Source organism: Lycium barbarum, chromosome 8 (genome assembly GCF_019175385.1).
Source record: "Lycium barbarum isolate Lr01 chromosome 8, ASM1917538v2, whole genome shotgun sequence".
NCBI classification, from domain to species: domain Eukaryota; kingdom Viridiplantae; phylum Streptophyta; class Magnoliopsida; order Solanales; family Solanaceae; genus Lycium; species Lycium barbarum.
In genome coordinates, this window is record NC_083344.1 from 13,515,090 (window position 1) to 13,587,178 (window position 72,089).

At 38.8% G+C, this 72,089-nt stretch overlaps 2 protein-coding genes across 6 annotated transcripts; both read left to right on the top strand.

The window, feature by feature from the left end:
• The first annotated feature begins 29,626 nt into the window (after positions 1-29,626).
• LOC132605956 (uncharacterized) lies at positions 29,627-45,617 on the top strand. 5 transcript variants are annotated; one of them, XM_060319240.1, is made up of 9 exons: positions 29,627-29,780; positions 31,037-31,104; positions 39,426-39,472; positions 42,151-42,239; positions 44,191-44,527; positions 44,634-44,872; positions 44,949-45,153; positions 45,401-45,477; positions 45,563-45,617. In XM_060319240.1, the coding sequence occupies exons 5-8, from the start codon at positions 44,476-44,478 to the stop codon at positions 45,406-45,408; spliced, it is 504 nt and encodes a 167-aa protein (XP_060175223.1). In that variant the 5' UTR covers positions 29,627-29,780; positions 31,037-31,104; positions 39,426-39,472; positions 42,151-42,239; positions 44,191-44,475; the 3' UTR covers positions 45,409-45,477; positions 45,563-45,617. The 5 variants fall into 5 exon arrangements, 2 of the variants coding, with proteins under 2 accessions (XP_060175223.1, XP_060175222.1); XM_060319239.1 differs by lacking the exon at positions 45,563-45,617 and adding an exon at positions 45,239-45,315; XR_009569514.1 differs by lacking the exons at positions 44,191-44,527; positions 44,634-44,872; positions 44,949-45,153; positions 45,401-45,477; positions 45,563-45,617 and adding an exon at positions 35,581-35,657 and having other exon boundaries at positions 42,151-42,625.
• Positions 35,664-39,201, top strand: LOC132605955 (uncharacterized). Its single transcript, XM_060319238.1, has 2 exons — positions 35,664-38,155; positions 38,257-39,201. The coding sequence occupies exons 1-2, from the start codon at positions 37,974-37,976 to the stop codon at positions 39,152-39,154; spliced, it is 1,080 nt and encodes a 359-aa protein (XP_060175221.1). The 5' UTR covers positions 35,664-37,973; the 3' UTR covers positions 39,155-39,201.
• Positions 45,618-72,089: the final 26,472 nt, after the last annotated feature.

Sequence of the window (72,089 nt, forward strand, 5' to 3'; positions counted from 1 at the left end):
GATGGTGGCGAGGCGGGAAAAATCAGCTTTCAGCTTTTCTTGTCCACTTTCGTGAGGATTTATATATATTCACCCCTTAACTTGAAAAATCAGATTTCCCTCATTCTCTAAACCCTAGAAAAACGTGTTATTCTCTTATTAACCTCCCACAACAAGGGTTTGCAACATAATTCTTCCTAAAGTGACTCAAGCTAGGGTTTTGGGAGTTCTTCATTAGAAAATTGAATTATTAAACTTCGTTTAACATATTAAGGTATGTCTCTTCAAAAATAAAATCCTTTTTGAATATAAAGGTAATTTATATGCCTCTTTTGCTAACTCTCTTGAAAGATTCATTATTTATAAAAGCATGTTTTGAATGATATGATGAATTGATTTTACACTCTTGAAATCTATTACATGTTTTGATTAAGGGTTAATGTGCATGAGGGGACAAACCCACATTAAACCTAGATTGTAATAAATCCTAAGGCCTCCCCAAACCTCTAAGGTGAGTTCCTACCCCATCTACATCAAATTCTACACCAAAATCACCTCTTCTTGGCACTAGTTCATTTCTACAAACCCTAGGTTCTTGAAAACTCAAGAAAAATCGGAAAGGGGCTAGTGGAGTTCATATAAACAGTGTGATTATTGAATGTTGGGAAGTACGTTTGAGCGGGATTTGAGGTATGTCTATATTTTAAAAATCGACTTTTCAAGTATGTCTAGATTTTTCCAAAAATCTTCCTTGAAGTATGTCTACTTTTCAAAACCCTTCTTTGAAGTATGTTATCTTTCTTGAAACGTGTGGATGATTTTTTATGACGTGAAATCTTCCTTTGGAATATGAACATGATTATAACTCTTGTTTAGTGGAAATTCTTTTGGAATTAAAAATGATTTCTTTTAGAAAAGGTCATACGTGTGTAGGGTCAAGCCCACATCGAACCTTATACGATTTATACTACTTGTGAAACTCGCTTTTCCCATTATTGGATGATTGAACTTACTTTTCTAAAGGTTGGACCTTAAAACATGTTTTGCTGTTGAATGGATTTCTTGAACTTGAAAATTGAATAAGAGATTTGAATAAGATTCTAAATCGGTTATGACTTGAAATGCCTCTATTTTGAGATGATGACTTGAGAAGTGAGATTCAGCTCTAAGCGATGATTGATGATTTGGTAATATGCCATGATTTGTATTTTGTTGTGTTTGGGCTTGTATGGGGGAGCTGTGCTAGTCCAGAGGATGATTAGTCGTTATGGATCCTAACGTATCGATACGAGTATTACTGTGTTAGTCCAGAGGACGATTGACCTCCGTTGCTCCCTAGCCCAGAGTATCTATTGTTGTGTCAGTCCAGAGGACGATTGACCTCCGTTGCTTCCTAGCTCGGAGTATCTATTGCTAGGTCAGTCTAGAGAACGATTGATCTCCGTTGCTTCCTAGCCCGGAGTATCTATTGCTATGTCAGTCCAGATGACTATTGACCTCCGATGTATGTCGCCCGGTGCATTTGTTGCTGTGCTAGTCCAGAGGACGATTAGCCCTTGTGTCTTCTGAGCCGGAGTATTGACTGATTGATATTTTGTTGCCTGTGAGTGGCTTGTGGTGATATTGAATTCGTAAGTGAAATACGTGGCATGGTAAATGGTATGGAGTTAAGTTAATGCGTCCTTCGTTGTTGGATTCTCTGATGACTCTTTAATGTTGCTGACTTACTTTATTCCTGGGTTTGAACTGTTATTTTCATTGATATCATTTTATTGATTTTATTCATCAAATCTGGTTTTGTTAACTATTGCCCCTTAGACACTCACTGAGTACCCAGTACTCAGGCATACCATTGTTGTTGTTTTATGGCATGTTAGGTTTCATTGAGGAGCAGGTTCGTGATATGCCTACGACTTAAGAGAACTTGCTACTTTCGAGACTATTCGGTGAGCCCACATGATTGTTCGTGAGGCACCATTCTATCTTTACTTTTCGTATTCTAGTTTCGGGCTGCTCCCCGATGTTTTTAGACAGTCTTTATTATCTTAGAAGCTCCATAGACAGTTGTCAGATTGTGGGTAGTGTATTGGAGTCTTGTGTGACTCGTTGGGCATTTTGCCACGTTTATTTACTAAGTTTATGATTTGACTTCCGCTGGATTTCCTCAAAGTATGATCGTTCTTTTATTCAATTTATCAATGACTGGTTTTCTTATTTATTAAAAGATTAGATGTTTATTGATTTTATAAGGTGCTTCTGGTGTTGTTCATAGCATCGGATGCCTGTTACGCCTAGGGTGGGTTTTGAGGCGTGACACTTGTGTCTCTTGCGGAGAGGTTGGGCATGTTGCCTGGAGGTGTCCCCGACCTAGGCGAGATTATCAGCCACCGAGGACTCCTGTATTATCTGGTAGTCGAAGTGGGACTTCTCAGAGAGGCGGTGCTCAGTCAGGACGCGGTACTTCCCATGGTTCTAGAGGTGGATCCCAGCCAGCTAGAGGCGGTACTCAGAGTTCGAGAGGGGGATCCCAGGCCGGGCGTGGTGGAGCTCATTGTTACTCATTTCCTGGTTGGCCCAAGGCAGAGGCCTCAGATGCTGTGATCTCAGGTACTATTTTTGTCCGTCATAGAGCAGCGTCTGTGTTATTTGATCCTGGATCCACTTATTCATATGTATCGGCATTTCATGCCGTTGGTCGGGATTTGCCATTTGATAGCATAGATATACCTGTTCATGTGTCTACTCCGGTCGGAGATTCTGTGGTTGTTGATCGAGTCTGCCGGTCTTGTTTGGTTACTTTTATGGGGTACGACACTTGGGTATATTTGATGATTCTTGATATGGTGGACTTTGATATTATATTAGGTATGTCCTGGCTTTCTCCTTACCAAGCGATCTTGGACTGTCACGCCAAGATAGTCACCTTAGCTATGCCGGGCATTCCTAGGCTTGAGTGGAGGGGTACTCCTAGTCCCGCTCCGAAGAAGATCATATCCTTTCTTCGAGCGAAGAAGTTAGTAAGTAGGGGGTGTCTAGCGTATTTTGGCGCATGTTTGTGATATGACTGTTGCATCTCCACCCCTTGAGTATATCCCTATTGTAAGCGAGTTCGCGAAGGTGTTTCCGTCGGATTTGCTGGGTATGCCACCCGATCGTGACATTGATTTCTGTATTGACGTGGACCGGGCACTCGCCCCATTTCCATTCCACCGTTTCAGATGGCACCTGCCGAGTTGAGGGAGCTTAAGGAACAATTGCAAGATTTATTGAGCAAGGGGTTCATTAGACCGAGCGTCTCCCCTTGGGGTGCCCTAGTGTTTTTTGTGAAAAAGAAGGATGGGACCATGAGAATATGTATTGATTACCGCCAGTTGAACAAGGTCACTATCCGGAACAAGTGCCCTATGCCTCGTATTGATGACCTGTTTGACCAGTTTCAGGGTGCTTCGGTGTTTTCTAAGATTGATTTGTGTTATGGCTATCACCAGTTGAAGTTTAGGGCGGAGGATATTCTGGAGACGGCATTTTGGACGAGATATGGCCACTATGAGTTTCTAGTAATGTCTTTCGGGCTTACCAATGCCCTAGTTGCATTTTTGACCTTTATGAATGGCATCTTTAGGCCATTCCTTGATTCTTTTGTGATTGTGTTTATATATGACATCTTGGTGTATTCCAAGAGTAAAGTGGAGCATGAGAGCTATCTTCGTACCATCTGGGTTGTTGAAGAAACATAGTTTGTTTGCTAAATTTTCTAAGTGTGAGTTCTGGTTAGAGTCTGTAGCATTCTTGGGCCATGTAGTGTCCAAGGAGGGGATTATGGTTGATCCATAGAAGATTGAGGCTCTGAGGAAATGGGCGGGGCCCACTACCGTTATCGAGATTCGTAATTTTGTGGGTTTGTCCAGTTATTACCGTAGTTTTATGAAGGGTTTTGCGGCCATTGCTTCGTCCATGACTAGATTGACTAAAAAAGATGTTCCCTTCCAGTGGACGGATGATTGTGAGGAGAGCTTTCAAAAGCTCAAGCTTCTTTTGACCACAACCCCGATCCTAGCCTTATCGGTGGAAGGCAAGGACTTCACTATCTATTGTGATCCTTCCCGTATGGGCTTGGGTGCCGTGTTGATGCAGGAGGGTAGAGTAATAGCTTATGCTTCCCGTCAGTTGAAAGTTCACGAGAAGAATTACCCTACCTATGATTTGGAGTTGTTGGCCGTAGTCTTCGCCTTGAAGCTTTGGAGGCATTACTTGTATGGTGTCCATTGTGAGGTTTTTAACGATCACTATAGCCTTCAACATGTGTTTACTCAGAGAGATCTTAACTCCAGGCAGCGCCGATGGATGGAGCTCCTGAAGGACTATGACATCTCTATTCTGTACCACCCTGGTAAAGCCAATGTGATGGTTGATGCCTTGAGTCGCAAGTCAGTGAGTATGGGGAGTTTAGCTTGATTGGTTATTTCCGAGTGTTTGTTCGCTCTGGAGGTTCAGACTCTGGCCAATAGTTTCGTCCGTCTTGATAGTTCAGCCCCGGCCAGGATTTTGGCTTGTATAGAGGCTAGGTCGTCATTATTGGATCGGATCAAGGCTCATTAGTTTGAGGATGATCAGTTGAGCACGATTTGAGATAAGGTTTCAAGGGGTGAGGCCAAGGAGGCCATGATTGATTCTGAGGGCATTCTGAGGAGTGGAGGACGCGTGTGCGTTGCTCGAGTTGGTGATCTCATTCAGTTGATTTTATCGGAGGCTCATAGCTCTCGCTATTCCATTCATCCGGGAGCGACTAAGATGTGCCGTGACTTGAGGCAACACTATTGATGGCGCCGTATGAAGAGAGATATAGTTGATTTTGTGGCTAAGTGTGGGAACTATCAATAGGTAAAATATGAGCACCAGCGACCGGGTGGGGTGTTTCAGAGGATGCCCATTCCTTAGTGGAAGTGGGAGAGGATCACTATGGACTTCGTCACGGGTCTCCCGGAGACCCTTGGCAAGTTTGATTCTATTTGGGTGATAGTGGATTGATTGACTAAGTCCGCTCACTTTGTTTCGGTTCAGGTTTCTTATACCACGAAAATGTTAGCCAAGATGTATATTCGAGATATTGTGAGATTACATGGGATCCCTATCTCTGCTGTATCTGATCGGGGTACTATCTTCACTTCCCGATTCTAGAGAGCGTTTCCTCATAAGTTGGGTATCCGATTGGACTTTGGTACAACTTTCCATCCCCAGACTGATGACCAGTCTGAGCGGACCATTCAGGTGCTCGAGGATATGTTGAGAGCGTGTGTTATTGACTTTGGTGGTCATTGGGATCAGCACTTACCCTTGGTAGAGTTTGCGTACAATAACAGTTATCAATCGAGTATTGGTATGGCGCCTTTTGAGGCCTTATATGGTAGGAGATGTAGATCTCCGATTGGTTGGTTCGATGGGTTCGAGGCTCGACCTAGGAGCACGGATCTATTGAGAGAGTCCCTTGATAAGATGAGAGTTATTCAAGCCAGGCTCGTGACGGCTCAGAGCCGCCAGAAGATGTACGCTGACCAGAAGGTTCGGGATTTGAAGTTTGCTATTGGCGATCAGGTTTTATTGAAGGTTTCACCCATGAAGGGTGTTATGAGGTTTGGTGATACAATCCGAATGGCATCAAGGCCTTTTACAAGGAGCCAAGCGAGGGAATATCAAGCTATGCAAGCATTGTTCATGAGGAGGGACGCACTAGAATACATTCTAGAACCTTCCCGGGGATTTCAAGTGTTCATGATAGCATGGGAGGATGGTTTGGAGAAGAGGGTTGAAGATGGTCATGCTTGCAATGTGGCTATTACTTGAAGATTTACAATTTCAAGTTCTTTTCGCAAAAGAAGACACCCAAACAAGGCCCTTACTTCAGTAAGGGTAAAAGTGTAATAATGTAGTTGTCTTCTTTTGAGCTTTAGTATAAATAGTATTTTCTTTCATTTGGAAGATTTAGACTATTTTGAATATTGATATTTTCTATTGTAAAACTCTTGAGAGTTGAGAGCTTGTGAAGCCTTTGATTGAGTAATTGTTGAGAGGATTGGTTATTAGGGAAATCCAAATCCCTCTTGGTCATCCTAAGAATTTGGTGTTTCTTTTGTTCTTAATTTAGAGGTCTTAGTTTTCTATAACTTTGGTTGCTAAATTAGGTCTTGTGTCAAATTATCTATCTCTTTTATTTCTTGCATTTTATTATTGTTTTCAGTTCCGTTCTTGCATCATTTGGTAAGAAGGACAAGTTGAGCCCTAGATACATCAATCCGTTTGAGATCGTGGACTGTATCGGCAATGTAGCTTATGAGTTGGTATTACCGCTAGGCTTGGCGGGAGTCCGTTCGGTCTTTCATGTTTCGATGCTGAAGAAATACCACGCCGATGGTACCTACATTGTCCGTTGGGATTCTATATTGCTTGATGAGAATTTGACTTATGAGGAGGAGCCTATCGCATCCTAGATAGGCAGGTTCGAAAATTGAGGTCCAAGGAGATTGTATTTGTGAAGGTGCAATGGAAGAACGGTCCTGTTGAGGAGGCTACCTTGGAGACTGAGTCTGATATGCGTAGCCGGTATCCCTAGTTGTTCACTGATTCAGGTATTTCCTGACTTTCTTTCCTTTCTTTGCTCGAGGACGAGCAACGGTTCAATTGGTATCTGAGGTAACGACCCGTTTGGTCGTTATAGTCCTTTCAGCATTTTTTCCTATTCTTGAGCATTGATTAGCTTGCTTTAGACCCGCGGCGACCGCTGACACGCTTCCCGAGGTTTCTAGGCCGGAGTCGGGCATTTTTGGTGAAAATATAGTCTTTAAGTTAAAGTGGTTGACCCGAACTTGACTTTTGGGCAGATGAAACTTTTTTGGGATTCCGTCAATTCCGAGAGGTCTGGATAGTCGTTTAGAACTTTTGTGTGATTTTGGTTAGGTTCCCAATACATTCGGATGCATTTCGGGACGTTGGATGGGAAATAGAAATTAAGGCATCGTTGGTTGACTTGGTCAACGAGACCTCCATTGGGAATTCTGAGGCTACAGGTGCGTTCCTAGCGCGTTTTTATGTGGGGCTAGGTATCTGGTATGTGAGCAGATGGTCTCGGGGACTAGTCGAAAAATCAGATTGAAACAAAAAAGCTTGGCCAAGTTCTAGTGTCTGGTGCCCGCTTTGGTGGCAGCAGCACCGCAACAGCGGCACCACTGGGGCGGTAGCCCTGCCGCTAAAGCGGTCCTAGCCATTTTGGCTTGACCGATGAAGCGGTTAGGTAGCCGCTATGGCAGTCACAGTATCGCTGAAGCGGGTGACGGGCAGTTAAATCCCTTAAATGAGTCTTAGACCCTCATTATTTCATATCTCGATATTGGAGCTTGGGGATACTGTTCTTGGAGTAAAATTGAAGAAATTCTTGGAGGTAAAACCTTGTCTAATCTTTTACTCCTCTTTAATCACTATCATCTTAGAATTTCCCCCTTTCCTTTCCAATCCCTTAGAAATAGAATCTGAAGTAAGGATTTGGGGAGACTTTTCTCTATGATTATAATTGATAAATAGATGATGTTGATGCTAAAATATGATGAATCTAAGCTTAGTAACCCCACATCTTCCACTATTAACGTTGAATTTCAGATTTGGAGAATTACGGTTCATACCCTATTTGGGGATTTTTACTTGAAATTAGATTTTGACCAATTCTTGAGTCAAATCAATAATTAATGGTTGGGTTATGATCATCTAAGGCTTAATTTGGTATTTTGCCTTCAAATTTCTAGTTTTGCCCATGTGGGCCCGTTTTCATAATTTCTAGGGTTAAAATGGACCTAATTGATAACATAGCAATACTAGTATTATTCTTCATGATTTCTAATATAGAATTTGATTATGCTTAGACTATTTTGCTTCTGAGCTTCAGAGGAAGGGTAAGGCAAAAGAGTGACTTGTTGGTATTACGGTTCGGCGGTCCAAGTAGGTTATGGTCTACCTTTAGTGCGACATAGTTTAGTGAATCACATATTTAGATTATGATGTTGGAGACAGCATATGAACCTTCTGGTGTGAAGTTGGGATAGATAGTGCCTTAGGTTGGGCCCTGATGTGTGTTGGGACTAGCCACCCCGTTATATGTGTCGATTATTCATTTGTGTTGGCATGATGCCATGTGTAGTTGGTGTCATACCCCATTTTAACCGGGTTAAATGAGAGTACAACATATTGAAGATTTCTATCTTGCTTGTTTTAAGGAGTCGCCACCTAATTAATTTAATGGTGAATTAGGACACCTAATTTATTAACTAAGGTAAAGCTAGCTAAACCTCCGTTAATGGTCTGCTTAATTAGCGTGATTCTAGGTAAGGGTTCTAGATTATCCTAAAGGAAAGGGATTAGGCATCCTTTAGAATCCGTTAACTACGGTTAACCGGCCAAACTTAGGTTAATTAATTCTAAGGTCTAAAATTTAAGAAAATAGCTTTGAGAAAAAAGATAACTTATAACTAACAAAGTTTAAAACATGATTATATGAATGTTGCACTCTATATGGTGAAAATAAGTACTTAATGTTCAGAGCAGTAATCCTAAACGATAAAATCTACCCCTTTCTAATCCTACGTTATCGTGAACAACCCAAACAAAGATGACATAAAATACAAAAAAAAAAAGAAAAACACACACAAGTAAATCAACAAGTAAGTCTAAGGAAGATGATGATGATTCCAAGTGCGGGTATATCTAGTCTCATCTTGAGACTCCACCTTGTGAGAGTCCCGACTTAAGACTCCACTTGCTCCCAAAGTGTACATGCAAAAAGAAAGAGGAGGTAAAGAATGAGTATAAAAAAAAAACACAAGAGTTCTAACAAGATGTTTGATTGCTTAAACGTCGTACTTTGGTTTATGTTTTATAACAGTTTAAAATGACTAGTAAAGTCAAGCTTCAAAACAGTCCCTAACTCTTTAATTTGAAACCTAGGAATTTATTTCTTGCTCAAAGAACTTGTCGAGTGACATTGTTTCAAAGATAACATAAGCAGCTAAGAGCCACACGAAAGGCTTAACAAAGCAGCAACTAGCAATCAGGAAAGTCCAGCAATCCTCTTTCTCAGACGCATAACCAGTAAACCGAAGATACAGGCCAAGTAAGGGACAAGCAAGACATTAAGAGATAGCACTGAACAACTTTTGGAAATCTGATTCCCTTTAAACCTACAGAATTAGTTTTCACTCTTACAAATCATACTTTTACTCATCTCGGATGAAGAAACAGTGGAGGGACGAGACCCTTTATAAATAAAGAATTTGTTCATATAGGCTTAAGCTAAAACATGCAATTAAAGGAGGTTTAAACTAGGCAAACATACAGTCATGCTTAATTATAAAATAACTCATCGTATAAGGCTTCCATGGATTAAGCTAACTTAGGCAGGATAGATGACTCAAATATTGAGCAAAACAGAAAAGGTCTTTCTCTTTCGACTACGATCACAGTTTCGGCAAGCAAATCAAAGTAGGGTATGTCATATTTATTAAAATAGATCAAGATAAACATGATGCAATTCTTCAACAAATGAAACAAAGAGATTTACAATGGCATAGCAACTAGTCGCGGCTAACCATATAAATATCCAGCGATGAATAAGAACCAAGACATTCAAACACGCTTAGCTAAATAAGATCAATCTATTTAAGAGTTAAATAACAGTGCTTAGACCATGCTAAACTAACTTAACATATCAAGCAAAACTTAATCATCCTACATAAGAACATTATTGACCTGATTAGCATGTTTAATAACTAGGTGAATTCTTTCCCATGATCCTATTCCTTTTAACTAAATCGAACTGAACACGAATATGATTCGCACACAGAACCCGACTGTCCTAACACGTATACAGGTACTGAATACACAAATCCATAGAGGCAGTAAAATAAACCAACACAAGAAAAACACACCTAAAATAAAATAAACAGACGCGAAAGGGAAAGGAGAATCACCTGCTTCGGGTGCAGCGAAGTGGGTGCGAGGTCTCCGATTCACGCTCGAAACAACTACAACCTCCGAGTTTGCGTATACTGGATTCGAAACAGTGACAGGCAAAATAATAAATGCAAAAAATGAAGCAACGCTTCGAATATCACGAAAACAATGGCTAATATTTTTAGGGGAAAATCCGCGATTCCAGAACTCTCTGTTTCAAGAATTCAAGGCAGCCAAAGAGAACTTCCTTTTCAGGGGATTTTTTTTTCAGGCGACTAAAAGGCTGTATTCTGTAGGGGATTTTTTTGGGGTTCAAGAACTCATTTTGTAAGGGGATTCTTGCGATTCCATCCCCTGAACACTCGTTAAATCCGAGCTTGCGATGCTCGAATTTAAAGCACAACCAACGCAAACGAAAACAAAATGACTGGTTTTTGACTTGATATTCAGAAAATAAGGCTGATGAATTAATATTGCTTAGGGGATTTTTGCCACCGAAAAAAAAAACTCTTCAGAACTTTAATTTTCAGGGGGATATTTGCGACTTCAAAACCTCGTTTTGTAAGGGATTTTTGCGATTCCAGGGCCTGTCCTAATGGATTAATAGAAACGAGTATTTATAGGGGGAAATCTAGGATTTGTTTTTTAGAGGAGCGGGGACAAAGGGAAGTGGAGGTTGCAGAAGCGTGGGGAACCGGGGGAAGTGGAAGAGAGAGAGGAGCGGGAAAAGGGGATAGAGAGAGGAGCGTGGGGGAGCGGCAGCTAGGGTTTTGAAAGAAAAGGAGAAGGGAAAAGAGAGAGAAGGGAGCGGGGGGGGGGGGGCGCAGATAAAAAAAATGAAAAGGAAACCTAATGTTTCCTTTGTTAAATGAAAGGGCGGGTCGGGTAAAATTTTGGACTGGGTTTTTTTAAAATGTTAGGCTGGTTGTTTTAAAATGTTGCGCTGGGGTGAATTAAAATGTGGGTTGGTTGGGTAGATGAATAGGGTGCTGGGTCGGGTATTTAAGTTAAAATATGGGCTAAATGAAAGAAATAGTTTGGCTTCTAAATTTAAATAAAAGACCCATTTAATTAATTGTATATTAAGTGTGCTAAAATATCCCCTAATATAAAAATATGTAGTTATTAGTGCTCGGATAAAAATAAAATGACGCCGTAATAGCCGTGCGATAATATATTTGAAATTCAACAGTAAGTAAATGCTATTATTAAGTTACGCGAAGATAAATGTGATGCGTGTGCATAAGCTGGTAAAAATGTTGAAATGATAAAAATGTGAATTATAATAATACTGGTAACAAAATAATAATAATAATAATAATAATAATAATAATAATAGTAATAATAATAATAATAACGGTAGTAATAACGGTAATAAAAGATAATGACGGGATAATTAAATGTCGGTATTAATAAAAGCTAATAATTATAGTAAAAAATGCAAATAATTATTTTTTAAAGTTGCCAAAATATTGGAAGCGAAAAATAGTTATTTCGGAGGAAAGGTGGGGCAAAATTGGGTGTCAACAACTTGTCCCTCTTTGGCCGGTAATGATGAAAGAATTTTTGGGCAAAGACGTTGACTTAGTAGCCTATTTTGTCCCGGTTAAAGGATTTTGGAGGACTAAGGGTAAAGAAAATTACGAGGATTACGGCCGAACTCCGGTCTCCGAGTTGCCTACATATCTCGGGCTGCATGAGAATCAGGTCGTGTGTAGTTCTGGGATGACTACGACCCCTATGAATAACAAATCCCGATTGGTGCGAATCTTTGCAAAATACTGTCCCAGTGTCGAATTATGATGACACTGGGAATTATGGTAGAACTCGAAAAATTCTGCTGGAATGTGAGCGGGATATTTGGATTCGGAGGTGAGTGTTCGAGGTAGATCTTTGACCCTTGTCGAGAAGTCTGCTTTCCTTCCCGACGCATTGCCCCAGTTCGCTGCCGAAGAAATAGTTCCACGTCGCGCTAAAGCACCTGCGAAGCTTAAAACTAGATGAAAATAGTCAGTAAAAAATAAATATCGAAAGTAAAGTGATGTAAAATAAGCCCATAAAAAGCTGCAATGATTTAAATAAATGATAGCCTTTGCTGAGGCTAATGCAAATGAGATTCTAGGCCGATGATTCATGAGAATGACACCTTTGGCGATGATTAATGCGGCCTTAAAAGCTGGCATGATGGATGCGTTCTCAGGGTAGCTGAAAGTAACAGTGCAATGTATGTGCGATGCGTTTGCGAGCATTCGCAAGGCATTTGAAAATAATAAAGCAATGCAGGTGCGGTGTGGTGCGTCTGCGAGCATACGTAGAGCATTTGAAAATAATAAAGCAATGCAGGTGCGGTGCAATGCGTCTGCGAGCATATGCAGGGCATTTGAAAATAATAAAACAATGCAGGTGCGGTGCAATGCGTCTGCGAGCATATGCAGGGCATTTGAAAATAATAAAGCAATGCGGGTGCGGTGCAATGCATCTGCGAGCATACGCAGAGCATTTGAAAATAATAAAGCAATGCGGGTGCGGTGCAATGCATCTGCGAGCATACGCAGAGCATTAGAAATTAATAAAGCAATGCAGATGCGGTGCAATGCCTCTGCGAGCATACGCAGAGCGTTTGAAAATAATAAAGCAATGCAGGTGCGGTGCAAGCGTCCGCGAGCATACGCAGAGCATTTGAAAATGATAAAGCAATGCAGGTGCGGTGCGATGCGTCTGCGAGCATACGCAGAGCATTTGAAAATAATAAAGCAATGCAGGTGCGGTGCGATGCGTCTGCGAGCATACGCAGAACATTTGAAAATAGTAGAGCAATGCAGGTGCGGTGCGATGCGTCTGCGAGCATACGCAGAGCCTTTGAAAATAATAAAGCGATGCATGTGCGGTGCGATGCGTCTGCGAGCATACGCAGAGCATTTGAAAATAATAGAGCAATGCAGGTGCGGAGCAATGTGTCTGCGAGCATACGCAGGGCATTTGAAAAAATAATAAAGCGATGCCGGTGCGGTGCAATGCGTCTGCGAGCATACGCAGGGCATGTGAAAAATAATAAAGCGATGCAGGTGCAGTGTAATGCGTTTGCGAGCATACGCAGGGCATTTGAAAATAATAAAGCCATGCAGGTGCGGTGCAATGCGTCTGCGAGCATACGCAGAGCATTTGAAAATAATAAAGCCATGCAGGTGCGCTGCAATGCGTCTGCGAGCATACGCAGAGCATTTGAAAATAATGAAGCAATGCATGTGCGGTGCACTTGCGAGCATTCACAAGGCATTTGAAAGCAATATATATGCGGTGCATTTGAAAATAATGAAGCAATGCATGTGCGGTGCACTTGCGAGCATTCACAAGGCATTTGAAAGCAATATATATGCGGTGCATTTGAAAGTAGTAATGCATGTGCAGTGCAGGGTATTTGCAAGCAACAGGAAAAATTTGTGCATCGATACGTTTGAAAGAATTTTCGCAAGACTCAAGCATTAATTCATTGCAAATCTTGAAAATTGTTGATACTCGAGAAGCATAATTGTTATAAGAAAGCTCAAACCGTTCGACGTGCCATCCTTGCAAGGCTGTACATATTTTAGCTTCCGCAACTTGGAAATCTTTTCTCCAAAGTTTTCCTCTGTGTGCTGACCGCAACTCTTCACATCTCTCGATGTTGCTTGTGATGATTTCCTTAAAAATTTGTCCCAGTTTCTGGCATAGGACGGTGTGGGACTTTAAAAATGACAAAACCGATCCTGACATAGGCTGTCTACATATCCCACTGAGGGAATTAGGTCAAGCGTAGTTCAAATTTCAAAGCAGAATAAAATTGAGATAGAAGACGGTGCTCGGCCTTATGCAGAAGCATCAAGAGGGCGGTGCTCAGCCTATGCAACAGATAGAAGGCGGTGCTCAGCCTTATGCAGAAACATCAAGAGGGCGGAGCTCAGCCCATGCAACAGATAGAAGGCGGTGCTCAGCCTTATGCAGAAGCATCAAGAGGGCAGTGCTCAGCCCATGCGACATATAGAAGGCGGTGCTCAGCCTTATGCAGAAACATCAGGAGGGCGGTGCTCAGCCCATGCGACATATAAAAGGCGATGCTCAGCCTTTTGCAGAAATATCCAAAGGGCGGTGCTCAGCCCATGCAACATATAGAAGGCGGTGCTCAGCCTTATGCAGCAACATCAAGAGGGCGGTGCTCAGCCCATGCAACATATAAAAAGGCGGCGCTCAGCCTTTTACAGAAATTCCAAAAGGGCGGTGCACAGCCCATGCAACATATAAAAGGCGGTGCTCAGCCTTATGCAGAAATTTCAAGAGGGCGGTGCTCGGTCCATGCAGCATATAAAGGCGGATGAGCCTAAAATGTCCTATTGAAGGCGGACTAGCCTAAAATGTTCAATGAAAGGCGAACAAGCCTAATATGTCCAATTAAAGGCGAACAAGCCTAAAATGTCCAATTAAAGGCGGACAAGCCTATATGTTCAATTAAAGGCGAACAAGCCTAAAATGTCCAATTAAAGGCGGACTAGCCTAATATGTCCTATTAAAGGCGGACTAGCCTAAAATGTCCTATTAAAGGCGGACGAGCCCAAAATGTCCTATTAAAGGCGGACTAGCCTAAAATGTACTATTAAAGGCGGACGAGCCTAAATGCGGTGCTTGGTTTATGATTACTAAAATTGGTGCGGAGAGAAGGACTTGATGCGATGCTTGAGTAGTAGCGAACATTCATATGCGGCGAGACGAGCTTGACGCAGTGCGTGACTTGCAGCAGCAAATATTCATGATACAGTGCCAAACATTTGGGGATCTTTTACCCTGCCAAAATTTACATCTAAAAAGTTCTTGATACTGTGTGATATCCTTCAAGAATAGCTAAAATATGCCCCTGCGTTACTCAAAGAAAACTTGTTAGTGTAAAATAAAATGGTTGCCTTGCATTGAACACTGAAGCTTTGGTATTGAATCTGCATTTCTCGTGGTGATGGCATTGCAACAAATCTGGTGACGCTAATATATTGCTCGGGGTTTCGACTCATGCTTTTGTCGAATAATGATAGGCCATTTGCAGAGCTGCCCCAGTGTTGTTTTATGGGAAAACAGAATTTTTCACTATATTAAGACCGTGTCCAAGAATGGACTGCCTACTTATCCCGAAGGAATCAGGTCAAAAGTAGTTCATACAAAGGTTTAGCAAAATTACAAGAAAGAAAGCTGATGACAGGGCGGGTGGTTGCAGAATGCTAGTGATGGTAAATCCTTTTAATCTCCTACTTAGTTCCACGCTTCCTTTTCAAATGTCTCGGTGCCAATCTTGATGGATCGCCGGTAACAATAATTGCATTTACAACTGGAGGGCCATCATTATCGCACAATTTATTTTGTTGCACGCTTATCTTATTCTTTTCAATCATGTTCTGGATCTTATGCTTAAGTGCTGGGCAGTCCTCTGTGTTATGACCTGGAATATTAGAGTGGTAAGCACAACTCTTGGACCAATCAAAATCTTGCGGTAGGCTTTTAGGGATCCATCCTTTCTTTGACTTCAGGAGTCCCTTGGCTTTCATTCTCTCAAATATGCTGGTTAATGATTCTTCAAGAGAAGTAAAAGTGCGGAATTTTACGTGCTCCGACTGTCGTAAGCTAGACTGTGCTTGATCAGGTTGATATTGAAAGCCTTGTTGGTGAAGAGATATATGATCACACGAAACTTGCTGGTTCTGTCGTGATTGCGGCTGATATGTAGACCTGACAGCTGAGTCAGTTTCTTTCTTTTTGCCTTGCAAGTTGTTGAATGTCTCAGTTTGAGAAGTTGCTTGTACTGATGAAGTGTCAACAATTCTTCCTGCTCGAACGCCTGCTTCTACTTGCTTTCCAACTTGAATTAGATCAGAAAAGTCACGTAACCGTTCACATAACAACTTTTCATAATATATGCCCTTTTGCGTTTGGATGAAAGTTGAAATCAACTCATTCTCGGGCAATGGAGGGCGTATTTTTGAATCTTCCAATCTCCATCGGATGGCATATTCCTGAAAAGACTCATGTGGCATTCTTTCTATCTCACACATATCATAAAGATTTGGACTAATCCTGATGTTAAACTTGAATTGTTCTACAAAGTCGCGGGCCATGTCCTCCCATGTGTACCATTTCCGAAAGTCTTGTTCTGTATACCAATCTAATGCTAACCCTGATAGGCTCTGAATGAACAATTTCATTCGTATGGATTCATCTTGTCCAGCTCCCATTAATCTGCTACAATAGTCCTTCAAGTGCGTAACAGGATTTCCTCTGCCATTGAAGGTGTTGAATTTTGGCACTTTGAATCCTGGAGGTAGCTCAACGTTTGAAAGCATGCACAAGCTTTCATATCTTAAACTTTGGACATTTCTTGCCCGCATCTCTTCTTCGACAATTCTCCTTAAATTGTGAAGCTCTCTATCCGAGTCATCCCAATTGATTGCATTCGTTTCATTTCTCAATCTCTTGTATGGGCATACCACTAGCTGATTTTGCTGGTTTTCTGTGAAGGGTGCTGCAAGTGCAGGCTTTTGGACATTAGGTATCAACGTGACTCGCAAAGCTTCTGGTTTAATAGAGTATCTTTGCGGTATATATGTAAACGCTAGGTGAGGAGAAATAGTGAAGGAAATGTTTTGGGTTGAGCTGGAAGCTGAACTTGTGTTAGGAAGAAGGCTGAAAGTATTTCCTAAATTGACCAACACGCTTCTTTGTACTACATTCTTCTCGCTATCCTCATTTTGCGCTTGCACCAATCCCACACCGATGTTGAATGATTCAAATCTTTTTGCCATTGTAGATTCGCCGCCAACGCAGTGTTCAATGCTAGGCGACCTCTAAAGAATTAAAACTAAACAAGTAGAAAATAAATTCAAATAATTCTCTTAGACTCAAGTAATCGCAAATAAATTCAAGAGCGAGCATATTACAAATAAATTCCAGTGAATCACTTAGCAAGTAAGCAAGCAAACGACTTACAAGTTTATAACACAAACATTAATAACATGTCCTAACATGCAGGGACCTCTTTATGCCAGAGGTAGGCCTAACGCCAAATATTCAAGATTATGATAGAGTGATCCAAGCCATTTAATTGAGACACTTGAGTTTGGAAATAAAAGGCCAAGTTTCATTGAAATAACAAAAGCGAGCACATTGATGAGACAATAAACCAAAATACATAAAAGGTGACACAATGTAAAACACTCCTATGACTTGGCCTAGATCATGTCATTCAGAATTATATCAACACTTGAAATTCCACTTTGCAGCCTAAAATAATTTTCAACCGTCTGATATCACATTGAGAGTTTCTCTTATAGGAATGGATCCTTCAATTTATATATAAAAAGATTAAAATTAATCTTATCATACTTTCCCCCGCATTCAACTATAACTGTACGCGATATGTAAGCACCTAAGTTTTTAAATTTTGTCTTATCTTTATCTTCATCTCCGTAGATATTGTCAGTTCCGTGTGATACAGTCATTTAATATTTTAATCCTTTTTGTCCTTCTTTCTGTAATCTCTCGCCCATATCTATAGATTTATATGCCAATAAAATAGTATAAAGAACTTTTAATAATGCTATTCCTATTTTGTATAAGTAATAATATTGATCATTTAGAGATAAACTTAAATGGCTGGAGTGGAATAGGCATCAATCAGAAGATAACTCCAAGCTCATATATTTACTAAAGATGCAGCCCATAGAATAAAACGACAAACTCATTGAAATGTAGCAATAGTTTATCAAATAGAACAGCTCAAATGAAGCATCTGTTTGCTTTAAAGTGCAGTTTCGGCTCAAGTATTATTTCTCCTAGAATCAAAGATAGCAGTTGATGATTAACATACAACAATAAGCAATAACAAACAGTAGCAATAAATAGCCACAGATGGCAGCTGCTAGATAGCAGCGAGATGAAACAACAGAAGCAGTTGCAGGTAGCCGTAAGCAGCAGCTGTTTGGCAAAGAAAATCTAGCAGATGCACATCAATACAGCACCAGCATCTGAGTCATATATCGCAGCAACAAGCAACCACAAGAGGCAGCCACATCGAATAGCAATAAAGCAGCAACACAAGAGTATTTTGAGCATAACAGTGATTTCGTTAGCAAGCACAACAGCCATTTCCTTTACCTCAAATTGCAGCAAATATCAACAAAATAACAGTAATTTCAGCAAGGCATCAACAGCAAAATGAGTTTTGAAGTTCAGCATTTTTTTTTTGTTCAAAACAAAACAGCATACTCAGCAAAGTGCTGAAACTAAGTGCATCATCTGGCTTGAAGGAGTGCAGTAAAACACCTCCCCAAAAGAAGGTGTAAACAGCCAAGATTTGCAGCAACTGTTTGGAGTAATCACAACAGCCAAATAACGGCTAAAGAATGCCACAAACAGCCTTAGCAAGGCAGCGAAATTGCAGTAGTTTTTAGCTAAGAAAACAGCAACAGTTAGGCTAAAAAAAAATACAGCAGTACTTAGCCTTAAGAATGGGAACCAATACAGCAGCAGTTTGCTGCCATATGCAACAATAACATTAATGAAGTATAGTCAAGTGCAGCAACAAACTTCTTATGACAATGGCAACATCAAGTGAAGTATCTGTTGGTTTTAAACCAACAACTAATTCACCAAAGTGTAGTACTTTGAGTCCAGAAAGTGCAATAGCAAGAAAACATTAACACAACGGGGCAACAAGCACATTCTTGCAAAGCAGCAGCTATTTTGTTTAAAGTAAACACCCCAAATTGTAACAGCAACTTCAACGCTCTTAAGCAATAGTTGCTTTACCTCATGAAAGATCATTGAGTGTTGGGATTTGGAACTCCCCCCAAGTCATGCAAAGAAAGAGAAGGGTGAAGAATGAGTATTTGGAGATAACAGGAATTTTAACAAGATCATATAAAATAGGATATTTCACTGGTCAAAGATCACAATAACACCCAAGTTTGAAATGGTCTAAGAGGACTAAAGTATTAGTTTCCAGATGTGAAGAGGAAATGAACATATCCACATATTCTCATTATGGCCAAAGTAATTTAACATGGAAGAAAAGAACATTGAAAACAAGAAACTAGTAAATGGCAAACCAGTTCTTCCCAAGTTCTCACTCATTCAAGAGATCCAAACTAAAAATATCATCATGCTTGAAAGAAAAAGAATGAAGACTGTAGTCATGCTTCAGATGATATTCAAAATGGATATCCCCATCTCTAATTAGTCACGCTCATATTTAAGAAATGATACTAACTAATGACAGCCATATGCTAGGCTAGAGACAGAAAATAAAAGATATTATTTGGAGGGATGACAAAACATAACTTAGTCTCTTAGCCTCCAGAGATACACATGCACAACTTCAAACATACCTCAACAGATAAAGAAATCTGCTCATGGTCGGGATTAAATTCTCCATGAACTTTAACCAAATTACTTAGAATTTTGAGCGACAAAGAGAAAAGAACCTTTCAGCAAAAATTTTTCACAGATCAACTTCACAACTTCAACTAGGAAATTCATGGATTGAGTTTTAATACTTCTGCACTGGTTTGGGAAAAGTAAACATTTAATTGAAACACACTAACTCTTAGAGCTGCAACTACTAATATTAAACAAACGAGAAAATTGCTAATCATTTTTAAGCAAGCAAATATCCCTCATGTGATTCCTCATGTTCATAATAATCATGTTTTTACACACAGCACTTGGCAGAACTGGAAAATCAAGACTATCAAAATCCCAAACAGAAACACATGCACATATTAGCTAAGTCAACAAGATCTGCTAATCAAGTTGCAAGGATTACCCTATCCAAACTATTATGATTCAAGTTAACTGAGACAATAAAAGCCTAGCAACCAACATCAACATATGATCCTGATCATAACATAATCACCCTTGAACATCTACGCAATGACGTTTTATCTGAATATTTAAGCAAGAGTAAACATATGCATATCAACCATGTTTATTTAACACAGCCTCATAAACGAGATTCAAACGTGGTACCGCTACTCTAAACTTGAAGATTCTTAACTAAATAGCCAAACAACTTCAGCAGTCTAGACGTGGTGTAACTTAATAGATAAACACTCAGAACTTCATAGATAGACACTTAAACTAAAGCATTCAAACAAGATCCAAACAGAATGAACAAACATTTACTTGACTGAATAGCTAAACTAAGCAAATATGTGACAAAACCTAACATAGACTGACTGACAAAGCCAATGAGCACACCAATTCAGGTCTGATTTATACTAAACAGGTCTGTAACAATTGAAAAAAAAATGAACTAAACAATCCTTATAAGCTGAGTACTCATCTAATTACTAGACAGATCACATGTTTCAATCGTAACAGACCTGAAACTCAAGCTTACTCTTCCTTTGCTTTTAACAAATCGAAGTTGTGACTAAAGTGTATTAACATTTGAAAGAGTATTCATATCAATTTTAAGACATTGCTAATCCTCACAGCTTTAAAACTAAAGAAGCCTCGACACTACGTTGAATACTGTTTCAAACATATAAATCTACACATTAAATAAAGCACATAAAGAACACATAATGCTACATTATGGCAGAACTTATCCTACAAAAGGAAATGATTCCCAAACTTGACATGTCATGATTAGGCTTGGACCCTTCTATCATTATCACGTTACACATAATATGCTTGTTGGTCGTTGGGTTATGAAACCCATCGATAATTTGGTAGGTTTCCTCATTGTGGAGTCGATACCAGGGACCGACCCACCTAAGGCTTATGCATGCATGACTTAATAAAATTGGTGGCAAAGCTCTATCTTAAGTTTTCTAAGATTTGGCTTACTAGACACAAGGTTCCCCCAAGCGGACAACTTGGGAGTGGAAAGTCCGTGGCCGTCGACTGCACCGCCGATCGACTAAATCCACAAGATCGATCCAACTAAAGGGTAATTTAGTAGTGCACGGCCGCGAACTGCGAAACCGCTTTAAGTGTGTGAATTTGTGTGAATTTTCCAGGAATGGAGGAAATATGAACGGAATGCCAGTTTAAGGAAAGCAGTAACATAGAAAATTTCACATAATAAAAGCTATTTAAAAGCACATACGAAAACAACAAAGCAAAAATAAAGGCAAAACATCCAATTAATTAATTATTAACCTAAGTTGTTATGGTTAAGAACCTAAAGGTCCCCAGCAGAGTCGCCAAGCTGTCATACCCCATTTTAACCGGGTTAAATTAGAGTACAACATATTGGAGATTCCTATCTTGCTTGTTTTAAGGAGTCGCCACCTAATTAATTTAATGGTGAATTAGGACACCTAATTTATTAACTAAGGTAAAGCTAGCTAAACCTCCGTTAATGGTCTGCTTAATTAGCGTGATTCTAGGTAAGGGTTCTAGATTATCCTAAAGGGAGGGGATTAGGCATCCTTTAGAATCCGTTAACTACGGTTAATCGGCCAAACTTAGGTTAATTAATTCTAAGGTTTAAAATTTAAGAAAATAGCTTTGAGAAAAAAGATAACTTATAACTAACAAAGTTTAAAACATGATTATATGAATGTTGCACTCTATATGGTGAAAATAAGTACTTAATGTTCATAGCAGTAATCCTAAACGATAAAATCTACCCCTTTCTAATCCTACGTTATCGTGAACAACCCAAACAAAGATGAGATAAAATACAAAAAAAAGAAAAACACACACAAGTAAATCAACAAGTAAGTCTAAGCAAGATGATGATGATTCCAAGTGCGGGTATATCTAGTCTCATCTTGAGACTCCACCTTGCGAGAGTCCCGACTTAAGACTCCATTTGCTCCCAAAGTGTACATGCAAAAAGAAAGAGGAGATAAAGAATGAGTATAAAAAAAACACAAGAGTTCTAACAAGATGCTTGATTGCTTAAACGTCGTACTTTGGTTTATTTTTACAACAGTTTAAAATGACTAGTAAAGTCAAGCTTCAAAACAGTCCCTAACTCTTTAATTTGAAACCTAGGAATTTATTTCTTGCTCAAAGAACTTGTCGAGTCACATTGTTTCAAAGATAACATAAGCAGCTAAGAGCCACACGAAAGGCTTAACAAAGCAGCAACTAGCAATCAGGAAAGTCCAGCAATCCTCTTTCTCAGACGCATAACCAGTAAACCGAAGATACAGGCCAAGTAAGGGACAAGCAAGACATTAAGAGATAGCACAAAACAACTTTTGGAAATCTGATTCCCTTTAAACCTACAGAATTAGTTTTCACTCTTACAAATCATACTTTTACTCATCTCGGATGAAGAAACAGTGGAGGGACGAGACCCTTTATAAATAAAGAATTTGTTCATATAGGCTTAAGCTAAAACATGCAATTAAAGGAGGTTTAAACCAGGCAAACATACAGTCATGCTTAATTATAAAATAACTCATCGTATAAGGCTTCCATGGATTAAGCTAACTTAGGCAGGCTAGATGACTCAAATACTGAGCAAAACAGAAAGGGTCTTTCTCTTTCGACTACGATCACAGTTTCGGCAAGCAAATCAAAGTAGGGTATGTCATCTTTATTAAAATAGATCAAGCTAAACATGATACAATTCTTCAACAAATGAAACAAAGAGATTTACAATGGCATAGCAACTAGTCGCGGCTAACCATATAAACATCCAGCGATGAATAAGAACCAAGACATTCAAACACGCTTAGCTAAATAAGATCAATCTATTTAAGAGTTAAATAACAGTGCTTAGACCATGCTAAACAAACTTAACATATCAAGCAAAACTTAATCATCCTACATAAGAACATTATTGACCTGATTAGCATGTTTAATAACTAGGTGAATTCTTTCCCATGATCCTATTCCTTTTAACTAAATCGAACTGAACACGAATATGATTCGCACACAGAACCCGACTGTCCTAACACGTATACAGGTACTGAATACACAAATCCATAGAGGCAGTAAAATAAACCAACACAAGAAAAACACACCTAAAATAAAATAAACAGACGCGAAAGGGAAAGGAGAATCACCTGCTACGGGTGCAGCGAAGTGGGTGCGAGGTCTCCGATTCACACTCGAAACAACTACAACCTCCGAGTTTGCGTATACTGGATTCGAAACAGTGACAGGCAAAATAAGAAATGCAAAAAATGAAGCAACACTTCGAATATCACGAAAACAATGGCTAATATTTTTAGGGGAAAATCCGCGATTCCAGAACTCTCTGTTTCAAGAATTCAAGGCAGCCAAAGAGAACTTCCTTTTCAGGGGATTTTTTTTTTCAGGCGACTAAAAGGCTGTATTTTGTAGGGGATTTTTTTGGGGTTCAAGAACTCGTTTTGTAAGGGGATTCTTGCGATTCCAGCCCCTGAACACTCGTTAAATCCGAGCTTACGATGCTCGAATTTAAAGCACAACCAACGCAAACGAAAACAAAATGACTGGTTTTTGACTCGATATTCAGAAAATAAGGCTGATGAATTAATATTGCTTAGGGGATTTTTGCCACCGAAAAAAAAAACTCTTCAGAACTTTAATTTTTAGGGGGATTTTTGCGACTTCAAAACCTCGTTTTGTAAGGGATTTTTGCAATTCCAGGGCCTGTCCTAATGGATTAACAGAAACGAGTATTTATAGGGGGAAATCTAGGATTTGCTTTTGAGAGGAGCGGGGACAAAGGGAAGTGGAGGTTGCAGAAGCGTGGGGAACCGGGGGAAGTGGAAGAGAGAGAGGAGCGGGAAAAGGGAATAGAGTGAGGAGCGTGGGGGAGCGGCAGCTAGGGTTTTGAAAGAAAAGGAGAAGGGAAAAGAGAGAGAAGGGAGCGGGGGGGGGGGGGGGGGGGGGGAGGCACAGATAAAAAAAAAGAAAAGGAAACCTAATGTTTCCTTTGTTAAATGAAAGGGTGGGTCGGGTCAAATTTTGGACTGGGTTATTTTAAAATGTTAGGCTGGTTGTTTTAAAATGTTGCGCTGGGGTGAATTAAAATGTGGGTTGGTTGGGTAGATGAATAGGGTGCTGGGTCGGGTATTTAAGTTAAAATATGGGCTGAATGAAAGAAATAGTTTGGCTTCTAAATTTAAATAAAAGACCCATTTAATTAATTGTATATTAAGTGTGCTAAAATATCCCCTAATATAAAAATATGTAGTTATTAGTGCTCGGATAAAAATAAAATGACGCCGTAATAGCCGTGCGATAATATATTTGAAATTCAACAGTAAGTAAATGCTATTATTAAGTTACGCGAAGATAAATGTGATGCGTGTGCATAAGCTGGTAAAAATGTTGAAATGAAAAAAATGTGAATTATAATAATACTGGTAACAAAATAATAATAATAATAATAATAATAATAATAATAATAATAATAATAATAATAATAATAACGGTAGTAATAACGGTAGTAATAACGGTAATAAAAGATAATGACGGGATAATTAAATGTCGGTATTAATAAAAGCTAATAATTATAGTAAAAAATGCAAATAATTATTTTTTAAAGTTGCCAAAATATTGGAAGCGAAAAATAGTTATTTCGGAGGAAAGGTGGGATAAAATTGGGTGTCAACAGTTGGAAGATAACGATTGTTGCTTGTTGTCCTGATTTGGATAGGATTGGCAGACTCGTTGTTGGTATTTGTACTTTGATATATTATTGGCATACCCACTGTTGGTACTTGAGATTATTGATACATTATTGGCGTACCCGCTGTTGGTACTTGATTTATATATGTTGGCATACCCGCTGTTGGTATTGTGATGTGATGCATTGTTGGCGTGCCCCGTTGAGGTATTTGTGATTTTGAACTTGCTTGTTGATGATTGGTATAATCATTGCACGCAATTCTCATACTTATCATGCATGGCCGATATCCGGTGATGATCCGGTATCGTCGATTGAGCGAAACTGATATTTGTTAAACTCTTTTACTTGAGTGTTTGTGAAAAGGCCGATGTCCGAAGATCCATTCCGGAATCGTTGTTTATAAGAAAATGATACTTGATAAACTCTTTTACTTGAGTGATTGTGAGGAGGCCAATGTCCGAGGTTCAATTCCGGAATCGTTAATTTGTGAAACTGATATTTGACAGACTCTTTTGAGTGATTATGAGGAGGTCGATGTCCGATGGTTTATTTTCGGGCATTGTTGTTGCATGGCTGATTCCAATGTGATCCCGGAATTGTTGTTAGTGCATGGACTCCGCGGGTCCCTTTGGGTGGTGCCGGTGAGACTCCCCCTGTGAGCAATTAGCTAGGGTCTTGTCTGTCTATTGGGCAAAGATCCGGGACGGGTGACACTTAAACTTCGTGAGTCATGCTGGGTTGTGCTACCGAGACGTCGATATTTCCGTCCAGAGTACATGTGTACACCTCATTTGCACGACATGGCATCACATTCATACCATAATTGCACTGTATTGCATTATGACTTGAGTGAGATGTTATGATGACTGGATTGTGGTAATTGTGTTGTGATGATTAGAGTGTGATGATTCTATCATGGTGATTTGTTCGAATCGGATGTACTCAGACTTATTATATTAGGGTTTAAATGCTTACATAGGTGATGACGGATACTCTATTACGATTATATTATCTATGCTTAGTTGGCCGATGATGCCTACCAGTACTGTTGTTTGTACTGACATGCACTTGCTGCATTCTTTTATGAATGCAGAGTACCAGGTTGAATCTACATCTCTGACTCGTGGCTGATCGACTCCTCAGCTTCTACTTGAGTTTTCCAGGGTGAGCATGGTGTCCGCTGACCTCGAAGACTCTTCTACTGCTTATGTCTTACTTTTCGTTTAAGACATGATTTGAGACCATTTATGTATTATTATTCAGACCTTAGTATTCGGATTTAGATGCTCTTTTATGAATAGACCAGATACTGGGGTGGATTTATTTACAACCGCACTTATCTATATTATATTTTATTGTGAGACTTACGTCATTTTACTTCTTCCGCTATAATTTTATTGGTTTGCGAATGTTGAGTTAAGGGTTCGCCTACTGAGGTAGGAAAGGTAGGTGCCCGCATGACCTAGGCTAAAATGGGTCGTGACAAAATAAGACCTGGATTCGAGATTTATTATTTCTTTTAGCTTCGTTTGATATTTATGGCTTGTGGGGATGGGTGGCGCTATTCCGGAGGTGATCGGATGAGAATCAGAGAAGAAAATGTACGTTTTGGAATTTTGAAGGCTTAAGTTTGAGAAGTTTGACCAAAACATGACACTTGGATAAACATGCCCATAATCTAATTCTGACAGTTCCTTTAGGTCGAAAATATGATTTATGACTTAGTCGAGTCGTTAGTTCGGTTCCTGAGAGTTTCAGGTATGATTTAAGTGGTTGGCTAAGAAACTAGGTTTTGAAATGATTTGGAGTTAAACACGGTCAAAATCGGGTCAAGACGGTCTCATTTGGATGTTTTAAGAGTTCGAGCAGGTTCGTATGATGATTTTGGACTCGTCTACGAATTTTGGGTAGATTCTGATGAGTTTCGGATATGTTTGGGTTAGATGGTGTTTGTTATTGGTTTCGAGGTTGTTTTGAGCAAAAAGGGTTCCATAATGAGCAAATGACCTTTGTTTTGTGTTTCAATTGAACCGTTAGATCCGTATCGTAATTTCAAAGCCATAGCAACAAGACTCGTCGCGTTTCGCCATCGTATGAGAGAGATATGGCCATTCGTTGCTTATTTTGGCTTGTTTTCGTGTTATTGTGATTAGGCTTGTTGCCTTAATTGCTGTATTGTGATATGTGTTGCACTCATTTCTCTCTTGGTGTGTCATTTATCATCGGAAAAAGGAAGGATAATGAAATAAGGCTTGAATCGTGTTGTATAATTATGATCATACACGGTTTAAATCTTGATTATGATTTATTGTTGATGATGATATCATGCATGGAATACATTATCATTTCACATGTATATTGATATCGAATTATGACTTGGTACTAATGATGATAAATGAGAAAATGGAGCACCTATGTGACACAAGACTTAGTTGTGAGGTGTACTTGTTATATTTGGAAATAAAGGGTGTCATAGACTCTCTATGCTGATTGAACTGGTTCGTCGATTTATTCCACGGTTGAGTATTATGCATTCATTCTCATTCCTCATGCTTACATCTGTGTTGATATTCCAAATTAGGGTTTCTACACTTGAACCACATTATGAATACTCATCTTGTATACTATATCAATATATATAAGGCAGATTTGACAAGGGGTGACCTCGATTACGAGTTCTCACAAGAGGATATGGCCTATCTTGTGATATGTATAAGGCAAATTTGACAGGGAGTGAGGATGTGACCTATTGTGGGAACTTATGATCCGGGATCTGTTCCGGAGCGAGTGCTATATGGACACCATGGGTGCCCTTGGGTCATAACTATTATGCAATCAATGACTTTGGCATGTGTATACAGGTTTGAGGTATTTGGCCAGTGCTTTGCATTGCATTGCAATGCACATCATTACATTTTATCTTGTATCATCATATGGCTCTTTATTTCTGATTTGGTTGGGTTTGTTTGTACCATTGTTGTGGCATAGATCTGATTATGGACTGGACCAGATTGTAGATTAGTGACTTTACCTAGGTTCAGAACTTGAATTTGTGATTATCGATTTGAGATTATTGAGACTCGACAGACTTGTGGTTTAGAAGCTTCACCTAGGCTTATGACTTGGAAAGTGAGTTTATGTACGACGTATATGTGGGCTAAAGTCCTTGATTATTATGATAATGTGATTTGTGAGCATGTTTGATTGCTTATCTGCCTACTTGTTGATTTCTTTCTTCATGTATGTGAACTAATTGTTGTCGGCCTATGATACATACCAGTACTTGTTGTTTGTACTGGTGCTACTCTTACTATACTCTTCTTTGAGTGCAGAGTCTGTTAGTCCCGTCCTCGAGAGTGATCCGGGTCTACTTGACAGAGATTCCAGGGTGAGCTTTTGGGCTTGATCCGCAACCAAGAGACTCTTCTTTTTATTTAACTATCTACTTTGTATTTATGAGACAGTATTGATATTTGAGATTTGTACTTCCTATCAGACTTATATCTATGCAATAGTAGCTCTTCTACTAGCCCAGACCAGATTTTGGGGTTATTATTACTTCCGTACTTACCATTTGTATAATTTGAATCTGTTAGCTAAAACATTGTTTATTTCCGCATAATTCTTATAATGACTAAAATGATTTAGGAATGGTTCACCTACCTAGGGGGACAGTATAGGTGCCATCACGATTCACGAATTGAATCATGACAAGATGGTCTCAGAGCCCTAGGTTACCGATCTTACAAGTACAAAAGCATCTCTTGTAGAGTCTTGTGGATTGGTACGATGAGCTCCGTACTTATCTGCGAGAGGCTCGAGAACATTTAGGAAACTTCCAATTCTTTTATGCTACTCCATTCAAATTGGTATCTAGTAGATTCCAATTGCTATTTGAATTTTCTTGTCTAATTCTCCCACAAATAGTGGAAACTCATTCATAAATTCTAATGCGAGCGGTTTTGTTACGACATGGCTTGGTATGGGATGAGATGTGTCATCCTGAATCGGATGCGTGACTAAGTTCGGTATCCAACTTTGACTAGAGGTTTCAGTTGTGTGTGATGGTGGTTAAGACTCGTTCATGGTGGGGGTTTTCTTGAGAAATAGGAGAGAATGTACAAAAGGGTCACATGATTTGTTAGGGATATGATTGCTCGGAAGTCGCAGAAGTGCATTTATGACTTAAAGAGAATGATTTGTTAGGGATATGATTGGTTTTGGGAATAAGTTTCAACTTCGTCAGGGTAGTATGATGGTGTGCATGGCATGAGTGTACGTTCGGTAAGGATCATCGAATTAGGGCAAAAGTATAGTAACTGCATATAATAAAGAAGAGAAGTTGAGAATAAGGACATGAAGGGCAACTTTTGTAGGAAACGCGTAGCAAAGTAATATTTCTTAGGATATTTGGGTATGAGTACTTTCGTGTTAATGGGACGGAGTCGTAAGAATGAGTATTTGGATAGATTAATCTCTGCTATTAGGAAGGGAACAATTGGTATCTGAAGTGCTCGTCAGGTTAAGGTTGTAATTTGTACAGGAGTGGATTTCGTGTTCGGTCGTTAAAGTTAAGTGGGCTACGATGTGGCTATATGGTAATGGTTTATAGGCTCTTTCAGGAAGGTAATTGTCGGTTTTAGATAGGAAAGCAATGTTACTTATGACGAGTGGAGACTTAAAATGTTGGGCAGCTGTGGTCCTGGCACTACTAGAAAATAGGCCTATTGCAATGGTTATTTGGTAACGATTATACAAGCATTGCAATAGACTATCTGTTGTCAATGGTTTTCACCGTTGTAATATCCCCATGGATCTAAGAAAACACTTCTAAAATTAAACCGTTGCATTAGTCCCATAACCGTTGCCACAGAACATTCTATTGCAATGGTTTTACCAAACCGTCGCAATAGGTTTTCTATAGCAACGGTTCTTTGAAAAAAAAAGCTACTGCTACGGTTCCCTGTCCCCAATTATTTGCCCTCCATTAGTTTTAGTACACCCGCCAAAACCTCTTTTTTTAATTAAGAAATAAATCCTAAAATTGGGTCAAATGTATAGAATTTCTAAACATATTTGTATTAAACCCTTTGGACGTATCAGACATCAAAATTTCTCCACCTTGGTCATATTACCATAGCTCACTAGGTGACTTTGCTATTTAGCCGCTTCAGTTTCTTCTCCAACAAAGATACCACGACCAAATCTACAGGTTTGCACCTCTCTGTCTACATCATCCGTTGATTTCTCTAATTGTATTGTTCTTGAAAATTAGAAATATTGTTAAATGCAACATTTTCCCCAAGTTTCAGATTCCTCAGCCCATTGTATTGATCCAAGATATGTCCTTTTGATAAATTTCATACCTACAATTCTTCTTATTGGCTTCTTTGTTGTGTTAAAACCCTTAAAGATAAGTGAAGATTTGTTTGTGGATTTTGCTTATTATGCTTTACAAGGCTTAAAGATTTGATCTTTTTTTGGTAGATAATATACCCATATTTAATCTTATGTAAAACCCTCAACGATGTTGAAAAGTGGAAAGAAATGAAGATTTATTTTTGGGTTTTGCTTATGCTTTAAAAGGCTTAAAGATTGTATCTTTTTTTGGTAGATAAGATACCCATGTTTAATTTTGTTTCAGAATTCAAAAGGTTGGTACTTTATTGTTATGGATGGGCAGGGGAATAAAGCTTACAAGTCTTTATAGTGGGTAGAACAGAAAAAGAAAAGATCTTTATGAATTTATGGTGTATTTAGTTGGTATTGGTAATGGTTAAAAAAATATAAATATTTCATTAATATTAGAAATTTCATTGAAAGGTTTTTGGAAAAGCTTAATACACAAATGGGTTTCTGTGAAATAGATGTTTTTTCTTCTAATTTATGTTTGTGATTTAATCCTATTGTCTGGGTTTGAGACGAGTTAATGTTTTAGAAGCCGGATTTCAATTTTTTGAGCCAATTTCTAGTTTAGAGTTGATTTTGTACTAATTTTTGAGTTCAACATTGTTTGGAATGAAATTAAAGTGAAGAATACCCTTCAAAACTCCATTATAGAGGTCAACAAAATTCTCAACCTTAAACTAGAGAAATTCAAAGCCTATTGAATTTTATTACTTGCGAAAAAGTGAATATTATGTTATTGCACTCAGATGTAACAAATAAGAATCTGTTTTCAAATAAAAGTGACTTTTTTTTTTACTTTGTTGTTTTTGTTATTGTGTTTTTATTTGCCAGGAGCCTTCCTCACTAAAAAAATAAAGAGATGTCACGAAGATTACGCAAAACTGGTTTTTTTAAAAGTAAAGATTGCATACTCTTGTTTACGTCGATGGTTTCGTTGGCTTTTGCTTATGTCCATCAAGATGCCATGTCGTTTGTAGGTATTTAAATTAAATGGAAATGGAAGTGACTGAGAAGTGTAGTGTGACTGACTGAGTTAGCTGTTACTTTTGTATATTTCAGATCTTGTGCGGGCATTTTCTGGAAAGGTGCTTGTTATTGGTTCCTTTTGAAGGGTTCTTGGAGCTTGAGTGAGTTAATTTTTTTTTTTTTTTGAAAAATATACATAGTAACGACTTGGTTTTGGTTTCTTTAAGATATTTGCTGATGGTTTGTGTTTATAAGAAAATTTGAGATTATCTTTATGGTAATGTAATATTGTTCATTTATGTTCTGTTGAACTACTATCAGAATGTGTTGTTGTTGTTTTTTTTTTTTTTTTTTGTGCAAGTTTGAATCTCTTGCATGTTTTCATGGGTTTAATGTTGCTATATTTGTTTAGATCATTCATTTCTCAAATGGGTTAATTTAATTTTTGATGAAGTTTCAATCTTTGAGGAGATATTTGTTTGGTTTTACAAAGTGGGATGAGTTTTTGACTCAAAAGCTTTGTCTTGTACATACTGATAACTATTTTTCAGATGACTTTTTTTCTTCTTTTTTTGGTTGTTTCGCTGTTTAGAGAGGAAAATGAAGTGCTTTTAGTTTCTTTAGATCTGTATAATCTTACCCAAAAATGGAAGCTAGAGAAAGATATTACCAAAAACTTGAAGATGAGTTTATGAAAAATTGGATTAAGTTGCCAACTGTGATGACCTACTACGTCATCATGCCACCTAGGCATCATGTGGAACTATTTTTGCCATGTAAGAAGCTTATGTGGATGCTTACATGGAAAGGAGGCTAGCTTATGTAAGAAGGTTCTAGAGAAATATGGAGATTTCTCATGGAAGACCTTAGAACCTTATGGAATTGCATGGAAAGTCCTTAGAATAGTCTAGTTGTGTAGAGATTTCTAGAATAGGGGCTTATTTGTAAATGTGTAGCGACTTGTACAATAATTATTATTTACATACTAGTCCTTACGTGAGTAGTATAAATAGGAGGGTCATTTATTTGTAAACCATCAAGCAAAAATCCAACAAGTCTTCTATAATAAAAAGCTTCATTCTAGCAAATTTCTCTTGTCTTTCTTAATTACCATCCCTTTAGCGATCTTGAATGTAGTAATCTAGGCTGACTTGGCATAGCAAGATCGTGAGCAAGTTGCGCAAGATCGTGAGCGAGTTGTCAAGTGTCGCACGTGCGCTTAGTTGAAGACTAAGAACGTGACAACGTGGCATCAGAGCGAAGGTTACGACTAAGGGAATGACAAACGACGGAGAAATCAACGCTGCTAAAACCTAAGACAACGTCATCCAGGATGCTGCTGGCAAGAAGGGTCATAACAAAAAGAGGAATGCCGCCAACAAGAGCCAGGAGGTTCTGCCAGAGGTTGTGCCAAATGAAGGGCTTACATCCCAAGAACCATCTATCACTGAGGCGAGCGAGGATGACGTGAAGGTCCTGTCTGAGGACGTCTCGCTCGATAAAGAGTGGGTTATGAAGGTTAAAGTGGGGATGGACGCCATCGACATATTTGGCCAACGTTTGGGCAAGGTGGAGGGCACTCTTAGCGTTCTTGAGGGGCATACTCTTGAAGAATTGAAAGCATCCGAAATGACTTGGAGGGGCGTATACAGGCTGAGATTGAGGTAAAGCAAGCCATCACTACCTTAGAGTGCAGACTCATGGAGGTGTTGAGTACTATCGATGCCATGAAGGCAAAGATAGTGGCACTTGAAGAGCAGGTCAACGTTGGTGTGACCGAGGTAGCCAACAATGTTGTCGTGACGAGGGAGGCTAAGATCGAGGCTCCCAAGCCACCAGTGTTCAAAGGGGTTTGTGACGCACAAGAGGTGGAGAACTTTCTTTGGCACTTGGAGAACTATTTCAGGCATGGAAAAATGAGGGACGATGAGGCCAAGATCAACACTGCTGTGTTGTATCTAACAGAGACTGCCATGCTATGGTGGAGAATAAAGGTCGTCGATGCTAACAGAGGTCTATGCACAATTAGCACGTGGGATCAGTTCAAGCGCAGTTCTTACCAAGTAATGTCTTGTACGAGGCAAGGCGCAAACATAGGGAGTTGAAGCAAATAGGGAGCATGCGAGACTATGTCAAGGAATTCACCACCCTTACGCTTCAAATTCCCAACCTTACCAATGATGACTTGTTATTTCACTTCATGGACGGACTGCAGAACTGGGCTACGCAAGAGTTGCAATGCTGGCAAGTCAGGGATATAGACCAAGCCATAGTGGAGGCCGAGTCTTTGATGGATTTCAAGCATGACAAACGCGATAAAGGCAAAGGTAATGAGTCAAGGGGTAACGATTCCAAAGGTGGGGGAGACCGTGGCAAGAGCAGGGAGTCGCAACAACCATACTCCAAGACTTAAAATGCAAACAAGTTCGACGGCAAGAAGTCAAGTGGTCGTCAGGGCTATGCCGAAAAGAAGGCGTAGAATGAGAAGAAGGGATGCTACTTATGTGTAGGGCCGCACAACTTTAAATATTGTCCTGACCTGAAGAGCCTTAGCGCTATGGTCCGTGAAAGTCACGAGCAAAAGCAAACACAGAGTACAGGAATCACACCGTTAGGGACGATTAGGCTATATGGCGCTGTCACGAAGCAAGAAAGTCAAACCAACAATAATAAAAACTAGTATGTGGATCTCACTATCAATAACAAGCCCGCTCGTGCACTGGTAGACACTGGGGCGACTCATAATTTTGTGACCGAGGCCGCAGCGAAGAGACTAGAGTTGAAGCTCGCTCCAATTAACGCACTCGTCAAGACCATGAATGCTAAGCTAGAAAATGCTCGTGGTATAGCCAATGGAGTTGGTGTCAAATTGGGAGATTGGAAAGGTACGACAAACTTTACCGCCACTACTATGGATATCTTTGACATTGTTTTGGGGAAAGCATTCTTTATACATTGCCACGCGATGATCTATCCCTACCTCTAACGTCTCTTGGTCATGGAGCGAGAAGGCGCTTGCATGGTGCCTACAGTGACTATGTCACATGGACAGGGCCATGCACAACTTTCAGCTATGCAACTTGTCAAGGGGCTCAAGAAAGAGGAGCCAACATTCATGGAAACCATTACATGTTTGGAGGAAGATAATGGTACCCAAGAGACACCACCGACTTGGATAGATAATTTGGTCGAAGAAAACAAAGATGGTATTTCCGAAGAGCTACCTAAGAGCTTACCTCTTAAGCGTGAGCTGGATCACAAGATTGAGTTAGAGCATGAATCGGGAAAGGGTCAAGTCATGCACCGATTACCATCACCGCCTTACACGATAGGGAGATTGAAGCTATCATTGACTACCAGGCCAGGCGGAAACAAGGGCAAGAAGCCACCTCCATTTTACTCGTCCATTGGAAGGGGAAATCACCAGAAGAGGCCACATGTAAGCGATACGAAGACTTGTGGCAGTTTAAAAACAAAAGTCGGGAGTTTAAGCAGCAGCAGTGCGCTGCGGTCGTCGCAACATCAGTTGGGGGAGAGTGTGATGACCTGCTACGTAATCATGCCACCTAAGCGTCTTGTGGAACTATTTTTGCCATGTAAGAAGCTTATGTGGATGCTTACATGGAAAGGAGGCTAGCTTATGTAAGAAGGTTCTAGAGAAATATGGAGATTTCTCATGGAAGACCTTAGAACCTTATGGAATTGCATGGAAAGTCCTTAGAATAGTCTAGTTGTGTAGACATTTCTAGAATAGGGGATTATTTGTAAATGTGTAGCGACTTGTACAATAATTATTATTTACATACTAGTCCCTACATGAGTAGTATAAATAGGAGGGTCATTCATTTGTAAACCATCAAGCAAAAATCCAACAAGTCTTCTATAATAAAAAGCTTCCTTCTAGCAAATTTCTCGTCTTTCTCAATTACTATTCCCTTAGCGATCTTGAGTGTAGTAATCTAGGCTGACTTGGCATCACAAGATCGTGAGCAAGTTGTACAAGAACGTGAGCGAGTTGTCAAGTGCCGCACGTGCGCTTAGTTGAAGACTAAGAACGTGACACAACGCCCACTAACTTTCTTCTTCTTGAAAACATAATTTTTGTTTTGGACTTTGGCTTAGATTGTCCTATTTTGTTGTTGCATCTATTTTCTCTTTGCAATATCTTCACGAGTTCGAATTGTCTTTTTTGCTTATCCGTATACAAATGTTGTTTTGCTGAAAAAACGTTTTTCCTTTATTGTTTCCTTATTTTTGTTTTTTGTTTTATTTCAATCTTTTTCGTAAATGTTGGAACCTGTTGGTTGTTGGAGGCATCTCCATTGAAGTAGATTCTTTAGTTCAGAGGCTTATTTATTTGCTATTTTTTCTGTTTTTTCTCCTTCAACCAGTTTTGGTTGATTAGAAGAATATTTTGATTTATAAAACTCCATCAATCTGATTGGTGGTTTTTGTTAAAAAAATGTTTTCTGTCCACTTTTGGGTATATGTTTCAATATCTACTGAAGGGACTTTATTTGTGAAAACACAATCTACTGAATGTAAGTTTTTTTTCAGAAAAACAAATGTATTGGTCTGATATTCATAATCTTCTCTTTTGTTTCTTATCTTGGTGATTTTCTTTTGGTGTCACATAGGTTATTCAATATTAAATGGATAATGAAGATAAAAGTTGGATGGGCCTCTGGAGATCAACCGATGAGTATATGCATGAGTAATTTTCTTGATAAGGCGTTTGAACGAGCTTCCCAAAGAAATGAAATATTATGTCCTTGAAAAAGTTGTGCTAATTGTAATTGACATAATCGAATTGTGGTAGAGAATCACTTGGTTTCTTATGGGTTTGTCCAAGGGTAGACCAAATGGATTTTTCACGGGGAAGGGTTTTCCTCAAGAAATAATCCACATCCAAGCAATGATGAAGAAGGTTCCAACATGCATGATATTGATGGACTACTTCATGATACTTTTAAAGATGTTGAGGGTGAGTTGAGGCATGAAGGAGTGAGAGAGGGACCATCTAAAGATGTAAAAAGATTTTTTAAATTAGTGGAGGAAGGGAAACAAGAGTTATATCCGGGGTGTGAGAATTTCTCTAAATTGAGTTTCACCATTGCATTGTACTTGTTCAAGTGCATTCATGGATTGAGTAATGTGGCCTTTGGAGACTTGTTAGATTTGTTAAAAGAGGCATTCCCATTTGCTCAGCTACCCGAGTCTTTCCACAAGGCGAAAAAAGTAATAAAAGATTTGGGTCTTCATTATGAAAAAATACATGCATGCCCTAATGACTACATGCTATTTTGGAATGACAATGTAGAGGCAAATAATTGCTCTATGTGTGGCTCTTCTAGGTGGAAGGTTGTTACTGATAACTTGACTAATGCAAAGTCAAAAACTCCTGCAAAGGTTTTAAGGTACTTTCCATTAAAGCCTAGGCTTCAACGGATATTCATGTGTCCTGAAACAGCTGCAGCTATGAGATGGAATGCTACTGAATGACCCAATGATGGGAATATAAGGCATGCTGCTGATGGGGAAACTTGGAAGGATTTTGATTCCTTGCACAAAGACTTCGCTAGAGATCCTCGCAATGTTAGATTGGATCTTTCAAGTGATGGTTTCAACCCGTTTCGAACCATGAGCATCTCCCATAGCATATGGCCTGTTATGTTAATGAACTATAATTTATCACCGGGGATTTGCATGAAGTCGGAGTATATAATATTGTCTATGATCATTCCAGGTCCATCATCCCCAGGACAAGATATTGTTGTGTACCTACAACCACTTATTGCTGAATTGAAGGAACTGTGGGAAACTGGGATGGAAACATATGATGCGGATTCTAACCAAACATTTCAATTGCGTGCAGCCTTATTGTGGACAGTTAGTGATTTTCCAGCCTTAGCAATGCTTTCTGGATGGAGCACCAAGGGAAGAAAGGCATGCCCAACTTGCAATCATAACACATGCTCTCAATATCTCAAACATAGTCGTAAGATGAGTTACATGGGTCATAGGGCATTTTTGCCTCTTGATCATCCATTCCGAAGAGATAAGAAATCCTTTGCTGGTAAGGAGGATCATAGATCTACACCTACTCCCTTGTCGGGCACAGAAGTGTTGGAGGAACTGCACAAATTCAATAATGTGTTTTGAAAGGACCAAAAGAAACGACATCGGGTTATTGAGGGTCTATGGAAGAAAAGGTCCATCTTTTTTGAATTGCCATATTGGGCACATAACAAAATGAGGCACAATCTTGATATGATGCACATAGAGAAAAATGTTTGTGATAGTTTGGTTGGGACTTTGTTGGATTTAGCTGGAAAGTCAAAGGACCATGTAAATTCTCGCTATGACTTGCAAGAAATGGGGATACGAAAAGAGCTTCAACCATTAGATAATAATGGAAAAGTTTATTTGGCTAAAGCTTGTTTGTCCATGAAACCAGAAGAGAAGAAGTTTTTTTGCACTGTTTTAAAAAATACCAAATTACCAAAAGGTTGTGTCTCAAATATATCACGATGTGTGGAAGTGGATGAGATGAAAATATTAGGATACAAGAGTCATGATGCTCATTTTATAATGCATTACTTGCTCCAGGTTGTTGTTAGAAAAATGTTGCCCAAGAATGTTTCTATGGCCTTGATTAGATTGGGGAACTTCTTTAGAGCCATATGTAGCAAGGTTATAAGGCCAAGAGATCTCGATAAAATACAAGCTGAGATCGATGAAATTGTTTGCGACCTTGAAAAGATTTTTCCTCCAAGTTTTTTTTTTGATATAATGGTACATTTGCCCATCCATTTAGTAAATAAAATTAAGCTTGGGGGTCCGACACATCTTCGTTGGATGTATTCCACTGAAAGAAACTTAGGTAAGTTTAAGGGGTTTGTTCGTAATCGATCTAATCCAGAAGGGTCAATAGCGGAGGGGTTTTTAGCCGAAGAGTGCTTGAATTTTTCTTCGAGATACCTACATGATGGAGTGAAAACAATATTTAGTCGGTATCAATCAGAGGTTGATGAGGGAATTGAAAAAGAGGGAAATAATTTGCCATCTATATTCCCTAAGACCGGCCATCCAATTGGAAGTGGGGAAAAAAAAGAAAAACAAGAATTTTGACATGCATTTACAGTTATGTTCCGAAACACATCGATATGTTTTGTTCAATACTGGAGATGAACAAGTGGAGAACATTATCAAGTAAGATCTATCACCTGTATTATAAACTCCATTATTTATTTATATGATTGATCTTCTAAACTTGGATCATAAAGTTTAATTTGGAACATGGATGTTTGCAGGGAACATAAGAGCTTAATTGATAATCATAGTAGATCAAATGCATGGGTAAGAGTACAGAGTCATAGTCAGGAATTCGCCGACTGGTTTAAAAAGAAAGTTAAAACCATTGAAGTGCCCAATCACTTAATACAGCTAGCTAAAGGGCCAAATACGGCAGCAAAACGATATACTGCATATTTCATCAACGGATATCAATTTCATACAATGAAGCGGGATAGCAGATGCAAGACTCAGAATTATGGAGTGACATTGTCCGCAACGACGGATAGTTTTGCTAGTGCTAGAGGCCAAAATCCCATCGATGGAGAGGTTGTCTATTATGGATCTATTAAGGATATCATTGAGATTGATTATTGGATTTGCTTTAGTGTTGTATTATTTGAATGTGATTGGTTTCATAATGAAATAGATGAATATGGGTTAACTCGGGTATACTTCAATAAATTATGTAGTACTGAAGACCCCTTTGTACTAGCATCTCAAGTGCATCAAGTTTTTATGTGGAGGATCCAATTGAGAAAGATGTTTATTATGCAAGGAACAAAGTCCCCGTTGATTTGTATGATTTGGAGGAAGAGAATTGCGCTAATATTGAAGACACATTTTGGAGGGAGCCCGATGATAACATTGGTTCATCAAATAGATTATCCGATGTTGATCTCATATGGTCAAGAGAAGACGTACCTGGTGATGTCATTGATATGCCATCTCATGTACAAGATTCAGAAGATATGGAAACATCAGAAGAAGAGGATGACTTTGATGATACCAATTGGGATTGGATGGTGGCTGATGATTGAAGAAGGGACTTTCCAGCTTTTTTTTTTAAATATATACAAATATGGAAACTTTAGAATATTTCTCTGTTACATTTTCTTTTTTGTACCATCGTTTTGAAAGAAACTGGAAAAGAATGTGGATCTTGCCACATTGATTATTTTGTACTTTTGGATCTTGCCACTTTGATTATTTTGTACTTTTGTCTTTTTAGGTGGTATCTTAATTGTTTTTTCACACGTCAATCTTGATTTAAATTTTGTAATGTATGCAATGCAACTGTAAAATTAGTAGTAGTCTCTGCTTATCGTTAGTTACCTTGGTCTTCATGTCTCTCCTACTCTCATGGGCATCATCTAACCTCTTCTTGATTCTTACATTTTTTTCCCAGGGTGCTTATTAAGGGTTTGCGACTGATTTCTCTTTTTCAAGCTACAGGTATGGTAATTTCTTCTTCTGCTTCAAGTTTTGCTTCTGCTTCTACTGTTGCTTTTGATTCAACTTCTGTTGTTGCAATCTTCCTTTCCCCTATTTTTTTTCTATTTCTTCTTGGATTTTGTGGACCTTGTTGAAGTGGTAGGAACTGCCACATTCTTCTTTGCTTGTCTCATTGGTATTTGTCTTGGAACAAAATCCGCGGTCATCTTACCATCCCAGCTGCCTTTCCTTGCATGAGTTTTGTGCCTTTTTACACTTTGCACCTGTCTAGGAGATAAATCCCCATCCCTTGCATTATTGTGGAAATTTTGTGCAATAGACTCCTCATCTACGTCAATTTTTGGCCCCACACTAGTTGCTATTGCTACTGACAAGTTGCCATGAGTCCTTGACATTACCAGTTGTTGTTTCTGTGAATTAGCTTTAAGATCATGTTGCACATTTACACTAGTTGCTGCTACTATTTTTCCAGCAGGCTGATACTTGTGTATAGGGTGCATGTTAACACTAGAAGTGGGATTAATGTTCTGCTTATCCACATGCACACTCATAGCATCATGAGTATCTTCTTGTACCTTAGTACCAAACTGTACCAAATCATCAGCTTCACAATGCTCATTATACTGGTATGCATTCTCCTCATTCTCTGTACTTTGAATCTTATATGTAGCTTTAACTACTGGACATGCCTTTTTAATCACCTCTTCTTCATCTGCCACCTTATCAAACATTGCATAAACATCTTGTGATGAACCTGTTGAATCAAAGGACTGCTCTTGATCAACCTCTCTCTGTCACCTTGAATTTCCCTTTTCTCAACATCCTTGTTACGTCCCGTATTTTTATACATTGGGACAACCCGGATTAACTATGACAATTAAGGGCCAAGACTATTCCGGGATTTGAAGTCGGGACTTTTGACCATTTGATTTTATTTTGAGACATAAGTTGAATATGAAATTGATGGCATTGGACACTTAGGAAAAATTGGGACCACAATTCATAAAATTGGAATTTAAAAGTCTTGCACCAAAAGCCATGGTGGCCGTGTGAACTTGAAATGGTCCCACACATTGTGTGGCCAATTTTAATTGGTCCAACACATGTGTGGGCCATAAACAAAGGGCGATATTTGTGGATACAAAAAAAAAAAGAAGACTAAGTCATCTTTCTCATTTCCCACTTCTACACTTAGAGAAAAATAACAAGACTTGGAGAGCCTCCACTCCCCCATGGTTCTCGGCCACAACCAAGAAAAATCAAGTCCCATTTTTGCCTCTCTAAAATTATTTCTTTGGTATAAACCCACTATTTGGAGGTCCCTAAGTAGCGTGGAAGTATTGTTTGGGTCATTCAACCACTCATTTTGTCCATTTGCAAACCCTAGCCTATTGGTGGATTGAAGAATAAAGGTGAGTTCTAATCTTGTTTTTGGAGTTATAAATGTTGTATGCATATTGTAGTATGCTAAAATGAATAAAAATCATGAAATATGGAATGTTGAAGTTGGGTCTTGTGTTGGGTGTGTTGACCGTGTGAAGTATATGTGTGTGGTGTGGTATTGGGTTGATGAATTAATTGCTTGTAGCATATTGATTGTCGTAGAGTGGAGAAGAGAATAAAAATCATCGATACATGTATATGTGTAGTGTAGCCGTGTATATAGCCTCCAAATGGTAGCAAAGAATGAATTAATATCGCTTAGTGTCGTATTGGTTGTTGTGATGATTTGTATGTTGGAAATGAGAGTTAAATGTCCCGAATTGATATAGTAAGCGTTGCGGACTGATTTGGAGAATTTTGTGCATTTAATGCAATCCTTATATATGAGAACCATTAACATATGAATATGTGTAGTGTGAACGAATGTGAGTCATAGATTATGCCGAATATCGCATTATTATCGCTTAAGCGCTTTCGTGTCGTCGTTACGAATTCTAGTTTGGAATTGAGCATTTAATGACTTAAGATTGATGTTGAGATTGTACGGGCTGATTTGAGGGTTATTGTGCGTTGATGTAATTTGTATATTTTATGAAAATGGTATCGTTATATTGTGAATTGTGATACAAAACATGAATTGAAAGTCGGAAGTGTGCCCAGTGGGCTGCTCACGGGTAGGGGCTGTTTTCGGCCAAAAATTTGGAGAAATTGTGGATTGTTGGAAAAATTATGTGAATTGTTTAGAATGTTCTTGAATGTTGTTAGTATGGGTTTGGGTTAATAATCGAATGTACGAACGATATTGTGGCTTGAAAGTAAGCCATTGAATTGAATAATTGAAAAGTTGTCGAATGGTGTAAAAGAGAGCTACTATTATTATTTTGCCTTTCGAATTGATTATCGATGTTTCTAGGTTGGTTATTGTGGTTGTTGTTGTTGATTTTGAGTGAGTTAAATTCTCGGGATGACCTATTTACAGGGGAAATGCTGCCGAATTTTCTGTAGAATTTAATGTTAGTTGGAATAAATGGCTTAAGTGCATTACTTCTGTACCCTATGCATTACTTACATATTTTTGAAAGTAAGCAAATTTTGATATGTTGGATTTGCACTTATGTTTGGTACTTCCATTTCGTTTATGTCTCAGATTTGCTTTCTGTATATTCTGCTTTGCATACTCAGTACATATTTCGTACTGACCCCCTTTCTTCGGGGGCTGCGTTTCATGCCCGCAGGTACAGACGCACAGTTTGGTGATCTACCCATTTAGGACACCCTATTCTGCTGTTTGGAGTGCTCTTCTCATTTCAGAGCACACATTTTGGTATATATTCGTTCGCCATGTATATATGTATTTGTTCAGGGGCACGGCGGGGCCCTGTCCCGCCATATGATTCGGTTTGTCTGTTTAGAGGTCTGTAGACGTATTTGTGGGTGTGTGTGCCTACTTCTGTACGGATGTGTTTGCATGACTCTATTCGTTATGGCAGCCTCGTCGGCATGCATTTTGTATGTGTTTGTGGCAGCCTTGTCGGCGTGCATTTGTATATGCGTTTTGGGCCGTTGTGCCATTTGACAGCCTTGTCGGCTTTTGACATATTTGATAGCCTTGCCGGCTTTTTGATATATGTGCATATGTTCGGCGATGTATATTCCGCCGCCTCTTCTGATTCTGATATAATGTTTTGTACGCGCAATCGCGCAAGATAATATTCGTTCTCAACTCTGTTTAAAAATGATGATTTAGTTTGTATGTCCGTTTGGGTGCCCAAGTAGGGCACCAGTCGCGGCCCACGGGGCTGGGTCGTGACAATCCTCCTCATCCTGATCACTCCATAATTTCCTTTCTCCACCAGTCCCATTAGTAGTAGAAGGAACATCAAAACAAGCTTGATTAGTAGTAACCAGCCCTTCAATATTTTTTTTGCCACAACTGGTGTTTGTTTAGAAAAAGAATTTTCCACCCGTTGTTTTGTTTTAACAGGCGAATTCTTCTTTTTGCCAAGAGTGAACACTTTTGCCATCATATTCAGTGGTTTCTCAACCCTGTTCTCTACACCTGGTGCACTTTCAGTCACTGGTTTTTCAACCAGTTCTTCTACAGCTGGTGCTACAACCAATTCTTTCCCTGCAGTAACAGCCTGAATCTCTATCAATTGATCACCAGAGTCAACAACTATTTCCACCACTGGAATATTATCATTCAATGGTTTAGCAATCTTCTCCACCACTAATTTAATTGCAACCAACTGCTTATTAGCATCAACCTCCACCACCTCTACAACATCTTCATCTTCACCAGTACCCAGTGCTGCAAACTTGTTAGTAACAACAACACTAGGATTAACTGTATCAACATGATCTAATGTAACATCCCCACCTGTGCCATCCTTAATAGCTGCAGCCAACTCCACAATTTCACCATGCTCTAGAGCTGCAAACTTATTATTTATTTGTATGATCCTAGGACCTGTAACTACCAGTTCCTTCCCACCATTAACATCATGTGCTTTTCCTTGTGCCAAAACCAATGAAGTCGACTGGTTCTGCCCATTATCATGCTTGTGGTTCTTTCTGTTTGGAGTATGCCATTGACTTGCATTATGCCTCGCATTATCAAGAAGAGATGATAAGACTAATGCTTGGTCAACATTAATATTGGTTGCTGTGTTCCAATAGTGCTTCCTGCGCATGTTTCTCTATATTGTTCGCACCATTGTTTACTGTACAATTTACAGCATGAGACTGCCCAGCCAACGTTCCTCCACCATCAGCTGCTTTATTCCTTTTTTCATTCAGAATTTGGCACAAATCCCCATCAAATTTGTCCACATGCTGCTGTTCTATAATCCCTTCAACATCCTTACTAACTTCATCATTATTTTGCTGTTGTGACATCCTCTTTTTCAACATCAACCTACAGTTGGTTTCTTCATGCCCTTGATGACGACAAAATTTGCAATATGGACGGAGATTGTCATAAACAGTTTGCTGAAATTCCTCCACTATTTTCCCAGTAGACTCATCCAACAAATTCACCCTAACACGACTTGCTAATTTATCAAGCAAATTTAGTTCGACATGTGTACTAAATCCAAGTGCGTGCCAATCTATCTGATATGATTTTCTATATTGATCCTAAATTGTTTAGATTATTTTCCTATCTAAACATAAGCGAATCTGAAAAACTAGTAATAGACTTGCTGTGCATATTCTGTTAATTGGTAAGACTTGGTGGCCAAGTCTAAATAGTGTCTCTCTATTTTATTCAATAGGCATTACTTGATATTCATGATGCAACGAGAGTCTTTAAGACTAAAGAATAAAGCAACAAGAACAACTGTTCCAGCTGGAGCACTTACATCTTTGGCAAACCAAAAAAAGTTGTTGTGGCCAGAAAAATAACTGTCCCAACTAATTCTAAACGGTCAATTGAAGAGCATCAACTTTTGACAAATGCAAGAGAAGAACATCAGCTACTAGTGCCACAACAACTAGAGGCACGAAGCCATATACAAACTGAGTCAACCATCCTTACAACACAATCCGTAGAGGCACAAATGGAATTGAATTCTACTACTCTTGCAGGAAATGAACAATGTGATGAACAAGGCAAGAATATTTAGATTTATTTTAAAATATTGACATCATGTTTCAATTATAAAATCGAATAGCAATACTGATTTGGTGGTTACCTTTGGTTCGTGTATTTTTGTAGGCTCTTCCACTCAAAAAAGAAAAAGAGGTAAAACAAAGATGGTAAGCGTACACGGAAGACATGAACGTAAATTGATTGTACTCAATAAGCTCGGTCAACCTATTAGTCCTACTAAAGATGATATGACAGAGTTGAGTAGCTTTCTCGGTACATTGGCAAGAAATGCGACCCTTTGTCCTCTTGATGTAGAAGATTGGAAGAAAATGGACACAAAAAAGGATTTGTGGGATTATACCAAGGTTTGAAGTTCCTAATTCAGTTTTTGGTTGAATATGTTTCACATTTTTTGCGCTGACCCATTGACACAATTTTTAGGAGAAATATGATATTCCTAAGATTGCAAAAAAATGGACATTGGGAGTAATTCAAGGTGCTTGGAGAAGGCGTAAGCATGATTTGAAAATAGATCACTTTGATCCCTATGCTAATGACGAAATTCGAATGGAAAAGAGGCCTGATGATGTTCCAACATCTCAGTTTAAGGAACTTCTCAAATATTGGAACTCGAAAAATATTCCAGGTAAGTCTCACTACTTGCTATTGATTTGTATCGCTCTCCGGATGCATTTACACCTGCTTCTAACAAACATCTTAAAAATATGCAGAAAGTTGATGCTAAAATTCATAGATTTTATCGCAGTAAGACCTGCTAAAGTTGTTTTGGAACTCGGAAAAATTCCAGGTAAGTCTCACTACTTGCTATTGATTTGTATCGCTCTCCGGATGCATTTACACCTGCTTCTAACAAACATCTTAAAAATATGCAGAAAGTTGATGCTAAAATTCATAGATTTTATCGCAGTAAGACCTGCTAAAGTTGTTTTGGAACTCGGAAAAATTCCAGGTAAGTCTCACTACTTGCTATTGATTTGTATCGCTCTCCGGATGCATTTACACCTGCTTCTAACAAACATCTTAAAAATATGCAGAAAGTTGATGCTAAAATTCATAGATTTTATCACAGTAAGACCTGCTAAAGTTGTTTGTAGCAATTGTTTTGTGCCTTCTTTTTTAGGCTTAATCTGTCACTGAATGACGCAATGTCTTTAGGCATTCAAATTACATCTTAACAGAAGTGTTTTTACAAGTGAAGCAAAGTAATGTATATACTGATGGACAATGTCTTTAGGCATTCAAATTACATCTTTAACAGAAGTGTTTTTACAAGTGAAACAAAGTAATGTATATACTGATGGACATCACATACGTGTTAGATTCTGCTCAGATATTTTTGTATTCACTTCTTTATATTTTGACCTTGGCTCCACCACTTATTACATGTAGAACTAACATGCACTTCGACACTATAAGAAACAATCACTTGCTATAGAATCTAAATAGTTTGTTGGAAATAAAATAAATTAAATCACTACTGTAAATTAATAATAATATCCTGCACTTTGTATCTGCCATAGTTTTGGTCCTAATTTTTTTTTCTTTTCTTTCTCTGACTTGTAACCTCCTTTGATATTTCTGATTCTCTTTTATTTGCAGAAACTGTCCAAAACCAATATTGAGAATCGGAAAAAGTTGAAGAATCCGCATACTGTTGGCAAAAAAAGCTTTGCTATTGTCTGCAATGATTTAGTATACACTCTTATTTATCATTAAATATAAACTTATTTTTGTTTTAAGAAGAATTTTGATATCCTTTTTTAATATATCTAGGCAAAAGAGAGGGAAACTTCCAATCCTCTATCACTTAAGGAAATCTTCGTGGCTACAAGAAAAAGAAAACCCGGTCGATCATACAAGGATACGGATGAAGATACAACTAGAAAAATTGTGCGAATTATATCTAATTTCTATTTTGTTGAGTTAAATTACTTGTTCTGGTCGACATTATATATATATAAATATATATATATATATATATATATATATATATATATATATATACACTTGATTTGTATTTTTATTCATTGTAGGCTGAGACGGAGAATATTGAAAGGCAACAAAGTGAAGATGGTAATTAGTCAGTTAATGCCTTTGTATCCATTATGGGACCTGAACATTCAGGACGTTTGAGATTGTATGGACGAGGGGTTACAAAAACTACTTTGAAAGGGAAAGAGGGACAGTTTGAACCCTCTTCAGATGCAACAAATGATCTCGTGCAAAATATGGAAGAGAGAATGATAAGATTAATGGAGGAAAAATTGAGGACAAAAGCAACAATTTGAGAAACAAAAAACCACGATGAGACAAGAAATTGTAGAAGATTTCATTACAAAACTTCAACGTTCAGGATTACCAATTGATGCTAACATTTTAGCAACATTGGTTGAAGCTTCCTCAACACGAGCAGCAGCTGTTCAGCCATTTCATCATCCATCTAATGGTAGCAACAATCAAGGTTAGAATCTTTCTTTTTCTTCTCCTCTCCTCCTGCTTCTACTTCTTCTACTATTTCGACTTCTGCTTCTTTTGTTGGTACTGCTGTGGCATCGATCTTCTTCTAGATTTTTGTTAGTTTAAAGAAATTTTGCTATTTACTGCGACAAGAAAAAGGTTAAGTGTTTTTAGTTTAAAGAATTGAGCTAAAATTAGTTGATTGCAAGTCATTATTTCGTGGGTTCCCCTATGTTATCGAGTTGTAAGTGGTGTTCAATTATAATCAATGTTGAATGAATTTGCAGTCTTTTCTTGGTCATTTTTGACAGACCAAGCTACCTTATAGAATTGCCCTTCTAATTTCTTGTAGGCTGTTTTGATGGAAAAAGACTCCATCCGTAGTATATCTTCAAGAGTATTGCCTGCCTCCTCCAAGTACTTCCAAGCTTTGAACACCTTCTGTATCATTCAGGAAGTATTTTTTGGGTTGGTATTGCACACACTCCCATCCTTAATATAATAAGTATGAGTCCATAATATCCAGATCTAGTCCTTCTTTTTGCACACATTCCATAATAGCTTACAAATTGCTGCCTTGTTCCATAATTCTATTTTGATAATGTGGAGGTGTTATACAAGCTATTGTTGGAATTTTCTAACTTAAACTGTCAAATCAGAAATATGAATTTACACACATTCCTAACATAATGTGGAGGTGTTATACATGCTATTTTTGCACGCATTCCATAATAGCTTACATCTGCTTCTTCAAAAAAACTTCCTAACATAAACTATCAAATCAGAAATATGATTTAATTTCTTCAATTGTTTGGTCAAACATCCTCATCCAGACCACTCTTTATTCTTTGATTAGCAATATCAGCTCACTTTCTTGTTTTACAATCCTTATTTTTTCCTTTTTTTTTTTTGGAATTTCATCATTTGGTCAATTCCAGTTAACAAGGCTGATCAGCCTCGGCGTAACTGTATTTGAATAGTTTCGAACAAGTCCTTTCAAGTCAGGGAGGAGCATTGATCTTTTCTCCAAGAATGGGTGGACTTTGGTTCCATACGAAATATGCATTTCTCGTGTATGACTTCTCAGATTTTAGGAACATAATGGATTATCCGGTACCATTTGGTAACATGTTCCCTTTATATGCTTTTATACTACTATTAAAAGAATTGATCAAAAACAAAAGAGATGTAGTTTAAGTCTGGATGATCTACCTCGTTTCACATCTCCAAGTGTGAAATTCAGTTTCTAATAGATTCAGCACAAGCATCAAATAGTGCACGCATATTTTGGCAAGAAAATTAGCTATAACTGTGGTAATATACAATGTCGATAGAGTGCCACATCTTTTGGTGTCATCAGTTTTATGGTCTTATTTATGTGATGTTGGGATATGATGGTAGAACTGTAACATCGACTGTTACTACAGTTTATTAGTACATTACTAATTTATATTAAATAATCTATTTCTTTTATACAATATTTTTTTAACTTCACCATTCCTTTCATGGAAATATAATTCGAGATGAAAAATTTCAAGAAACTTATTTTCTTCCAAGAAATAGATTCAGAATTAAGGTAAGGAATGAGAAATTTGAAAACAGTGAGGAAGAGGGAGATTATGAGGGAAATATAAAATTAGTATCTTATTGCCACTATAATGTTGTTGTTGTATCAAGTTATCATATCAGGCTACTTTTTCGGATCTTTAATTACTTATAAGTTTTCCTTTTCATTTTTCCATTCTTGATTGTTGTCCCTTTCGAAATTGTATGTGAAAGAAATGAACGAAGTGGAGATGAAAGTAGCAGCGAAGACCTGACTTAAAGAGTATTGGTTGATCTGCATCTTCGAATACTCTAGGATTGTTTTTGATTTTTGACTTTTTGCAAACTTAAATGTCTGTTAAATCTTGAATTGTTAACCAACTAGTTGGACATTTTGGATTAAGATTTGTTTATGAACAATTTTCATTTGTTGTTTATATAAAATTTAGTACATTTCGTCTATTATTATTTCATGGCAATAGTACATAATAATCGTTATAATAGCTTTTAATAACCACTGCAATAGCCAGTAAGCCTCGTAATAAGACCGAAAATAGTTGTTGCAATAGCTTGTTATAACTATTGCAATAGCTAGTAATGCCCGTTGCTATAATTGTATCTTAAAAGTGTTGCAATAAGGTTGTTGCAACGAAACCAAACCGTTGCAACAGACCTATTGCAACGGTGCATAACCGTTGCAACAGCTACAAACAAACGTGGTAATAGTGGGGTGGATAACCGTTGCAATAGGTCTCGCTATGGCAACGGTTCTAGAACCGTTGCAGAAAACCGTCGCAATACCCTATTGCAACAGCCTACCAAGCAACAGACCCTGAATCGTTGCGATAGGCCTATTGCAACGGTTATAGTGCTTATGGAAACGGTGTTCGTTGTGTTGCTATAGGCCTATTTTCTAGTAGTGTGGTCCTTCAGTAAAGGGTATGTTCACCGAGTCTTCGTGTTTGGAGAAATGATAAGGATATTGTGGAATCGAGAGCTAGTTGATTGAGGATTATGTTGCAGTTATGCACGATAGAATAGACATAAGAGTTAAGTGTCGAGTTGGTATGTTTGGTTATACTGTGGGCTAATAAGAGCCAGTGGTTGACTAATAAGAATGGCTTTAGTGTTGGTCAAGTACGAAGTTCTAGTACTCAAGGAACTATCAGGTGTTACATATAATATTGGATTAGGGTTGAGAGCCTTGTACCTATTGTGTAAGTTCGGCTAGTTCCTACTATTACTGGTGTTACTATTCGGTTGAGTTGATCAAATCAAAGGGATAATCGCTCGAATCGTTAGGGTTGTTCTTGTTCAACAATTGGGAGATTCAAAGTGGTAAATCAGTGATGAGGTTAGAATTAACTCGAGTTGTAGAGAACATTTCAGAATTTGAGTTAAGGACTTTGACCAAAGGCACCTTGGTGGAGGTACGTGGGGACATTAGTAGGACTGTGTATAAGATATTTGGACTTATAAAGTATTCAGTTTTAGAGTTGAGTGAGTTAAGGGAACCCTAGAGTGTATAGTGGGTGGCATGCTACTATCTCCAGGATTGACTCAGCTAGTGTGCAAGACTTATGATTATATGGTATTCTATTGAGTAGAGTCGAGAAATGGTTAGACGGTGATGATGATTGTGATTTGATTGGAATTGGGGAATTGAAGAGTCAGAAAAAAGTATAGTTGATTGAGAATCGGTAAAAATAAGGTACATCTTCAAGATTACTTGGGTTAGTATGGGTTGAAGATGTTGTCCTACATATTTCAGACGAGGTGCAATCGTGAGTAAGCGTAAAGAAGGGAGTCTACAGAAAAACACTAAGTGATATAATGGATTAAGTTATATATCACGATCTAATTGCACTAAGTCGTGCTATCACGATCCGATTTTACTAAGTCGTGTAGGCACCTATTTTTCCCACCTCAGTAGGTGAACCCTTAACTCAACATTCACAAATAGTAGAAAATAATGGAAGAAGTAAAATGGCGAAAGTCTCACAAATATAATATAAATAAGAAAATGCGGAAGAAACAAAATCTGTCCCTATAGCTGGTCTGGACATACAAGAGCATCTAACTAAATACTACAAGTCTGAATCATAATAATATATAAGTAGTCTCAAAGATCATATCTCATAATAGAAGTAACGACATAATGATAGAAAGAGGCATCGAGTAGCGAACGTCCTCACGTGCACCCAGAAGGACTCGAATCAGTTATCCTCGATTATCAATCACGAGGAGTAGAAATCGATCTCACCTTGTACGTTCATCCATAAAAGAATGCAGCGAGCGCAGGTCAGTACAACAACAATTACTAACAGGTATCATAGGCCGACTAAGTTTAGCTAACACATATAAGGGCAACAAAGTAAGACAAATAGGTAATTCAGTCAGGTATAAGTCAAACACGAGCCAGAATCTAAGTACACGTCATCACTTATATTTAGCATCTGAACCCAAATGCGCTAAGTCTCAAATACTCAGTCTGAATCCGTATATAACAAATACATCACAAGAATATCACAATAGCAGCCATAGTGCAATGCAATGCAATAATTTATGAAATGTGAATACAATGCATATGCAGTGTAAACATGTACTCCGATGATGGAACATTACATCTCGGTGGCATAACTCATAAGGGACCCGCGAAGTCCATGTATCTCACGATTCCGACAACAACCTTGGCAACCGCTACCTCACGATTCTGAAAATAACCTCGGCAATCGCTACGCACATCCTCGATTTTGGGATAACCATTGAACATCAGTCCTCACGTCACTCTCATCCAACTAAGCCCAGCTCATAACAGTGTTTACTCAAGTATCATCAATGTATCAACAGTATATCATGAAGGATGAGAATGTGTGCAACGTATGAGTTCAATGTCAACAATCAAATCAATATCACAAGTACCACGCATGGACACACCAACAATATCAAGAAAAGGCTACACAATAAGCCATAATAGAACACTATCCTCATATCAAATGCCAACTAGTAAGGTACTACAATATCATGCTCAAGATATATCAATAGTCTTAATATCCACTATCTCCACGTGGCATCAAGCCAACAATAATAGAACAAGACAAGTTACAACACAACAGGGTGTCGAACCCCGATCACACAACAGGGCCCAACCTAAGATAATATCCAACCCAACTTCATACTCGAAGGTTTACATGCTTTCTCTGACAATATCGCTTAAATATATGCTTCGCTAAAGGGAGTCTCATTTTAGGGTAAACCATTACCTACCTAGAAAGCTGAACAACAAATCTCGAACAGTCGAACCTTGGTCTTGCCTTTCCTTTGTGCCTCATGATAATAAAAGTCTAATCATATCCGGATATGAAATTAGAATTAAGAAGAAAATACTCAAATAACCATATTCCTAATCAAGTCCCAAACCCTAACTCATGGAATGGGAAAAATGAGGGAATTCGAAGAATACCTATAATAGTCTTAGGAGAATTTCAGATCAAAACGTTAGTTCAAAAACCCATGCCCAACCTCAAGGGGCATAATGGTCATTTCATAAGAAAGAAGTTGAATAAGGTCAAACTATTAATCTAGGAAGTCATACGAATCCAATGGTACCCATATTGACATAATTTAAATCCGAACCCAAAAAGTCTCCAAAAATAGGAATCCGAGCTACGAAGGGCAAAATAGAAAATTTAGTTCAAAATCAGTTTACCCATTACTTATGGAGCCTATATAGCAACAATGAGTTAAATCTATCCCCTATTTCATGGTTAATTGAAGAAAAACCAAGTTCAAGCCTAGGATTTCAAATCCCCAATTTACCTCCCTTAATTCAAGAATCTTAGCATGAAAAATTCCTACTAAACAATGGAATAATCATAAAAATATGTTTGGAATCTTACCCAAATGATAATTCTTGAAAGAGCCTATTCAAGTCTCCCCAGATCGAGCTTCTAAGATTGTGCGAAACCCAAGCAAATAAAAAGAATGGTGTTGCATCTAATCTTGGACGAGGGGTGTGAGTAATGTACCTGTTATGTAAGTTTCGGCTAATTCTTGCTATTGCTGGTGATATGACTCTATGGAATCGATCAAATGAGAGGTGTAATTGCATGATTTGTTAGAGTCGTTATAGTTTGGCAAAGTAAGGTAAGAGGTGAATCTTCGTAGGCAAACATTTTTTAAGGACCTTTGAGTGAAGGGTCGGTCTATAAGGACATTAGAAGTAGTGAATCAATGATGAGCTGAATTAATTCAAGCCGCAAGGAGCGTTTGATAGATTAAGTCAAGGATCAGCAATAGCGGTTGAAACCATGGGAGGTATGTTCACTTTAGAACATTTGAGCATCGATGTTGGGTCAGTAACTCAGGGACCAAGTCAGAAGAAGGGTTTCTCAGTTAATGGATCTTTTGGTTAGGGTATTACGGGAAGTTATATAAGGTTGTTAGTAGGATTATGTGTACGATAATTGAGGATCGCTTACAGATTATGGATCAGTTCAGTGTTAGTTTAGGGCATTGCGTCGATGATGAGTGATTCGTTGGGTTAACCAGAGTTGGTTGGTATTTTTCTAAGCAGGGAGGCTTTATGTACAATTGTATATCTGGTGCGACGAGTTTAGAGAAGAAATCAGTTTTGGAAGTCGGGTGAGATAAGCGAACTCTCAGTTGTTTGAGTACTTGGCATACAACTATCTCCAGAATTGATTTGACTATTTGGCAGGACTTATGACTTTGTGGTATGCTTTCAAATGGGTTCGAATGATGGTCAGTCAATGATGAAGAACATGATCTGAATGAAACAGGGAAATTGAAGAATTAAGATAAAGGTCTAGCTAATTGAGAATCAGTATGAATAAGGCATATCTTCAGGGTTATTTGGGTCAGGTATGGATTATGGTGTTGTTGTCTTGCATTTCCCAGATGAGGTGTGATCATTAAGTACGCTTAAAGAAGGAATTCTATAGAAATAGATTAAGTTTTATGATGAAGTTCTGTGAGATTTCTTAATCAGTGGAAGATTCGACGGTTAAAAATATATTGAGGCAACATGTTTTGCATTGAAGTAACCAGAGTTGTGAGCGAGTTAAGAGGAAGAATGAGGAATATTTGATGTTTTTAGAGTTCATGGGATTCGGTCAGATATGCGTATTGGGTGAAAGTTGAGAAATAAGAAGATTACAATTCTAAGGTATAGGTTTTCGTTATAGAGTTGACGACTTGGATAGAATTCAGCTTTTGGAGTCGAGGGTAATAGACATAACTGCTATGCATGAGAAAGGGATAAAAATTGGTTGCCACAGATTTGTGATATGACTGTATTTGGTTTCAGAAAGTTTGGAGTCAGTTCGAGTGACTATTGGTGATATTCAGTGGTTGGTGCATTCATTCTGGGTCAGAATTGATCATTTAGAGCCTGGTGAACTATGTTTATATTTCCAAAAGGACTTATGGGTTTCTAATAAATAGGATTCAAGGATCAAATGGCTTTCAACTTAGAATTGAGGTATGACAGGTTCCTAAGCTTTATCGAGGTTTGCGAGTGGACTTCATGATATTTTATAAAGGGCAGCTATTTAGACATTTATAATGGTTTATGTTGGTACTTGGTAATGATTTGAGAGGGTACAGATGGTTGTGGGAAGAATTCAAAGTGATCAGATGGGTTCCTACAGGTTTGGCTCGGCGAGGTAATCAGTGGGTATAATGCTAGTATGGTGATTTGAAGATTTGAGAAGGCTTGAGCGATGGTTTTTGGCTAAGTGATTTCAACACCGGGTTACAGAACTAACAGACCTAGAACTAGCAAAATTAGCTTTGAGTAAGACCAGTATTGATGGAATTGCTTAGAGTTTCCCGGATGGAGTCAAGATTCTTTTTCGACCAAAGTAAGTCATGGTTTGGGGCTTGTGGAGTGTGTCTACTAGTTATAAAGGATCTTGATGTGAGGGACGGCCTTAGAAGATGTGCAAGAAATATTAGTTGGATCAGAATATTTTATCGTTCATAGTGGGGTATGGTTTATGGCTATATCTCAAAGATTGTGTTGTTTGGAGAATGTTTGTGGAACCTATCGAGCATGTTTAGAGGTGTGTTTTATCAAATCAGAGAATTCAAGTGGAGGTAGTTCTTATAATTGGGGATTGGTTGTGAAAGAAATTTCAAGTATGGAAAATATGGAAATTTAGGTCTTTTAGCTAAGATAAAGAATGTTATGATTGATAAGATGAATGAGTAGTGATTTCAGTGTATTTCTTTCCTGTAGAGGCTTCCGTGGGGTTTTAAATGAATATTCCTTGGTTACCGTCATCTTTCATACTCTTCTTCATCATTCAGGCGAACGATTATTTAATTAGTATCTGATGTAACGACCCATTTAGTCGTTATTGCATTTTTTATCCTTTTACCCTGTTAAATTTTTTCCCTAGCCTCATTAGAGCGTGTTTTACTCATAGGGATGGGTAGCACAGTTCTCGAGATGATCGGGATTTGTTTGAGGAGTTTAGAAGCCCTTAAGTTGAATAAGCAAAAAATTATTGACTCGTGGTTGACTTTTGGGAATTTTTGTTCTTTTGTGAGTTTCATCGGTACCATTAGGTCCGGATGGTAGATTTTGACTTGTTAGGGTGGTTGGTTCGGTTCCCGAGGCACCCGGGGTATTTTGAGCTATTGGATGAAAACCTCATTTTTAGGGGCTCATGGGTGATCGGGTCAATATGACCTCTTTTGAGAATTCTGGGTGGCCGAGTAAGTTTGTAGCAGTTTTTGCATATGGTTCCACGTCCATTTTGTATCCAGGAGGTCTCACATGGACGTCGGGATTTTGGGTTTAAACTTGGTGAAAACCAGATTTTTTGATGTCTAACCTCCACGAGAGTGTTTCTGCCTCTGTTGGTCTGCCCAAGCGGTCAACAGACGCGAGTGTTGTATCATTTAATTAGGTCCGCCTCAGCAGACTGTTATCCTCCGAGACGAGATCACATAAGCAGAACTGTGTCCACGGGAGCGAAAATCGCTGAACCAAAAAGCTTTTTATTTCCCTTTTCGAACCATTTCTTCCCCTTTCACAAAGTTGAAACCCTAAAGACTTTTGGAGGAAATTTGAGGAGCCTTAGAGTTGAATCATCTTTCAATCACTTGACCTTGGTTTATGCTTATTTACTTTCTAAGTTAGAATCTATAATGAAATTAATGGGATTAGTTGGGGAAGATGGGTTTACAAACCCTAAGGTTGATGTTTGAATCTTAAGCTATGAATGTGGGTTTATTTGGTGAATCTTGTTTTTTTTTTCTAGACACGGGACCTTGTGAATTAGAAGATATCAAGCTTGAATCTCTATTTTGTTTAAGAAATTGATTATGGGAAGTTAGGTTTTTATCCTACATTGGGGTTTTTTGATCTAATATTGGAATTGATGATTAATTGAGTTTATTTAGTAATTGGAGAATGATATTAAGCTTCTTGAACGTTGGATTACCATTTTTTAATCTTGAAACTCTCATTTTTCCCTTGTGCGCCCGATTCACTCTTTTTAAAGTTTAATCTTCAATTTGAATGTGTCTATAGCAATATGGGTATTGTTAGTCTCCTTTTCTAACTTAGATTATGATGTTGACTGCAATTTTGACTACACTTGGATTATTCGGAAGATCCTCGGAAGGGCAAGGCTCATACTTGATTGTTCGTGGCACCAACTTGGCATTGAGGTAGGTTACGACTTATTTTAGTTAGAATTTGATTAGTGAAAATTATGTATGCATAGAATTGACGGGAGAAAGCAAGATTAGGTCTTCAGACATGATGTTATATACATTTAGGTTGGTATGACTTCTGATTATGTGGGTTGTTGCCGTTATTTTATGCATTGTGACATATGGTGTACTTGTTTATGTGGTTGGAGGGATATGATATGATAGATTCACTATGATGAGTAAAAGTTGATGTTGATTCCATTTCCATGGTTGTTGTGATTTATACAAGCCTTGATGTGGCTTATGGTGTTTGTGACTTCCATAGCATTGACTGCATTTGATTTAACATTCTTCCATTCATACACTTATTCATTATGGAAATGGTTTGATGGAAGAAAAGTGGTATTGATGATGAAAGATTTATGGCAACAATGATAAGAAAATGTGGCACTCTTTGATGAAATATTATGTGAATCCATGATTAGAGGTCTATTCCGGAGCGAAAGGTATGTGAATCCGTGATCCGAGGTCTGTTCTAGAGCGGAAGGTATGTGAATTCGTGATCCAAGGTCTGTTCTAGAGAGGAAGGTATCTGAATTTGTGATCCGAGGTCTATTTCGGAGCGAAAGGTGTGTGCTCGTGATTCGAGGTCTGTTCCGGAGTGAGTGGTACATGGACGCCATGGGTCCCCCGTCGGTCATGACTGCTGAGATGTCGATATTCTATCTGGAGCATGTGTGTACAGGTTGAGATACTGGCCATTGCATTGCATAACGTCCATTTCATTGCATTGCATATATCATCATTACATTTTACATCGAGTGACTGGATTGTTAGTTGTATTTGTGAATGTGTTTACCATGGGGAAATATTGGAAACTTGACAAACTTGTGTTTAGGGGCTTCACCTTAGGCGATGATTCGGTTATGTGACATTATGTGACTTGAGTGATTATTATGTGCCTATCTGTTTATCTTGTTGATTTTGTGTCTTATATGCATTAACTAATCTTAGTCGGCCTATAATGCTTACCGGTACTTGTTGTTTGTACTGATGCTACCTTGCTGCATTCTTTTCTGAGTGTAGAGTTCGCTATAAATTCCACATCAGGCCCTCGTGTGTGAGTTTCCCGAGGCAGTCAGTTGGATTATCCAGGGTGAGCCATGTTCCGATCTGCTACCCGAATAACTCTTCTATCAATATATATGTCCCTTGTATTCGAGATAGGATTGTTCAGGCTTGATGTATTTCTACTATTCTGACTCATGTACTTACTTAGTAGCTCTAGTACTGCGACTTGACCAGATTCCTGGGGTAGTTGTTGTATTTCGACACTTATATACTTTATACGATATGGAGACTACTTAGAAAGTTTTGTTTCTTTTGGTATGCTTAATTGAAATGTTGAATAAGGGTAGGGTTCGCCCACCAAGTGGGTTAGCATGTGTCACGACCCAACTAGAGGGCCACGACGGGTACCCGGAGCTAGCCTACTGAGCACCCCCTCTCATTCATCATCCGCCTCATCCTAAATAAATACAACTCTCAACCATCAATATTTAATATGAAACAATCTTCCATTACTCCTCGAACACACACACAAATATATATATATATATATATATATATATATATATATATATATATATATATATATATATATATATATATTACAAGTCCATGAGGCTACAAAATGATATACAAAATATACACTAAGAAGACAAAGAGACATCTACTACCCACACATATGTATCTACATGCCTGTAACTGGAGTACTGAAATCATAAGGATGGGACAGGATCGCGTCATGCCCCAAATATGTACACAAAAGAATATACCAATAAGCGGCAACTCCGGAGTAGTGAAGTGCTCCTGTATATGTGCTGAGAAAGCGCCTAGGCGCCCAGACCGCCTCCCTGTCTACCTGCGGGCATGAACGCAGCGTCCATAAAGGAAGGGATGTCAGTACGAACAATGTACTAAGTATATAAGGCATGTACAACAACATAATAAAGAAATAAGAGAGCATAAGATGAAGGATAACCTGTAACTGATTGCCTCTTAAGGTGAAGTCATGCATGCTACTTTAAAAAAAAAATCATATCATATATACATATACATAAGTAAACTATCTGAATCAAATATCAACATTAGCTCGCATCCGGGGTAATCATCTCACGCCGCCCACTAGTGGTGACTACCCGGCCAACTAGGTTTGATGTAATCATCATCATAAGCCGCCCACTACGCCTACCGTAGTGGTGTCTGCCCAGCCAACTAGGCTTGGTATAATCTTACATATTCATAACATAAAGCATGCATGAGAGCTCAAGTACAAGCTATAACTCTATCGGAGTGACGTAAGGTCAGTAGCCTCTGATTACATTATGAAGTAATCATCGTCGCTATATCTCACCTTAAAGGAACTAATATCATCAAGTGAGATCACAACAAGGAATAATATCAATGAAATCAGGAAGTAAGATCATTAGTCTCATAATAGCATCAACTCATAAGCTTCGGAATCTCTAGAAATAGAATCATCATTATCGTAGAACACATCTTATCTTTGTCTCATAAGAAGCTCTTCATAATCTTGGACTTTCAACTTTAGGAATGTAAGAAGGTCATGAGAACATATATAAGAAATTGCAATATAGGAGTCATACCTTTGAAAGAAAGGGGACTAGCCTTACATACCTTTGCGTCTTCTTAATGACTAACGCTCTCCTTCTAAGCTCACAACTCTACATTCAAGAGAATCCGTACCATGGTTAGGCCATCAAAAACATACTTAAGTCTAATCTAAAACGACTAAGAGCTAATGAAAAATGGGTAGCATTTCCTTTGTTTTGAAAACTTTCTCCATACAATAAACAACTCCCAAACGTCAATAGCAACACCCATAATATCATAATCAATAGACTTCTTCAAGTTAAACATTGTTCAATTCCCAAAACCCCTTTTCAAGGTCATTCATAACCATAGCTACAACATAATACCATATTCATTCTCATATAATACTTTCTCAACGTCATTAGCATCATTCACAACAAGATTACACTCATGGTATACTAAGAATTATGACTCAAATCAATTCACTGCTCAAGAATACCATTATTTCCATATTTGAGCTCATACTATACTTTCTTCTCTCATCCAAGTCATGCAACCACTCAAGTAATCTTAATAACATGGTATAGATGTAAAACTCAGCTTAGATCATGTAGGAATGAACTTTGGATGAATATACTTCACTTGAGAGAAACCCCAACTTCAGTTCCAAAGGAATTCTTGACTCCTATGAACCTTAGTGAGTCTTTCTTCACTTGATTCTCTTGATCCTTGATAATTAATCCTTAATTTCACTTGGGTTTGTGTTAATATGACATGGGGAATGTTCTAGAGCCTTCAAGAGTTGTGGAGAATATGGGAAATGAAAAATAAGAACTTGGGTCATCTATTTATAAGTGGAGAAAAAATATGACCTGATTGAGTTATATGGACACTTATACGGTCCGTATAATTGACCGTATAATACTACCAGGGACTGACCTGCTCTGGACAGGTTATACGGACCCTTATATAGAGCGTATAAAGTTATACGGACCATATAAGTGGTCGTATAAGTCCCTTTTTCTGAGATTGATTTTATCGATTCGCTTGACTTCCAATCCTTGTGGAATCTTCTTGGCACTTGTATAACACTTCGTTAACCATCTAAGGAACCCTTTAGCTCTCCCTCAAGACATTACTAAATAATCATTAACTCTATAATTATGAAACCTTCCCAAACACGACTTATACTTCACTTCCTTCAACGAACTTAGTTTCACCGATTCATATAACTTCAAGATCTTGTCGTATACACTTTAAAGCTACTAAATACTCTCCTTAAAGTCATAAGGACTTCATGATCACCTTATCTTTCATTATTCGATCCACAACACAACGACACAAAATTTTCGAGGTCTAACAGCCTGGGTGGCCGCTCGACCCACGAGTTCGGTCGTGACAACATCTTTGTCGAACCTGGATGAATAAAGTACCTGTAATTGTGGGCTTCTAACATGATTCTCTCTCTAAGTCCATCCACATCTGGATCACATAATCTGTTTTGGTTCCTCAAGGTACCGTCATCTCCCCCTTGTTTAAAAGTCGCAGTCTTATTCGTATGAATCCCCTCTTTCAGCTGCAATAAGTAGGAATCACTAAAATGTTTCTCCTTTTTTCCTAACTACTAAGAATGATTTGTCTTTGTTCTATACAAAACATCTATCCTCTACAGAGTCCAAAAGTCGAACTCCTAGATAAGCTAAATGATGAGCTTTTTTCACCATAATTGTCTTTTCTTCCTCAACATGAGCTAAACTTCTCATACTTGATTTCATTTTGAGGTAATGAATTATGCACTAAGTCTTTGACTAGCACCCTGAAGATTGGAGTCTCATGCAATGGCAACATCCACATAACACATGACTGGTATAATCTCATAGTTTTTCTGTGATCTCCAAATCGACAATTACTAAGCTTGACACAACTCGATCGACGATCATTTTACTCACTTCGTGCTTCTTATGCATGTGAGGAATATTCCTTATGGAGACTATCTCCTTATGCCCTTATTACTGAACTAAGGTTCTTCATTTCTCATCCTAACCCGTTGGGTTTTCAAACATTTAATTGGACTTACTGACCATCTACACAACTCTCCCTTAGACCAAAGGTTAAGGTCTTATACTTCTGGATCCTTTTCCCTCATACTCTTCATTTTTCGTACTTTACATTACTGATGACTCATCTTTTGACTCACCTCTGAGCAATTGTCCTAACAAGGAAAACTGAATTACTTACCTGGATTGGGATCCGAATTACTTACATGGACTGAATTACTGGCATATTCTATCTTAACGACTTAACTTTTCTCATATTCTCAGTGTTAAGGAAACACTTTTTTGATAACTCTTAAAGGCTATTATTCTATAGTTTGCTCTCTTACTACCTAGTTGATTTTTCCCCACTGCCACTATATTTCGGGTTTAACTTTAACTCTTTGGGTTTTAACAAGCATTCAGTGTATTCAAAATGTTACCCACTCACTAGTGTTGACTAAGTAAAATCAAATCTCACCTCTACTAGCTCTGCTGAAATTGCTAATTCACTGTATCTACTCAAAACTTACATACTATTCTTCTACTAACCACCTGCTAGCATCATGTTTTCTTGTTCTGCTCCAAATAACTAAATTGAAGCATAAGGTTATTTCTAACTTCCCTCATCACCCGATCCTATTCTACGGTCTCATACTACCTTTTATGAACTATAGAGATGGGTCACGCTTAGGGAAATTTCATCTGTCTTAAATGAAATTGGAATATCTAACCCCTAACTTTCTATACACTTTGCAATCATATATAACTATCCACATCCAGGGTAAACACATACTCACATAACCTAAGAGGGAACTATCACATCTTCTTATCTCATAATAATATCTGCTTCTTATAGTAACTTGCTAAGATAGTACTTTTCTAGTTCTGATCTAAATAAGTCTGAACAAATTAAAATTGTTCCCTTAAATTCAATATTGTTTACTCTTGGTTCTCATTTCATACATCATATCTTCTTAATCATGTGCAAGAGTCGTACGAAAAACATATCTTTGGTTATGTAAAAATTCTCTAACTCGTAGGTATTTTGCCCTTAGTCTTTTTTCTGTCAAGAATTTTAATGATCAATTCTATACCTATTTTGGCTAAATTCTTAAATAGTTACAGCGTGGGGTCTGACATTTGAGCTACCATCATCCTACATGCGGCTCCATTCTCAAAAAATTTTAAAAAAAATTATTCTGTAAGGTAAAGCACATATGGATATACTACAATGCACAAACTTGTCCTCCAGAGTATACCATCATCTGATAAATCACATTCCACGCCATCTGGTGAGTCTTGGGTCTTAACCTTGACTTAGAACATACGAAGATACCGCTATAGTCATCGTTACTTACACTTTATTTTAGCTCCCATAGGTATCACTGTATACTCACAAGTTACAAGAATCTGGATATAATGAAAATTGAAAATTTGGTTACTAAATAACTGAGTATTGATGAACTGAATAACCATAACTCTGCTAGCAAAAGGGTTGCATATCTAATAACTGAGACAAATTGATGGCTGAAAAATATAATAACTACTTTTGAATTCCGATAAGGGTTATACTCTAATCTATAGTAGCTATGCATTTTATCTCACTTTCAATATTATCTCAAGTCTCATTCATTATTATCAGACACTTCATAATCATACCCCAATGGATAATCATCCTCACATGGACCATGAACTCCCTACTCGTCTTTTGCGCATGCGATACATACGAAATTCGATAGGAAAAGAAGGTTACTTGTTACTCTGAGCTTCATGGAACTATCTAGAGTAGAAAGAAGTGAGACAATCCTGAATGTCTTGGTAGTCAACCATTTACATGTGCGCTGCACATGCACACACAAAGGGAACTCCACTAGACACGGCTTCATAGACTCCCTAGGACACTTGATGTTACACCTCGAAATTTCGGGCTGCTGCGCGGTGAATAGGCTAATGTAATTTAAGGTAGAGAATATCTTACCCTGAATACAACGTACCAGCCGGTATTCCTGGTGATTTACGGGGCTGGAAGTTGAACAAATTGAATCGACGCAATCTGAACGGATTCAGAAAATTCTGCAGACACAGTTAGTGCCGATGGGCCGTCGACATGTCGAAGGACCGTCACTGTGCACCATCAACATGTTTCTGCATGCAGGCTCAAGTTGACGGACCGTCGACCCAACCGTTAACATGTTTCTGCGATCAGGGATTTTCAGGTGTAAGTCGACGAAGCAAGTCGACGGACCATCGACACGTCGACGGATCGTCGACCCGCTTCTCTGGAACTTTTCAGTTTCAGCTATAAATAGATGAGTCATGCTCCTAATTTTTAGATTTCACCTTCTCACAAGTCTTGAAAGTTCTAGAATATTACTCACACCATATTATCATATATCCAAGGGAAATCAAGGAGTAAACACCAAGAATTAGTAAAAATCAAGTGTATGGATGCACACTAGGGTTTGTAGAGATCAAGAAGTCCTTTTGTATTGAAGTGGGGTTTTCTCCAAGTGAAGTACTTTCATCCAAAGTCTATTCCTACATCATCAAAGGTGAGTGGTATGTTCAATTCATCCTATTAAGAATATTGAGTGGTTGAAAGACTTGGATTATAGAAGGAAGAAGAATATGGAGTGAAGATATGGAAATAGTGATATTCTTAAATGATGACTTGACTTGAATAATAGTTCTTGACATGTTATGAGTACAATCGTGTGGTGAATAACAGAAATGATGTTAAAGGAGTAGTATATGAAAATGAATATGATGTTCTATTAGAGGTATGGTTATGGATGATTTTGAAGGTAAAATCGCGAGCTCGAAAGGTAAGCAAGTAGGCAATAGAGTTAAAAAGATATAAAGGTATGCAAGGTTAGCCCTTCTTTCAAAGGCATGATTCTTATATATTGTGATTTCTTTCCGGTAATTCCCATGGCATTCTTACATTCCAAAAGATGAAAGCTAAAGAGTACTAAAAGTTTCCTACGAGATAGAGATGAGATATGTTCCATTATATGATGCTATTATGATGTTAATGATCTATACATGATTTCTTGATGCTATTCATTCTTTATAGCCTCACCTTATAATGCTAGTTCCTTCAAGTTGAGCCATGACGATCATGATGTTCCATAATGTAATCAGAGGTTACCGACCTTATGTCACTCCGATAGGGTTACAACGTTTACTTGAGCTCTTATGCATGCTTCATGATAAGTATATATGTATGATTACACCGCGCCTAGTTGGCCGGGCATGACACCACTTCGGTGGGCGGCTTATGGATAATGATAACACCGTGCCTATTTGGCCAGACATGACACCACTAGTGGGCGGTGTGAGATAATTACCCGGACGCAGGCTAATAATGTTATTGATTCAGACAGCTTATGTATGTATGTGTGATATGTTATAAAGGTAAAAAGTGAGTATGTATGATTCCGCCTCAAGAGGCAAGCAGTTACAATTATCTTTTCTTCTTATGCTTTCTATATTCCCTTATTATGTTACCATGTATGCCTTACATACTCAGTAGAGACGGTGCAGACGCTTAGGAGCTTACTCAGTAGATTTGCCGGAGCACTCTATTACTTCGGAGTTGCCATCTCTTAGTATATTCTTTTGTGTATATATTGGGGCATGGCGGGGTCCTGTCCCGCCCTCATGATTTCAGTACTTCAGTCAAAGGCTCGTAGATACTTATATGTGGGTTGTAGATGTTACGAGACCTTTTTATTGTATATGTTGTACATCATCTTGGTAGCTGCATGGGCTTATGCATATATACATATTTTGGGAGATTCAGAAATTTGTTATGACAAGTTCAATGTTATATATATATATATATATATATATATATATATATATATATATATATATATATATATATATATATATATATATATTCCGGTTGAGTACGATAGATAGGGTGTGTCTACGAGCCGTGTCCAGTATAGTCTTATTTATGAGTGTGAAACGCGCCACACTTATAAACAAGAGGCTGCGGGGCGTTTAGGAATAATGACCGTTTTTCTTCTCCCTAGATCGTGCGATAGAGCCATAATATAAGATCTTTCCCTTTTCTAATTGTGCGTTATGATTTCAGCGATACCGGTAAAGAGGAAAGCAACAGCCGCCCAGAAGGGCAAGGCTACAACAGAACGGCGGATTGAACGAGAGCCCCCAGTAAATATAGAGGAGGGTGAGTCCCACAATAAGTCCCATATCATACCTCTCACACTCCGCCTATTTCAGAGGAGCACGAAAGGGCTCCAGCTCCAGTTCCAGTGCCTCCAGTCCCTCCACCGGGTGCTTCGGGTCAACAGATGACCGAGGCCATTTAGTTGTTGACACAACTAGTTATGCCCAGGCTCAGCGGCAGAGTGCAGGTCCGAGTGATAGAGCCACTAGTGCCAGAGCCCGTGATTTTATGAGTTTGAACCCGCTAGAAATTTTTAGGTCAAAGGCGGATGAAGACCCGCAGGGTTTTATAGACGGGATGTTGAGGATGCTGCGGATCATACATGCTTCCGATACTGAGTCAGTGGAGTTAGCGTCTTATAGAGTGCGGGATGTCGACGTTCTATGGTATAATAATTAGATAGCTTCAAGGAAGGAAAATGCACCTTCCCCGGTTTGGTAGGAATTTGTATATTCCTTCCTTCGTCTTTATTTGCCACCCGAGGTTCGAAGGGCCCGAGCTGACAGGTTTCTAAATCTAAAGCAAGGAAATATAAATGCTCGGGAATTTAGTCTTCGTTTCAATTCATTGGCCCGGTATGCTCCGACCATGGTGGCCGATATGGGAGACCGAGTACATCAATTTGTGAGTGGCTTGGGGCCACATTTGTTTAAAGATTGCTTGACAGCCTCACTATAAGAAGGGATGGATATCTCCCGTATTCAGGCCCACACCCAGAATTTAGAAGAGCAGCAACAGCCGCAAAGGGGTGAGCGCGATATTGATAGAGGGAAGAGTAAGAGGGCCAGATCTGCCGGTGCTAGTAGTGAGTATAGAGGGGTTCAGCGGTAACAGTATTCCAGATATTTGGGCCAGTCCGCGACTAGTGCACCTTCTCGATTCGCGAGCAGGAGATTTGATTGCCCCATTTATTCTGGTCTGGGTCAGAGTTCGAGGGTCTCAGGTCCCCAGTTTGGAGGTGATCCTAGATAGAGGAGACCACCGGTTCCACGATATAGTCAGTGCAGAAAGTTACATTCGGGTCCGTGTCACCATGGCTCAGATGTTTGTTATTCTTGTGGACAGACTGGGCACATGATCCGTGATTGTCCCTCGGTGCACGGTTGAGGTGGGGTTCAGCCCACAGGATCAGTAGCCGGTTCTTCTTCGTCCGTGCACCCCGTAGGGAAGATTCCCTAGGCTTCGGCAGGCCGTGGTAGGGGCAGAGGGGTAGTATCCAATTCAGGTGGCCCCCAGCCCCATATCTATGCTTTAGCTGGATGACAAGATCTTGATTCCTCCCCTGATGTGGTTACAAATATACTATACATATTCTCTCATGATGTTTATGCATTGATTGATCCTGTTTCTACATTGTCTTATATCACTCCTTATATTGTTGGCCGTATCGGGGTGAAACCCGAGCCAATTAAACCTTTCTAGGTATCTACTCCAGTTGGTGATCCGGTAATAGTCAGACAGGTATACAAAAATTGTGGGCTTGTGGTATGTGATCGCCAGATTACAGCCAATTTTATTGAGCTGGAAATGTTAGATTTTGATGTGATTATGGGCATGGATTGGTTGGCCTCGTGCTATGCTAATGTGGATTGTAGAACGAAAATAATTCGATTCCAATTTTCGGGCGAACCAATGCCTGAATGGAAGGGTAACACATCATCTCAAAGAGGTAGGTTTATTTCCTATCTCAAAGCGAAGAAGATGATTGCCAAAGACTATATTAATCATTTGGTCCGGGTTCATGACACCGAAGTAAAGCCACCGACCCTCTAATATGTTCCGGTATTAAATGAGTTTCCAGATGTATTTCTAGATGAACTTCTAGGCCTTCCACCGAAACGAGAGATTGATTTCGCTATCGATGTGTTGCTGGATACCAAACCTATATCTATTCCTCTCTACAGAATAGCTCTTGCAGAATTGAAAGAGCTAACGCCGCAATTGAAAGACTTGCTCGGGAAAGGCTTCATTAGACCCAGTTCAGCCATGGGGAGCATCTGTTTTATTCGTAAGAAAGAAAGATGGTTCTTTACGAATGTGCATTGACTATAGGTAGCTGAACAAGGTGACGATCAAGAATAAATATCCTCTTCTGAGAATCGATGATTTGTTTGATCAATTACAGGGTGCCAAGTGGTTTTCCAAAATAGATCCGAGGTCAGGTTATCATCAAGTGAGAGTTAGAGAAAAAGACATTCCGAAGACAACTTTCAGAACCAGATATGGTCATTATGAATTTCGATTAATGTCATTCGGGTTGACAAATGCCCCAGCGGTGTTCATGAATTTGATGAATAATGTGTTCATGCCTTTCTTAGATCTATTTGTAATTGTGTTCATTGATGACATTCTAGTATATTCTCGGACTGAAGTAGAACATGCAGATCATTTGCGTACTGTCCTCAGAATTCTTCGGGCTCGTGAATTATATGCTAAATTTTTAAAATGCGAATTCTGGCTGAATTCGGTAACTTTTCTAGGCTATATCATTTCAGCTAACGGCATTCGAGTTGATACTCAAAATATTGAGGCTGTGAAGACTTGGCCAAGGCCTACAACGCCTATAGAAGTTCGTAGCTTTTTGGGTTTGGCAGGCTATTATAGAAGATTTGTGGAAGGATTTTCTTCTATTTCCACACCACTGACGAAGCTAACTCAGAAGTCAGCAAAATTTCAGTGGACCGATGCTTGTGAATGCAGTTTCCAGGAATTGAAGGATAGGTTGACTTCAGCTCCAGTTTTAACCCTTCCAGAAGGGGTCGATTGTTATGTTGTGTATTCTGATGCCTCTGGTGTTGGATTGGGTTGTGTGTTGATGCAGCACGATAAGGTTGTCGCCTATGCTTCTAGGTAGTTGCGGAAGCATGAGAAGAATTATCCAACTCATGATCTCGAATTGGCTGTGGTTATTCATGCACTAAAGATGTGGAGACACTATTTGTACGACGTCAATGTTGATATCTACACGGATCACAAAAGTCTCCAATATATCTTCAAATAAAAAGAGTTGAATTTAATGTAGAGACGGTGGTTAGAGTTATTGAAAGATTATGATGTGAGTATTTTATATCACCCCGGAAAAGCGAATGTGGTGGTTGATGCACTTAGCCGCAAATCAATAGGTAGTCTATGTGATGTCCAGCCAGAGAAGAAAGAATTTGTCCATGAACTCCACCAGCTAGCTAGCCTAGGAGTTCTCTTAATGGACTCGGGAGACACAAGAGTTACTTTGCATAACCCAATTGTTTCATCTCTAGACATGGAAGTGAAAGAGCGCCAATATGAAGATCCCAAGTTGAGCCACTATACAGATATATTTCCTAAGAAAGAGAAGTCACAATTTGAAGCCTCTGCAGATGGAGTTCTCAGGTATCGAGGCACGCTGTGTGTGCCAGATGTGGCAGAACTACGTTGTCATATTTTGGAAGAAGCTCATTACTCCCGTTATTCTATTCATCCAGGAGCAACAAAGATGTATCACGATCTCAAGTTAATGTATTGGTGGGATGGAATAAAGAAAGATATAGCAGAATTTGCGGCCTAGTGTCCCAATTACCAGCAAGTAAAGATTGAACATCAGAAGCCATGAGGATTATTCCAAGCGATGGAAATTCCAACTTGGAAATGGGAAGTAATTAACATGGATTTCATTGTGGGCTTGCCCCGTTCTCAGCGCAAATATAATTCCATATAGGTAATTGTTGATAGACTCACGAAATCGGCTCATTTCCTGCCAGTTAGAACTACCTATGCGGTAGAAGATTATGCAAAACTGTACCTTAAAGAAATAGTGCAGCTTCATGGTGTCCCTGTCTCTATTATTACTGATAGGGGAGCACAATTTACAGCTAAGTTCTGAAAGTCCTTCCAAGAAGGCTTGGGTACTCAAGTGAGGATCAGCACAACATTTCACCCCCCCCCCCCCCCCAGACAGATGGACAAGCTGAACGCACCATTCAGACCTTGGAAGATATGTTATGGGCATGTGTGCTAGATTTCGGAGATAGTTGGGATGATCACTTACCTCTTATTGAGTTTGCATACAACAACAACTATCATTCCAGTATTCAGAATACCTCGTATGAAGCTCTATATGGAAAGAAGTGTAGATCGCCAATTGGGTGGTTTGAAGTAAGAGAGGTACAACTAATAGGTCCGGAGTTGATTCAACAAGCGGTGGAAAAGATCAAGGTTATCCGAGATCGATTGTTGACAGCCTAAAGTCGCCAGAAATCTTATGCGGACAACCATCAGTGAGACTTAGAATTCCAAGTTAATGATTGGGTATTCTTGAAGGTATCACCGATGAGGGGTGTGATGAGATTTGGAAGAAAAGGAAAATTCAATCCCCGATATATTGGACCCTATAAGGTAGTCCACAGGATAGGCCAAGTAGCTTATGAACTGAATTTACCTCTAGAACTTGATTCAGTCCATCCATTTTCCATGTATCGATGCTCCGTAAGTGTGTCGGAGATCCTACTAGAATCGTGCCTATAGACCATGTCCAAGTTACGGAGAAGCTGGCTTATGAAGAGGTACCCATTGCCATACAAGATAGGCAAGTACGGAAACTTAGAAATAAAGAGGTAGCCTCAGTTAAGGTCTTGTGGAGAAACAATAATCGAGAGGAAATGTCTTGGAAGCGGAAGAAAACATGAAGTCCAAGTATCCACATTTGTTTCCACCCCCGGAAGAGATTCAAGATGAGACGCCATTATCATAAGGTATGTAATTCTTTCTTTTAAATGTTTTCGGTCGTGTGTGGCCATATCTTTTTGCCATTATGTTGTAGCCCTGTGAGGCGATGTTATTGTGGGCTGTTGTGACAGTGTGGTAGTGCCATGTTACAGGGGGAAACTCTTGCGAAATTTCTGTAGAATTCCCGAGAACTTAACATTCGAGGACGAATGTTCCTAAGGGGGGGAAAGTGTTACACCTCTGAATTTCGGGTTGTTAGGGCGGTGAATAAGCTAACATAAGTTAAGGTAGAGAATATCTTACCCCGAATACAACGTACTAGCAGGTATTCCTGGTGATTTACAGGGTTAGAAGTTGAACAAATCGAATCGATGCAATCTAAATGGATTCAGGAAATTTTGCAGATACCAGTCAGTGCTGACGGGCCGTCGACATGTCGACGGACCGTCACTATGCACCATCAACATGTTTCTGCAGACTGAGACCTGCAAGCGCAAGTCGATAGACCTTCGATACGTCGACAGGACCGTCGACCCAACCGTCAACATGTTTCTGCAATCAGGGATTTTCAGGCGTAAGTCGATGAAGCAAGTCGACGGACCATCGACACGTCGACGGATCGTCGACCCGCTCGTCGAACCGCTTCTCTGGAACTTTTCAGTTTCAGCTATAAATAGATGAGTCATGCTCCTAATTTTTAGATTTCACCTTCTCACAAGTCTTGAAAGTTCTAGAATATTACTCACACCATATTATCATATATCCAAGGGAAATCAAGGAGTAAACACCAAGAATTAGTAAAAATCAAGTGTATGGATGCTCACTATGGTTTGTAGAGATCAAGAAATCCTTTTGTATTGAAGTGGGGTTTTCTCCAAGTGAAGTACTTTCATCCAAAGTCCATTCCTACATCATCAAAGGTGAGTGTTATGTTCAATTCATCCTATTAAGAATATTGAGTGGTTGAAAGACTTGGATTATAGAAGGAAGAAGAATATGGAGTGAAAATATGGAAATAGTGATATTCTTAAATGATGACTTGACTTGAATAATAGTTCTTGACATGTTATGAGTACAATCTTGTGGTGAATAACAGAAATGATGTTAAAGGAGTATTATATGATAATGAATATGATGTTCTATTATAGGTATGGTTATGGATGATTTTGAAGGTAGAATCGCGAGCTCGAAAGGCAAGCAAGTAGGCAATAGAGTTAAAAAAATATAAAGGTATGTAAGGCTAGCCCTTCTTTCAAGTGCATGATTCTCATATATTGTGATTTCTTTTCGGTAATTCCCATGACCTTCTTACATTCCAAAAGATGAAATCTAAAGAGTACCAAAAGTTTCCTACGAGATAGAGATGAGATATGTTCCATGATAATGATATGATGCTATTATGATGTTAATGATCTTTACATGATTCTTTGATGCTATTCATTGTTGATAGCCTCACCCTATAATTCTAGTTCCTTCAAGGTGAGCCATGACGATCATGATGTTCCATACTGTCATTGGAGATTACCGACCTTAGATCACTCTGATAGAGTTACAGCGTTTACTTGAGCTCTTATGCATGCTTCATGATAAGTATATATGTATGATTACACCGCGCCTAGTTGGACGGGCATGACACCACTTCGGTGGGTGGCTTATGGATAATGATTACACCGCGCCTAGTTGGTCGGGCATGACACCACTTCGGTGGGCGACTTATGGATAATGATAACATCGTGCCTATTTATCCGGACATGACACCACTAGTGGGCGGCGTGAGATGATTACCCCGGACGCGGGCTAATGATATTATTGATTCAGGCAGCTTATGTATGTATGTGTGATATGTTATAAAGGTAAAACGTGAGCATGCATGATTCCGCCTCAAGAGGCAAGCAGTTACAGTTATCTTTTCTTCTTATGCGTTCTATATTCCCTTATTATGTTACCATGTATGCCTTACATACTCAGTACATTGTTCGTACTGATGTCCTTTTCTTTTTGGACGCTGTGTTCATGCCCACAGGTAGAAAGGGAGACGGCGCAGACGCTTAGGAGATTACTCAGCAGATTTGCAGGAGCACTCCACTACTTCGGAGTTGCCATCTCTTGGTATATTCTTTTGTATATATATTGGGGCATGACGGGGTACTGTCCCGCTCTCATGATTTCAGTATTTCAGTCAGAGGCTCGTAGATACTTATATGTGGGTTGTAGATATTATGAGACCTTTTCATTGTATATGTTGTACATCATCTTAGTAGCCTCGTGGGCTTATGCATATATACATATTTTGGGAGATTCGAAAATTTGTTATGA

What these genes read in the sequence shown, in the direction of transcription:
- LOC132605955 (XM_060319238.1), top strand. Translation starts at nt 37,974, where the DNA reads ATGAGGGAATTGAAAAAGAGGGAAATAATTTGCCATCTATATTCCCTA. An exon ending in CAAGTGGAGAACATTATCAA is followed by an intron (nt 38,156 to 38,256) that starts GTAAGATCTATC and finishes GGATGTTTGCAG; the next exon opens with GGAACATAAGAGCTTAATTG.
- LOC132605956 (XM_060319240.1), top strand. Translation starts at nt 44,476, where the DNA reads ATGGAATTGAATTCTACTACTCTTGCAGGAAATGAACAATGTGATGAA. An exon ending in TGAACAATGTGATGAACAAG is followed by an intron (nt 44,528 to 44,633) that starts GCAAGAATATTT and finishes GTATTTTTGTAG; the next exon opens with GCTCTTCCACTCAAAAAAGA. An exon ending in ATTTGTGGGATTATACCAAG is followed by an intron (nt 44,873 to 44,948) that starts GTTTGAAGTTCC and finishes CACAATTTTTAG; the next exon opens with GAGAAATATGATATTCCTAA.